This window comes from Gymnodraco acuticeps, unplaced genomic scaffold, assembly GCF_902827175.1.
Source record: "Gymnodraco acuticeps unplaced genomic scaffold, fGymAcu1.1, whole genome shotgun sequence".
NCBI classification, from domain to species: domain Eukaryota; kingdom Metazoa; phylum Chordata; class Actinopteri; order Perciformes; family Bathydraconidae; genus Gymnodraco; species Gymnodraco acuticeps.
The window spans coordinates 893,123-965,211 of NW_022992053.1; the positions used below are offsets into that span (position 1 = coordinate 893,123).

The 72,089-nt window shown below is 42.3% G+C and overlaps 1 protein-coding gene and 1 long non-coding RNA gene across 2 annotated transcripts; both read right to left on the minus strand.

Annotated features, from left to right (window-relative positions):
- Positions 1-7,147: 7,147 nt before the first annotated feature.
- On the minus strand, positions 7,148-52,547 carry slc37a1 (solute carrier family 37 member 1). Its single transcript, XM_034202037.1, is given in 21 exon segments — positions 7,148-8,720; positions 10,083-10,147; positions 10,527-10,624; positions 10,961-11,039; positions 11,143-11,216; positions 12,237-12,285; positions 12,702-12,787; positions 12,932-12,994; positions 22,509-22,599; positions 23,458-23,583; positions 25,396-25,467; positions 28,195-28,247; positions 28,513-28,546; positions 28,548-28,680; positions 32,977-33,053; positions 33,740-33,875; positions 34,484-34,562; positions 34,701-34,812; positions 48,997-49,078; positions 50,777-51,057; positions 52,290-52,547. Coding segments are annotated over 20 exon segments (1,581 nt in total). The 5' UTR covers positions 50,833-51,057; positions 52,290-52,547; the 3' UTR covers positions 7,148-8,704.
- A 1,836-nt stretch (positions 52,548-54,383) lies between these two features.
- On the minus strand, positions 54,384-55,577 carry LOC117536978. The gene is made up of 3 exons (XR_004567647.1): positions 55,517-55,577; positions 54,608-54,675; positions 54,384-54,444 (listed from the first exon to the last, which is right to left on the minus strand). It is a non-coding gene; the product is annotated as an uncharacterized LOC117536978 (long non-coding RNA).
- Between the last annotated feature and the right edge of the window lie 16,512 nt (positions 55,578-72,089).

The following is a 72,089-nucleotide window of genomic DNA, read 5'->3' on the forward strand; positions in this document are numbered from 1 at the left end:
TGTTTCTCCGAATCGAAGGGGAAAAATACGAAAGCATTGCACACAATTTAAACAAATCAATGTTTTGTAATTAACAAGGATAATCGGGTGTTTTTGAGTTGCAGATATCACTGTAAAATCAATCGACAGTAAAGAGAATACTTCCTTCCGGGTGTAAAATCCTCCGTTATCCAATGGGAATGGACGCTCACATTGCCTTTAACTGCCGCCGACATGGACCGATGCCGTGCTTCCCTGAGCGTCAAATACAGCCGCCGATGGGAATACATTGCAATCAGTTCAAAGCTCTTTGCGTCTGTTTATGAAGCTGAAGGAGCCTCGGTGCGTCACAACTGCACGCCATAGGACCCTGAACAAGCGTCACTCCTGGACGTTCAGGGAGTGAGACTGTGGCCCAATCCCAAACCACCCCCTACACCTTACACACTCCCCCTCCGTGACGGAGTGAACTCCGTGGAGTGACACATGAGGCTCCCTCCTGTCAGATGGAGGGAGTAAATACAGCTGCAAGCTTTGGGACGGCCTCCCCTCTCTCCGGCAGAAACAGGAAATGCCGTAACTGTATGTAACAACGGTTTCAAATCAGCATCTCTTAGACAAAAAATGTAAATTAATAACTCAAATAAAACTCCAAATATCTTTCATTGTGTTACTTTTTTGTAAAGCTCTTTTAGTTTTAAACCTGATGTTTATAAGCTTCTTAGTTTTTGCAACAGTCTGTAAATATACACAACTTTATAATAAAATGCACACATTTACCTTTTTCTAGACTAAACACAGGTTTGATCCTAAGTTAAAAACATATGAGGTTATCATGAGGTTGTTAACATTGCAATTTATCAGTGGATGTTTGCTGGAACTACTTGTAAACAGCGTGTTTCCTGACGGACACACACAGCGTTGAGACCGGTCAGGTAGAGACCATGGCCGTTTCTCAATCACAAGTAAAACTACTGCAGAGCAACTATTTCAAGTATACTACGTCATCGAGTGGCGCCGAAGGACTGTTTAAATGCATGTTAAATGCCCAGCATTCTGCGCCACTCTATGACGTAGTATACTTGAAATAGTTGCTCTGCAGCATGTGTACTCGCGATTGAGAAACGGCCAGTGGGTGTTTCTCAATCGCGAGTAAAGCTGAATACTAAAGAAGACCATTGTCTCTGTGTTAGCTGATTATTTTGTAGAAATCTGTTGAGTATTAAACAATTGCGTGAGTGTGAGGGTATTCAAATAAATTGGTCAGTAAGTTAGAGATGTGCAACTATATTTCATTTTTTGTTTTACATTTTTTTTAATAAATGATTATGGGAAGTGCCCTTTTTCTCACTTGAGCACCTGACCCCCAAAATGTCTGTGCACGTCCCTGCCCCCCCCCCCCCCCATCGCCCCAAACATAAGCGCACGCTGATGCACTCACACACGCACGGACATACACTCTCTCTTGTCCTTTCTCTTTTGAGCGCCGCTCTTGTGCTTTGGTTTGCTGTACATTCAGGGCCGCCCCTCCCTACAGGCCAATCACGCAGGCTGCATGGGGCCCCGCCCAGAGGGCCTCAGCTGCTGTGCGCAGTTCTCCGCGCACCCCTGCTGACACACAAGAGTGAGAGTGAGAGGTGACAAGGGGAGCACGTCTGTAACCCGACACCGTTGCAATGAATCGACATCTGACCAATCACGGCTTTGATACGGCCACTAGTGCAGGTGAAGAGATGTCGGTGAAAAGACAGTTTCAGTCCGGCGCAAGCAAGAGGGAAAAAAACAAAACATGAAGAAACTAGAGCATCACTCGAAGGTGGATTATTGTATGAGTCAAATGTACAACTTGCGAATGTTGTATAAGTCAAATTGCCAAATTAAAACATCAGCTGCAATTCACGACATGAAGAAGGCAGTCTCTGCAGAGCATATAGGCTAATGGAGATGCAGTTATTTCCAGCATTCTTTATTTAACATTCATTCAAGTATGTTATGCCTTTTATCTGCTAATGTACAGGAGGAAGAGTGATAAACTGTCTGTCTAGTTGGCTTACATAACAGTTAAAGCTTACAGCCTAAAAAACATGGAGCATTGTTTCCCCTTATATTCATTTTTATGTCAATTTGCACATTTCATGGTGATGCTCAGCCTCTCCCCTTAACTCCTAACAGTCATCATCATGTCAACAACAACAACAACACAGAGAAATACTGATAGAAATGTGTGTGTAGTTGTTGATACATTGCTGACAGAGGGAACTTCATTTGAATACAGATTTAAGAAATATCAGTTTTTGAGCATGTCATAGCATGTTTTGTCTTGACTATATTACAACTATATTATAATAAAATAATATAGTATTTATATTATTGAATTGATTATGATTATTATTATTAGTAGAAGTAGTTTATTTGCATTAATTATATTTTAATCTTTGTGAGGCTAGTATTTGGCAGGAAATGCAGACATATTCACCTGTAAACACATACTGAACGACAGACATGCACATTTACCTCACTGTATACAAAAGTAACTGTGTTGATAATAATAATAAACAGGAATTATATTTGCAAAGTAGCCTACTTTGTTTCCAAAAAAATGTTGTTCACTCCTGTCGGTTGGGGGGGGGGGGCCTCATCTCACAATGTTGCTTGGGGCCCCAAGTTGGCCAGTGTACATTATAAATGCAAGCTATTACATTTTTTATAATGCTGCCGAACTTGCTGCTGCTAGCTACAGTACAGTACAGGTTGATTAAACGGTTCGCTCACCACGCAAGGTATCACATGACATGAAAGCAGGGCTGGCTCTAGCCAATTTGATGCCCTAGGCGAGATTTTTGCTGGTGCCCCCCTCCCCCCTATAGAATATATAAAGAATAAATGAAAAATCTCTACAGAAGACAGATACACTACAAAAACAGAAACGTATTGACATAGAGTAATATACATCAAAAAGGCTTCAAATGTATTCAGTATTGTATGAACATGTTTGAATTGGGGGGTGGACATCACATCCTCTGAGGGGGTTCGGGGGTTAGCCCCCCTGGGAAAAAATGTTTGAACATTTTAAAGTAAAACGCTTCAATCTGGTGCACTTTGAGCACACAATTACTAGAGACTAGATCTAGGGGGTACAACTCTAAAACACCCATATGAAAAAGATCGGTTTACATTTTAATAATCAAATAAGTATGTGAACATAACCAATAACCTCCCATAGCCAATAACAAATAAATGTAACTTTTTTTTTTTTTGTTCATTCATATCTTATTTTACCTAGTTAACATGTATTTAGTAATACACATTTTTATTTCTCCAGTTTTAAACGATATTTTTGGTTTACTGTCCTATAGTAGGCCTATACATTGAAATTATTTCAAACCTGTTTAACCCAATAATTATAAAGGAGTGCCTTGGAAATATGTGTTTACATAAATTGTGATCAAAACGTTAGAGACCCACTGAGATAACTTAGACTAAAGTGAACTATCTAAATACTAAGCGAGTCCTTTACCTCACTGAGCTGTAGTCATTAGCCTCCCAGTCTGTCAGGAGAGAGCTCCCCTCCACCTTTGTTGTAGAAACATCTTCTTCTTATATCTGTTAGCGCAGCTAGCACCAGGTGCTAATAATTATGCACCCCCGTCGTGAAATGCACCCACTGGCCTGCCGTAAAAAGCACCCCCCAAAAAAAGACGCTTGTATTAATTCCACCCTCAAGCACTTTGGAGGGTATAGTTGTAGGACTAGTACCAATAAATGGAGCAAGTTTCATGTATGTGACACGTTTATTGTCAGAGATAGCAAGGGGTGCATATCGTGGCAACCAGGCTATTCTTAAAAAGCACCCCACAAAATAAAATAAATTCTATTAATCCCACCCTCAAGCACTTGATGTAAAAATAAACAATACATTGTAAAGCACAAGTATACAGACAGGACGTCACAATTAAATAAAAACATATATTAAATTAAAAATTAACTGAAAAATAAGTGACGAATTAATGCAAAATCCAGGATTCGACAACCCAACCATCAAAAAGACAACATAGAATAGCGGACTATACGTTCAAACGCGCGTTCCCGTGTCAAGGGGTGCATTTCACGACGGGGGTGCATAATTTGACACAACCTCGCTCTCACGCTCACTTGCACTTTGGCTGTGAGCTGATGGCGCCAGATAAGCCAACATCCCCCACTATCATCACTTACAGCGCCCATCGTACAGGGCAAATGAAAAGTGTAACCGGGGTGAAAAGAGTGTTACATTTACTTAATTATGAAAATTGTTACATCAAGGCCAAAAATTAGGATGTTCACCAACGGCCAAAAATGTTTTGCCCCCTCCCAGAGCTGCCAGCGCAGCGCCCCCGCCAGATCTGGCGCCCTAGGCGAACATCTATAACGCCAGTGCTAAGGACCAGCCCTGCATGAAAGGGAGCAAGGTCATTGGACAAATTAAGGGTTAGGGTTACTAAGTAATTTAGGTTGCTTGGTTACTTTGAAGACTGCGTGAACCGGTCAATGCCATTGGTGCCCCAACATTTTATTTTTTTGCATGTGCCCCTGGCTGGCTCTGGGCCCCAGTAATGGAGAGACAGCTGTGGTACAGGTCCCTCTCTGGCTGCTTGATACAGGCCTCACAGAAAATAAACGCCAGCATCCCAAATGTGTTCCGACTGGTGTATAAATCATCAGTTAAATATATTGGAATAATTCATTAGTGCATCATTTTAAACTAGAGAATGCAATTCCTGAAGAAATTGAGAATGCTTTATGCTGAAAAGCTGACGCTGAATTGCTATGCTGAAATGTAATGTGTAAGAAGAAAGTGAAGAATTTAGATTGAAATGATACATGAACACTGGGGGCTTGAATGTGTGATGAGAGAAGAAAAGAAAGTAAAAAGGCTTGGAAAAGCAGCAGAATATTTGAACTGCACACTATTGAACTCACTTGATGGCGAATGATCTGTCACCATGGCAATGGTATTTGACGACACCCCATAATACGCTTAGATATGTTGATGGCTGCATCGTTACCAAACCTGTGAAGTTTTGGGCCGTTTGGATTATTTTCACTGAAGTTATGAGAAAACCGTGTTTCATGGCGAGCATTGTGTTGCCATGGCAACGGCATTTGAAGAAATCTCAAAAATGTCCCGTAGATGTCTTCACGGCTGGACTGTTAGCACGCATGTGAAGTTTAAGCACTTTTTGACCATTTTCATAGGAGTTATAGCAATATCGTGTTTTATTGCAAGGGACAGCTTTTGAGGAAAACTCACTAATGTTGGCACATAGATATGTTGAGGGCTGGACCTTTCACTGTCATCTGAAGTCTGGTGGTGTTTTGACCATTTTCATATCAGTTACGACAACATCGTGTCTTTTGGCGAGGGATGTGTTTCCATGGCAACAGCCTATGGTGAGATCTCATATTTAGCGTAGAGCTGTTGAGGCATGGACCGGTGATATACAAGCGAAGTTTGGGGGACGATCGGACCGTGTCGATTGGAGTTACAGCGACATCGTGTTTTATGGCGAGGGATGCGTTTCCATGGAAACGGCATATGATGACACCCCATAATTGACGTAGAGCTGTTGAGGGCAGGACCATTAACCATTATCTGAAGTCTGCTGCTCTGAGCATGTCAGTTGGAGTTATGACATCATCGTGTTCCATGACACAGGTGTTTATAGTTTAGCTAACGATGTGTGTAGAGATCAGAGGTTTCCATGGCATTTTGTTTAATTAGTTTTGCTTAATTTCTTTCAAGCTACGAGATGTTTTCCTACGTTTGTCATGAAAAATGATGTCTCAGGAGTGTAGGGTTTGGGAATTATGGCAGGTTTAAAAGAAAATATGAAGGCAAAATTAAATCTGTCCTCCACTCTAGCTGTGACATCACACACTCTAAAAGCTGAAGAAGGCCTCTTTACCAAGGTCTGAACAATGTTTAATATTTCTAAAAGTAAGAATCAGATTTAAAAGTTGTGTTACACGAATAATGTCAGAAAGATGTGTGACATTTTAAAGTTGGAAAGAGGTTTCTGAGTGAAAGTATGAATGAACAGTTAGCAGTTGTCGCATGAAGATTGTTGAAATCTGAAGAGTTCCTCCATTGACTTCAATGTTAAAAATGTGATGAATTATGGGATGTATCTCTGGAATTATGAAAGTTATGAATGAGAAAAGTAATAGCCATCGATTCCCGACCGAGCTGAACGTTTTGATGTTTGAACGGAGTTTCTGCGATGTGGAAGAAGAGGCGCAAAATAACCCGGCGAAATAATAAAGAATTTCGTGCGTAGCATAACAGATAGCATTCCCACTAAATTAACAAAATATGTATAAGAAAGTGGGTACAGACATTTCAGCTTTAGCTACATCCTCTTTTCCTTTTTGTATATTTTGATAATTTAAAGTGGACCTATCATGCTATATTTGAATAGTATACTGTAGGGCCATACGTATATAAAACATGTCTGTGAAGTTTATTTTTCAAAATACCAAACAGATCATGCATTTTAGCCATGCCTCATTTCGCTCTATTCCAGCCCTGTCTTCACAAGGGCTGATTCTGTGGCAAATGAGCTGCAGCTGACCACGCCCCCCTGCAAAGGAGGGGGGCGAGGCACGAGCGTCATGTTACCATGCTGTTACCATGCCACGCAACCTCTCATTCCCCTGATAGGTGGAGAGTTGCCCATATAGGCTTCGGACGTCAGAACATTTTCAAATCTGTATCAGATCCGTTGCAGCCCCGTTTTTAGAGAATTGGGTATGGAGGAAAAGAGAGAGGGTTGTGTTTTCTGACACTTGGTGAGTTCCCTGACACACCGGGGACACATATTCATGTATAAAAGGTGTACAAAAGTGCATTTTGCATGATAGGTCCCCTAACTATTTCATTCTCTTTCTTGAATGCAGAGGTCTGGAACATACCCCTTTCCAACCTGTGTGTGTGTGTGTGTGTGTGTGTGTGTGTGTCACTGAGTGGGTTTCTGTCCTTCAGGATCGTTTCCGATGACACCTGCCACCTCCAGCTGAGACTCGAGGCCCCTCCATGCCATGAGTCAGACCGATTTAGCTGACCTGTAAAAGTACGCAACAAACACAAGCCTTCACAAACGCCCCCTCAGAACAGTTAGGCAAAGAAAACCATTTTTTAAAAGTTTATTTATTTTACTCGATGCTTGGGAGTGAACCATTCCCAAAGCAGGTCCATCCTTAATCAAACATTTTAATTTGTTTTGTCTTTACAAATTCAACTGCCCAGCAAAAAGACCAACAACAAACAAGGCACACAATGTATCAAGTACTGTCCCTACCACTGGCACAAATACACAACATGTGTTCTGAGGAAGGCATGATGATGTCTCAAGGCTACCATCACAACGTTTTAAATACAAATGGGTTTCTGTTTTGTGCATTTACTTAGATACCATTTTTACATCCAATCCATTAACAGAATATAGTTAGTTAAATGCTTAATACAATCTTGGAAAGAATGATCAGATATTGGAAGATATATTACCAGTATATTTCTCATTAACCTTATGTATCAACATTGCACAGCAAAATATATCTATAAGAACTTTGACATCAAGTCAGTCATCTAAATTTGACAAAACCATTACATTCATAATATCTCCCTATAGATCCCCAACCACATACCCACCAAAAACATACATCCTTATCTGCAGGTTTACATACAAATACAACTTTGGTGCCTTCATTTCATAGCAAACTCAGAAACCATCGCACAAAATATAGGAATAAATTAAAGGACTTAAATAAGTAGCGTTATTTAAATAACAGCATGACACCCACAGTCTCTTTGGTTCAGTAAGGCAAAGGTGACCTTGAAACAGCAGCTTCCACAGTGGGAGGGGGGCGGGGTGTTTGGGACATGTAGTGGTGTTGGTTTGTGCTCCTTCCTCACATAAAGTCAGAGTCTTTCTGTTTTCATCACCAGCTCAACAGTGTGTGCGTAGATCGCTGCAAGTGATGACACACATACTCCTTCAATGGAGACAGTTGTGGACATTATTAATACAACCTGTTGATACAGAGACAGTGTTCGTGCTATTCTTAATAACCCACAGAACATGCAGTCAACTCTTCTAAGTAGGAGGGGGGGGGGGGGAGTTTAATTTGAAACAGAGCATTCTTCTATAAGCTGATTTTTAACAACATACACATTTAGGTATAATAGTTTGGGTAATATAGATGTAAAAGATTGTTATGGTAACTTCAGGTATGGTGTGCTTATAAGGAGAATGATGGTACAGAAGGATCTTTTTGGACACATGGAAGTTGCTGTTTCAAAGATTGCTCCCAAAATAAACATTTCAAGTCACTTCTAGTTCTGATAGACTTTAAAGTAAGGCTAGTTTTATTTATCTACAAATCCTAAGTAGAATGAACAGTCAGTGTGTTCACACTCAACTTGACTGCCATCAGGTCAACTTAGGTCCAGACAATGACCAGGAAGCATGTGTGTGTTCCTGTATGCACATACAGTGTGTGTGGATGACTGCTGCAGAGGAAACCCTGCTGCACTTCAGCTCTGCACAGCAACACACCTGTGTGTGAGTGTGTGTGAGAGAGAGAGAGAGAGAGAGAGAGAGAGAGAGAGAGAGAGAGAGAGAGAGAGAGAGAGAGAGAGAGAGTGTGTGTGTGTGTGTTCATCGTGGAGGCAGTACAATCAAAGTGCTCAGTGCTCCTTCAACCTGTGGAGTAGAGACAAACATTAACAGCATATTGATAAGTTGGGTGTCATTAAGTTTTACAGTGTGGAGCAACACACTCTGCAAACTGAACGTGTTGTCCATGAAGAACACAATGACTGAGGAAGGCTCTATATACTTTAATACAAAGTAATCAAGGCAGGGTTTCACTGATATATCAAACATGTCCTAAAGTGGAGATCCTAAAAGACCCCTACAGCTGAAATAAACCTTTCAGTGCCATCCAATCCTGAAGTCGTTGCCTTCTTTTCTATGAGTGATTCTCATAGTGGCACCTTGTTCTCTGAAGTATAGGACTCTACTGCTGGTGAATTCTTCATCTTACATTCTGTGGCCTGATGGCTATCATATCTCAATACATGTATGCAATGTTAAATGAAATGATGATAAAGATGGATTGAGTTGCCATCTTGTGGCACTTGAAGATATTCCTGTAAAATGCGATGGCTCCACCTTTACTGTGTAGCCATCGCTGTCAGGGAAGGAGAAGCAGAATGGCCTTCAGGTCCCTTTAATAACTAGTGAAGAAACAAACTCTTTCTCTAGAAGAATCTCTACCCACCTGCCCTTATCTTTTTCCAGAATACAAATGTTTTATGAACATTATTTCTCCTTAGGTTGTTTTCGCTAAAGAGGAGAAAGCTATCAAATGATAAATATTGTTTTTAAATCGATAGACACCACTCTCCAGTGAATGTGTTGCTTGTTTTGCAGAATGTTCAGTTTGCAGTGGTCTCTTGATTTCTAAACTATTCCAAATCAAAATGATCTGTTTCTCTGGTTTTACGGGTATGTGTTTGAGTAAAACACGTTTTGTTCTATAAACAACTTTTCTCCTAAATAAAAAAAACTGTTATTACTTTCATTTAGAGCATATATTTGATTCAAGGTCTGATAACACTGCTTCTTTTTAGTTTTCCTTTTATGAAGATTAAAGTTCCCTAAATGGTAAACCGATGTAAACAAATGTTGTCAGTGGTTTATAGAATCAAAGACATTTTTGTATTTGACTAAACACAAACACTGTTCCCTCTCCGCCCTGATCTTTTTCCAGAATCCCTTCTTTCAGGTTTCAATGCCCCTCACCAGTAAATGTGTTTTCTTTTCAAGCATGAACAATTTGTTCCTAGCTTTCAAATATATAACATAATTCGTTTTTTTTTTAATTGAGACTTTTCACAATTACATTTTATATACTTCTACTTAATATAAGTGGAGAACAATTTGACATGCACATTTAGATATTAAATCAAATGAATTCATAACGAGCATCTGTGAGAAATGGGCGAGATCATCCAATAGAAACAGAAGCTTGAGTGAAATGATGACAGAAGCATGACTTACTCTACAGCCGAGATGGGAGGGGATTTAGATGATGTCAGCTCCTTTGTCACAAGCCGTAACAAGCACTGCACACAGACACAAAGTTAAATATGAACCATTAGCCAGTCATTATTTGAAACATATTCCTATTTTCTAGTTCTGAATTAAAAAACTTCATGTATTGATTACTTTTATTTGGCGGCAGCAGAACACGCTGAAAACAAAGTATCTGATCACCTAATAAAGTGATTATGGCCAATTCAACATCATTTTGAGTCATCTTTGTGTCCACATGATGAATGTTATGTCCAACACTCACTCTGTTTATGGTCTCCACCAAGCAGAGCTTTTTGGCTCTGTAAAGGCTAAATGCTCAAATATGTTAACTAGCTACACCTGCTGTAGAGCAGCTGGAGGACAGCAGTCACAGCAGTGACAGCTGTAACAGACTTTTTAAACACTCACCAACAGAGCCAGGAAGTCAGCAGTCATCAGCATGTAGAATACCTGATCCCACCCCCCTGCAGACAGCAGCCCCGCCAGCAGGGGGCCCAGTGCTGCACCTGACAGCACAAACAAAAGGGTGTGAGTGTGTATTATCTTAACATTAGACTGAGGGGTAAGAGGAGATATGTGAAGTTGAACACCACTGAGCAGAACATTCACATCTAATGTTGGTGATAGTGATGGTAGGACGGACACATTGTTGGTTAGCTTTATCTTAACATTTTGATATTGAGAAACATTTGCTATTTTTGAATTAGATCTGTGTGTTTTCGCACCACCCTCTTCTCGTGTTGTCCTTTAGAACTTGTGTGAGCAGGAAGTCTCACAATGTGCTGCTTGGTTCTTCACTCTGTGTTTCAGTACAGACACACGTGTTGATTAGTGAGACTGACCTATAGATCCTGTGCCATCGATGATGGCAGTCACAGTGGACAACGCTCTGGCGTTGCCTTTCAGACTCTTGTGGGTGCCCTAGGGTCAAAGGTCAAAGAAGGAAATAAGAGGGCGCCTGAGCTGATTTAGTTTATAACTGTGTACAATTCATCAGACTGGAGTTAGAGTTAAACACACTTACCAAATCAGCAGAAACTGCCGTTGTGATGAGGGAGTATGGTCCATTGACTAACCCTCCACACACCAGCAGCATGCCTGGAACACACACAGTCATGGAGTTATGGAGTACAGCCGCCCACGTCCACTGTGCTCCTTTCTAACTCAATATTCCCCCTCATGCTGAAAATATATCTGGCATTTTGATCAAGTGTATGGTGCTTCAGTTTGGAGCTGAGAGCAGTACAGCAGCAGCTATGCTTCCCTGATGTCAGAGTGTGTTGTTATATTGATACTGCAGCTCACCCTCTGCTCTATCACACCGTGTCATCACAAACCCCCTGCAGGTATTGTGAGGTAATGAGCTGCAGCTCGGTGTGAATGATTAAAGAGTCGTCAGGGAGCCAGTGTCTGAATGAGACGCTGATGCTCATTAAGGCGTATCAACCAATGAGCATGGGATCAATTTAGCCAGGTCATCATGGGACCTCATTCATCTGGATCCATAAATAGCAGCTGGACACACAGAGGGATGATTTGCTGGTATGTGTGTTGATATAGTAATATACATCCTAAACTGTGTTCAGGACTGTTAAGAGAAGACAGAATTATTAAAACACAAACCTATCTGAAAAAGCTTTGCTTTTACAAACCAAACAACTGGGAAGGAGTGTGTAAACATTTTGTTTTTGATTTGACCATATCATTGAGAAAAGGTTAGGTCAGAGGTTACTCCTTTCTGCACATCCTCTCCCCACCAGAGCTTCTGGTAAAGGTCACTGCTTTCCCTCACTGTAGGAAGTGACTCACTATATTCTGAAGTGTATTTCTAAAACGAAATAAAAGTGCATGCAAAACATTTCTCGTTTGAACAAGGTCCTTTTTGCATCATAAAAAACCTTTTTAAATCATCACTTAATACTAAATAAATCTGTATGAATTCAACTCCCCCACCAAAACAAAGCCATCCATTAAATGAGCACATAACAACAGCATTGGTGTAGCTTTTTTCTGAAACCAGAAAAGCTTCATTTTGATAACCCACAACCCATTGCTTCTCTAAAGAATCAGTGAATAAACACTAATGGACATCCTGTCCTCAGCAGAGAGAGATCTTACCGATGGTTGGCCCAAACCCAAACTCGCTGATCATGGAGAAGCCATACAGCTGCAGGACAGAGAGAAAACACGAGGGTCAAACACTCACACGCTCAATCACTGTTCACATGTACACCAGCCTGATGTTACCTTCATTTCAAGTGAAAGGAGAAATGTAAAGAGCATATCTGGTTTTAATTGGTCCACACTGTGCTGGAGCCTCTTTTGTTATCAGAAAGAGCTTCAAGTAGCACTAAATACGCCTTTCCTCTTCATGGACACAAACAAAAAACACTGTGTAATCTGTCTAACGCTCTGCTGCTAACAAACAAACACATTTGGCCTCACTAAGAAAGTTTGCAGAAAGTGCAGCACAGCAGGAGGAGCATGTTTAAACCGTGAGTCTGAACAATAAGGAAGAGAAATCTAACAATGTTGAATTACTAACATAGTTAGAAGCCACTATGTTTGATGTACAACACTCACTGTAGGAGCAGCCAGCAGCAGCATGACTGCACAGGTGGTGGCTCTCTTCCCCAGCTTATCAGAGATCACTCCTGCCAGGATCCCCCCTGCAACACACACACACAATAAATGCAGACAGTTAGCATATAGAAGAATAGTTACTGTAGATGCACGCACCCACACTAATCTCTGTCTCTTTGTCTAGATAAGAGCAAGATAAAAAATATTAAAGTTTGAACAAAAGCACCTACCCACTATTCCTCCCACGTCAAACAGGGTGGAGAGATCTCCAGCCTTCTTTGCATCGAGGTGAGCTGACACACACACACACACACACACACACACACACACACACACACACACACACACACACACACACACACACACACACACACACACACACACACACACACACTACACACACACACACACCACACACACACACACACACACACACACACACACACACACACACACACAGCACACACACACACACACACAACACACACACACACACACACACACACACACACACCACACACACACACACACACACCACACACACACACACACACACACACACACACACACACACACACACACACACACACACACACACACACACACACACACACACACACACACACACACACACACACACACACACACACACACACACACACACACACACACACACATTATTTAGAGTCATTGCGTGCCTATTGCACCATGACACAATTCCATCAGATTAATGATAAAAACCTAGAGGACATTATTCAACTTCTGAAATCCTCCTCTTGCTGCCTTGATATTATTCCAACAGGATTTTTCAAAGATGTTTTGCCTTGCATGGCCTCAGATCTACTTCATATAGTAAACACATCTCTTCACTCAGGTATTTTTCCACAGGCCCTGAAAAACTGCAGTCATTAAACCGCTCTTAAAAAAGAATAATCTAGATGCTTCAGTAATGAACAATTACAGGCCCATATCAAACCTCCCATTTCTAGGTAAAATCATTGAAAAAGTTTGTTTTTCAAACAGTTTGAGTAATTTCTTGCATTTAAATAACTGTTTCGATGTGTTTCCAGTCAGGCTTTCGTCCAAACCACAGCACTGAGACTGCTCTTGTAAAGGTCTTCAATTGACATCCACTTAAACACAGACAGTGGCAGAACTTCAGTGTTAGTATTATTAGATCTCAGTGCTGCGTTTGACACTGTTGACCACAACATATTACTAGACCGACTGGAAAACTGGGTGGGACTTTCGGAAACAGTTCTGAATTGGTTTGAATCCTACTTAAAGGACAGAAACAACTTTGTTTCTATAGGTAAATACACATCTGAGTTGACAAATATGACATGTGGGGTACCTCAAGGCTCCATCTTGGGGCCTCTTCTCTTTAACGTCTACATGCTACCACTGGCTCAGATAATGAAAAACAACTAAATAAGTTACCATAGCTATGCAGATGACACACAAATGTACGTAACAATTTCACCAGGAGACTATGCTCCAATTCAAACACTGAGTAAGTGCATTGAACAAATCAATGACTGGATGTGTCAGAACTTTCTCCAATTAAACAAAGATAAAACTGAGGTAATGGTTTTTGGAGCCAAGTCAGAACGTATAAAAGTTAGCGCTGAGCTTCAGTGTGCAATGTTCAAAACAACAGATAAAGCCAGAAATCTAGGTGTAGTCATGGACTCTGACCTGAGTTTCAACAGTCACATTAAAACAGTTACTAAATCAGCCTACTGTCACCTAAAGAATATATCTAGGATTAAAAGACTAATGTCACAGCAGGATTTGGAAAAACTTGTCCAGGCTTTTATCTTCAGTAGACTCGACTACTGCAATGGTGTCTTTGCAGGTCTCACTAAAAAATCTATTAGGAAGCTGCAGCTGATTCAGAACGCCGCTGCTCGAGTCCTCACTAACACTAAGAAAGTGGATCACATCACTCCTGTTCTGAAGTCTTTACACTGGCTTCATGTGTGTCAAAGAATAGATTTCAAAATACTGCTGCTGGTTTATAAAGCACTGAATGGTTTAGGCCCAAAATACATTTCTGACCTCCTGCTAAATTATGAACCATCCAGATCTCTCAGGTCTTCAGGGACTGGTCAGCTTTCTGTCCCCAGAGTCAGAACTAAACATGGTAAAGCAGCGTTCAATTATTATGCTCCAAATATCTGGAACAAACTCCCAGAAACCTGCAGGTCCGCTGCAACTCTGACTACTTTTAAATCCAGGCTGAAGACTTTTCTTTTTGTCGCTGCTTTTAATTGAACTATCTATCTTAGACTGCACTGTAACTTTTATCCATGTATTTTTTCTTTTAATGTTTATTTTATTAGCTTTTCTTTTTAATGACTGATTTTAGATGCCATTTTCTTAATCTCTTTCATTTTTTGTAAAGCACTTTGAATTGCCTTGTGTTGAAAAGTGCTATATAAATAAACTTGCCTTGCCTTGCCTTGCCTATTGATTTGAACACGATCCGTGTATCCATAATTTCTTGGTCTTCTCTAAAGAAGAGGGACCAATGGAAACGTTGTCATGTTGCCGTTGTTCAGCATCAAAACATTCATTAGCTAACAATGACATTATTGTTCTATTCATATAGAGAGGCGAAGTCCCTCCCCTTCCGGTGGACCTCCATGGGACCTTATTTCGGAAAATATATGTATTGAAGTCAATGGAGAGAGAAAGATTATCTTTCGATCCCGTTTGAATTGTGCCACAAATTACACATATGATGTTTGTCAATTTAAAAGATAACTTTGCAAGTCAATTTTTTTTAAATGTGTCGTAAAACTGTGAAGTAACACATTTGTTTGTGTGAAACGCTGAATGAACTACATCTCTGGTCTCGCAGAGTAGCACAACAACACACGTCAACAAGATGGCCGTCACTACTGTCTTGTCAAAAAAGGGATTGACTACCCTCACTATCAACACAAGGAAACAAGTTGTGACGGCTGTTTCCTTGCCTTCTGCATTAACCGGCCAGTGAGCATTCTCTGTGTGTATATATGTGTGTGTGTATATGACTGCCTTTAGGTACTATGGTTACCGCGTTGGTGTGACGTTGTTTAGTTCCTCCCACCGGAAGAGATGTGGACGACGCTTCATGACGCGGGATGACGCTACTTAAGCTGAGACGCTGCTGTCATTCGGGGCGCTGGATTTGTGCCAGTACGCCACGCTGCTCTACTCTCCAAATGTGCTGTATGTTCTGTGACGGCGTTGCATTTGTGCTAGACGCCTCACTATTTTCGCCTTAAGTGCCCATGTTGTTCTGTGATTGTGATAATCTGTGGCCTCCTTTTGTTTACTTATATTATACCTAGACAGCTCCTTGTTTAAAGAGCCGATATTTGAGTTTATTATTAAAATCAACCTCTTACCAAGAACATCTGGTTTCGTGTTGCTTCCCTTTTACCCTAAACGAGCTGGGGACGTAACATATATGGGGGCTCATCATTTCTAATCAGGTTGGTAATTTAATAAATTCTAATCAGATGGTCAATTTGTAAGTATAGCTTAGGTTAAATGGCGTTATTTGACTGTGAGTCATTTGAATTATGTCCTTCGCTTGAAGGAATAGACAGGTGTCTAAAAGACCATTTATTTCAGATTGCAGATCATTTCGGTCTCACGGTAAAAGAAATGTAGTAAAAGAAGAGCTTAAGGCTCAGGTCATAGATCAGTTGGTAGAACGGGGTGTCCTTAAGTTGTCCGGCGAATCAAAGTTGGCTGTGTCTGACGGTACCATGGCCCATATGGAGTTCACACAGGAGCTTGACGGGGAAACCCAGGCTGCTGGCGCGTTGGGAGGGCAGGAGGAGGAAGGTACACAGCGGGAGACGCCGGGTACACTTCCTCGATTCGATGCACTATCCACGGCAAGTGATGGCTCTCAAGATGTGGCGAGGATTAAAGTCCGCACAGCACGTCTCGAGATAGAGGCTAAGGAGCGGGCCGGGCAGGCACAGCTACAGTTTCAGCTGGAAATAAGGAAGCTGGAGATGGATGAGAAAATAAGACTGCGTCAGCTGGAGCTGGATGCGCAGGCACGCGCACCAGACCCGCCCGCAGGTATGACACCCAGTTCCACTAACTTGAATTCTGTTGGCTTTGATATTAGCAGAAATATTTCTTTGGTTCCGGTATTCCGTGAGACTGAGGTAGATGCATATTTTAGCGCATTTGAGCGCATTGCAGGGGCGCTGAAGTGGCCAATAGAGGACTGGCCCCTTTTACTGCAATGCAAAATAGTCGGAAAAACTCAGGAAGCTGTTGCTGCTCTCGAAGTGGGAGACAGTCTTGTTTATGACTCAGTCAAAACTGCCATCCTTTGTGCTTACGAATTAGTTCCAGAAGCTTACAGACAAAAATTCCGTAATCACAAAAAAGATTTGCATCAAACATATATGGAGTTCGGCAGGGAAAAGGGAAGCATGTTTGATAAATGGGTCACAACATGTAAAGCGAATGATTTTGTTTCTCTGCGAGAATTGCTTCTGTTAGAAGAATTTAAGAAATGTTTGCCGAATCGTATTGTGGTGTATATCAATGAACAAAAAGTAATGTCTCTGTCCGCTGCAGCCGTGTTAGCAGATGAGTATGTTCTGACTCACAAAGCTGTATTTTGTCCTGTGTCTGCTGAGGAGCCCCGTGGTGTGTCAGTTTTGCCATTTACGTTTCCCATCCAAGCAGCTAAGGTTAACAGAGAGGAGAGAGAGTGTTTTTACTGTCGCAAACCTGTGCATGTCATCACCAACTGTTTAATGCTGAAACGCAAAGAGCCGCCGCAGTTAGGCACATTAGATTAGTCCTTCACCTCCTCTTACTACTCCTCTTACTACTCTTTTTAACCTCTCCCTCAGCTCAAACACAATTCCAAAATTGTGGAAGTCAGCGTATGTCCTGCCTTTGCTAAACGGAGGGGAGGCCACCTTATTAAATAACTATAGGCCAATCTCTAAATTATCAGTTCTGGCTAAGGTTCTTGAACGCTTAGTGAGTGAACAGGTAAAGGTGTTTTTATGTACAAATGACATCCTGTCTAAACATCAGTCAGGCTTCAGAAAGCAACACAGCACCATCACTGCCACAATGAAAGTGGTGAATGATGTGGCGAGTATTTTAGATAATAAGCAGAGTTGTGCAGCTCTATTTATTGACCTGTCCAAAGCGTTTGACACCGTCGATCATCACATTTGAAAGCAGAGGCTAGCCAGTATAGGCATGTCCAGCCATGCAGTGGGGCGGTTTGTAAACTACCTCTCTGAAAGGTCCCAATGTGTTCATTTTGATGGGCTGTCTTCTGAGTGGTTGAACATTGCAAATGGTGTTCCCCAAGGTTCTGTTTTAGGTCCACTTTTATTCTCCATCTACATCAATAGTTTAGGTGAAAATGTGGATGAAGCTACTTTACATTTTTATGCGAATGATACCGTGATGTACTGTGCAGGTCCCTCCGTTAAGGAGGCTGGTGTTAAATTACAGGCTGTTTTTAACATTACTCAGACTCAGCTCTCTGAACTAAAGCTTCTTTTAAATGTTGAGAAAACCAAGGTAATGCTCTTTTCTAAAGCTAAAAAGACACCAGAGCCTGTTGTAGATATTGTAACTACGCAAGGAATAAAACTTGAAGTGGTTACCTGTTACAAACACCTAGGTATCTGGCTTGATGATTGTCTCACTTTTAAACTTCATGTCAATAACCTGCTTAAAAAGCTGAGGGTTAGGCTAGGTTTCTTCTACAGGAACAAGTCCTGTTTCTCGCTTGAGGCCAGGAAAAGGCTAGTCACTGTGACCTTTTTACCTGTGCTGGACTATGGTGATTTGATGTATATGAATGCACCTGCCAATTGCCTGGTCAAGTTAGATGCTGCGTATCACAGCGCACTGAGATTTGTGACAAACTGTAAAGCATTAACCCATCACTGTACCCTGTATGCAAGGGCTGGTTTGCTTTCACTAACTGTACGGAGGCTCAGTCACTGGTAGATTTTTATATACAAAGCCATGTTAGGGAAACTTCCATCTTATATCTGCTCCCTGATCTCACGGGAAATTGTAAGTGGCTACTGCCTGAGATCGAATGCTGTGGTTTTATTAAATGTGCCAACTGCTAGGACTGTCTAGGGAAGACAGCTTTTAGATGCGCAGCTCCTCTGTCTTGGAATAGTCTGCAAATTAAATGGAAACTGAACAATCTGGTGCCACTAAATGTTTTTAAAGCTCGGTTGGATGCTACTCAATCGGAAGCTATTGGTAGCTGTTTATGTGGATAATTATGTAAATGATGCTGTATGATGTCCTTTTGTTGTTCTATTTATGTTTTTATGTTTCATGTGGAACTACTTGAGCAGGTCTCCCTTGAAAAAGAGATCAATGATCTCAATGGGATTTATCTGTATAAATAAAGGTTTGAAATTAAATTACATTTTGCATGATAGTTCCCCTTTAAGTACATTTCGAAGCCCATACTTCTTTACTTTTACTTGAGTAAAGAAGTTTAGTCAGTACTTCTACTTTTACCAGAGTATTTTTAAACACGAGGATGTGTACTTCTACTTGAGTAAAGGATGTGTGTACTTTTGCCATCTCTGCACACGGTACATGTTGGTATTACACTGAGTGCGCTGCTCTGCCTTCACTCACAGCACAATAACACAGTGGCGTCACTCAGCTGTGTATCAGTGTGCTGATCACATCACAGCTATATTACAGTGTGGAGAGGTCAGTGAAAGGCCCCTCTCAGACAATACCTCTTTACACTGGTCTGATGGGCTTAACATGTGGCCCTCTCGGAATAAAACCTGACTTCAACGTGAGGTCACAACAACAATGCTACAGGGTCAGCGCCAATTAAGGTATTATTACTCAGCTGTTTTAAGGAATCCAACAACACTGTAACAGAGTCAGTTGTATCATATATATATATACACCTGGCTGCTAAATCCTAAGAACTGTTACAGGATGTGTATTTTGTAAATTGTGTAACTTTTTATTTTATTCAAAAAAAATGTATACTTTTTTTATGCATGCTTCTATGTAACATTAAGCTGTCTTTGGCTCTTTTTCTGCTGTAACAACGTACATTTCCCCTCTGAGGGACTAATAAAGGTATTCTGATTCTGATCTGATCCGATATAAAAAACATGTCTATGAAGTGTTTTGCTCAAAATACCAAACAGATCACCCATTCTAGCCATGCCTCATACCCCTCTATTTCAACCCTGTTACAAAAGTGCTGATACATGAGAGTAACACACTTCCGGGCAAAAATAACAGCTCCGCCCACTTTTGGGGGACAACAAAGCTGTCATTTGAATGGCGGTCAATACAAATTCTGAAGTTTTAGCCAATCCGATCAGAAATTTAAGAAAACCATGGATTTTTGGATCTTCCGTAATTTTCACCCGAAAGTGTAGGTGTTACTCTCATCTATGATGGTATAAAGCTTAAAAAAAAAGAGGGGAAGGAGCTTATGCCTGCTCATGCGGGAGATTCTACTGGCAGATTGTCAGCTAAACACGGCTGTGATTAAACGCCATATCATGTTAAAAACCACATCAAGGATTATTTCTGAAACAGTATGGAGCTCAAATGCTTTTTCTCTTGCGGGTTTACCACAAGGTGAGTTCCTTTTTTATCCTGATTTTGTACACATACTCTCTCCAGTACAGGTTAGCTCTGAGTGTTAGCGATGCTAATGTAAACAAAGACCATATTACGTCCAAAACAGTCGTGCATTGTTTCTGATAGCAACGTTTCTGATAGGACCGTGGGTGTAAAGCATGCCCACATTTCTGATATTACGTCATATCGGCAGCAAATCTGGATCAGCTCCGTTGTTGTAAAAAAAAACGTTTTTAGAGATTTGCGCACGGAGGAAAAGAGAGAGGGTTGTATTTTCTGACACTTTGTGAGTTCCCTGGCACACCGGGGACACATATTTATGTATAAAAGACATCAAAAGGTGATTTTTGCATAATAGGTCCCCTTTAACTTAAATCAACAACTTTAATCTCTCTTAGCTTATCACACCAGCCTTGTTTAGTCCGGTTGAATCGAACCCTGGTGCGTTTAGCCGCTTGGTGCGGTTCGTTTGGGTTGGTGTTAACACATTCCGAGACCTCTGAAGTTAACTAAACAACCGGACTCTGGTCCGCTTAAAAGAGGTGGTCTCGGACCGCTTGCAAGTGAACTCTGGAGAGGTTCATCGCTGGTGTGAACGCAGTCCGCACCAAAACATAGGAAGCGTAGTATTTACGAGTCACAAGAACGCAGATGTCTTCAAAATCTTTAGCGAAAGAGTGAAGCAGATTGAAGTGTTGTGTAAAAGTAAAAATGCTCCGTCAACTATACATACAATTCAGAGCCACCTGTCGTCGGTGAAACCTCCTCCTTACTGTAGAACGTCTCTCATTATATGTGTTATAATGTTTTTAACGCATGTTGTCTGATTATATAATCATATTACCGGTTCGAGTCTCGGAACGACCAAGTGACTATCGAGGTGCCCCTGAGCAAGGTGCTGTCCCTATACTGCTCCCCGAGCGCCGACCTAATGGCTGCTCACTGCTCCTAACAATAGGATGGGTCAAATGCAGAGGTTAGTCCGTCAGTGGCTCAGTCAGTAGGGGCTTGGACTGGGAGCTGTAGGGTCGCCGGTTCAAGTCCCCGACCAGATCTAAAATATGGAGTGTGGACTGGTACTTGGAGAGGTCCCAGTTCACCTCCTGGGCCCTGCCGTGGTGCCCTTAAGCAAGGCACCGGACATCCCTCTTCCCCCCTCACTCCCATTGCTCCCCGGGCGCTGTACAATAGCTGCCCACTGCTCCTAGTACCAGACTCCTGGTACTATGATGGGATAAATGCAGAGAACAAATGTCACTGTGTGTGCTCTGCATGTGTGACCATTAAAGAGGGTTTCATCCTTCCCAATTTGTGTTTAATGTAATGTCATAGAGAGGCGAAGTCCCTCCCTTTCCGCGGGAGCTCCATGGGACCTTATTTCGGAAAAATTATGTATTGAAGTCAATGGGGAGAGAAAGATTATCTTTCGATCCCGTTTGAATTGTGCCACGAATTACACATATGATGTTTGTCAATTTAAAAGATAATTTAAGTCAAGAAAATAAAAATGTGTTGTAAAATGTGAAGTAACACATTTTTTTGTGTGAAACACTCAATGAACTACATCTCCCGTCTCACACCACACACCAAGACGGCCGTCACGTTGGCACATTTCACTTCTTTCTTTCAGAATGAGGCGGAAAGTATTAAAAGAGGTGAAAATAACTCCAAGTCTGGGCATGTTGAGAGCTGTACATACACACAAGGGGAGTTAGTCGGTTCCGTGAGAGCCAGCATGCGGGACTGGGACTCTGGGATTTGTAGTCTTTCTAGTTGCGTATTTTTCATAGTCTTATATTTCAACAGTTTTACGACAAACTGTGACTTTTTTGACATGGAAATTATTTTTTAAGATTGACAAACATCATATGTGTAATTCGTGGCACAATTCAAACGGGATCGAAAGATAAGTTTTCTCTCTCCATTGACTTCGATACACAATTTTTCCAAAATAAGGTCCCATAGATGGGCGGGACTTCGCCTCTCTATAGCTCTAAGAATATGTCCACCTCCTTGGGTAAATACTGTATGCCCTAATGTTTAATATTGTATCAGTTAAACATTGAGAACAGGCACATACAGAAAAAAAAAGAAAAAGGATTCAATGGATTTATATTGTCTTGACATTACTTTGATTCGTTGATATCAGTAAGAGATCCTCACCAGTCTTGGTGATGTAGAGCGGCAGCCAGAAGAGGAAGGTGTAGCTGACCAGCTTTGCAAACAGCAGACACAGAGAGAACTCGATCACTCCCTGCAGAGACAAAGAGCACACACACTAATAAAGGTTGTTTGGAAGAGTTGATTTATTGTGACTGAATGACAACTGTCATTATCAGTAAAAACATCCCACGGTAGCGACCTTGACCTGATGGACCAGTCTCATACAGACACATCTGGCAGCATATGTTTCCACGAGACATAAAGAGTTACTTTAACAATGCATTATATTATTATTATTATTGTGGGGGAAACTTCTGTGTAGCAATGCAGTGGGAGTCACCGACTCAGGAAGGAGACACGGGGTGAGCTGGAGCTTTGATGTCAAACACTGATGGTTTATTTAGGAGGTTCGGCCGGAGGATTCACAAGTCACAACAGCCACGGTCTGACTGCACGGGAGAGTTGCCACATCGATTCTGGAGCGCCTCTCTCTCGTTAGCCCATTTAACTGGTTTCACTGGTAATCAACATATTTGAGAAGATAGCCTAAACAGTTGGGAACACTGAGTTACTTGCGTCTGACACTTATGGCCTCGAAGATTTCACACCTTGGAGTCCACAAACACTGAGAAGGAAGTGTCCCAGTGCACCCACAACAATAAACCATCTGTGACCTAGGGTTGCCCGGTCATAGAATGGGAACAACAACATTATGGCTGAAGCAGCCTATCTCCTTAAAGGAGATAACAGACGTCAGGGTTGGTCATGCACGTCATATCTAGGAGTCTAGGACAATTATTTCCCTAACAATTATTATACTATTACTAGTAACCTGTAAACATTTATATAGTAAAGTGTGTGTGTGTGTGTGTGTGTGTGTGTGTGTGTGTGTGTGTGTGTGTGTGTGTGTGTGTGTGTGTGTGTGTGTGTGTGTGTGTGTGTCACTGACTGGTATACGTAGAGCTCCCATGAAGCTGATGGCGGACGGTTCGGATTCCCTCTTCACCACCACGACGGTCTGCGCGGGGACACACACACTGTCGCTGGGCAACAACAGCTCTGTGTCGTAACTCTGCAGGAGAGGAGCAGAAGCATCAGGGCCACAGGAGAAACACCCCTCACATGGACAATGAAGTCAACACCCAATCGTCAGTACCCTGGTTTTATATTTTTCAGTGAATTTTTAGGCAGAAAGACCATGCAGGAACAGGATCATTTGAACGGTGACCTCTGACACATTGTGTGGTAGTAAATCAAAGAGGGGAACAGAGGCATAATGGGTTTGAGGAGTTATAGAGAGGATTGTATCCAAATAAGTCACCAGTTACACACCTTTGTCAAAAAAATTGAAATGCAAGCATTAATCAGCCTGCTGACTCTTTAGGTGTAATGGATGAACGGGGTCTGCCATATAGACCAATACATCAGGTGACAGCAAGACAAAACTGAAGTGGACAGAGCAATTGCATAAACCCGACCCAACTATATTTCCAAAGAGGTTCCAGAAACCCTGAGGCTGAACCCAAATGTTCCCACGTCCCCACAGCTGCACACTGGTGGACTTTGCCGGCTTTGCCGTTTTTAATAAAAATATATCATATTTATCAAGGTAACATGGATTCTATGATACTGTATGTGTTAACGATGTGCCACAAAGGTTCAGTATATGTCTGTGAAAATAGTTAAAAGTTAATATAGGAACATGACCTCGATCATTTTTACATTGCGGATTTATCGTACAATATATGAACGAAAGCTCAATCATTTTTGCTGCCCTCCATATTGCCTGTTGTATGTATACATTAATCATCAGGGTTTTCACCAACAATTTAAGACATTGAATTGAAAATAGCTAGAGAGTCTATTTCATTTACTTTGTTAGTTGTGTGGTTTTATTGGATACATGTTTTATTAATTATTGTAGTGACCATGACCGGCCTAGCTCAGTCCACAAGTCCAGAGGAGCGCATTTGGATTCAGCCTGAGTATCATTTATTTGAGTTCCTTCAGCCCCCCACAAAGTCTGAAGGTGGCATCTGCTGAAGCAGCCAGGAAACAAACAGCTGGAAGCATTGACACAACTGACCTTCCTGTTTTGAACACTATCCTCATAATAGCAGTATGCCTAAATGAGAAGAATTGGAGGATGAAACCCTCTTTAATGGTCACACATACATGCACACAGCACAAACAGTGAAATGCAGTCTCAGCATTTAACCCATCTTAGTGCTAGGAGCAGTGGGCAGCTATTGTACAGCACTGGGGAGTGGAGGGGTGGGGTCCATATTTTAAGTCTGATCGGGGACTTGAACCTGCGACCCTCGGTTCCCAGTCTGACTGAGCCAATGCCGGACATGTATATCACACACACACACACACACACACACACACACACACACACACACACACACACACACACACACACACACACACACACACACACACACACACACACACACACACACACACACACACACACACACACACACACACACACACACACACACACACACACACACACACACACACACACACACACACACACACACACACACACACACACACACACACACACACACACACACACACACACACACACACACACACACACACACACACACACACACACACACACACACACACACACACACACACACACACACACACACACACACACACACACACACACACACACACACACACACACACACACACACACACACACACACACACACACACACACACACACACACACACACACACACACACACACAACACACACACACACACACACACACACACACACACACACCACACACCACACACACACCACACACACACACACACACACACACACACCACACCACACACCACCACACACACACCTGGTTTGGTTGTCATTGTATTGATGATACACTTCAGTGTGTCCATTTACTCCGTTCCAACTCTTGGTTGGAACCTGCTTGAAGACCAAATAAACACATTATTACTCACACAAGCTCAAGGTCATGTTTTCAGCGATCAAAATGATAGATACCGCGTTGTAGACATGGTACTTTGTGTGTGTGTGCGTGCGTGCGTGTGTGTGTGTCAGAGTTGCCACTTAAGATATCTTCTGTTGGAGGCAAACGTGTGGAGACTGTAGCTATGGTGACTGTTGCCATGCTTCATGTTGAGTGCCCTCCATGTAAGTGGGTTAAATATGCTTATTCATCAGAACCTCTGCATGTGAGCCAAGCTGCCTAGGTGACTTTGATAAACCAGTGAATGTATCTATCTCAATCCATCCAGAACTCGAGGCCTGCAGGCATCAGTTGGGCATCAATCTCTAAACTGTACCCCACATCATTCCTTAGAATCACAATCAGGTGTATTGCCTTAGTAAGTTTACACTTACAAGGAAATTGCTTTGGTGTATAATAGTGCGTACATAAACACAATAAGAGGAATTGAGCAATAAATTAGGAGCAAATACAGAAATGTTGAAAAAACTGTTTGAACAACAATTATAAAATTAAAAAGACAATTTTAACAACACATATAAATATATATATATATTTAATATAGAAAACAAGGATATACAATAAGAATATTACAAATTACTTTAAAAACTAAAATATGTGCAGTATATGAGAAAGTGGAAGACTGTGCGGTTTTATACAGAGAATTGAGCAAGGCTTATATAATGGAGAATGAGGAATGGCTCATGTGATGTGCATTAATGCAGGGAGTCTATGGAAGGGTTGAGATTATCTTCCAAAAGATATGTCCTTATTTGGTGTTGTTAGATAGTGGTGGAGAGTGTTGTCTGGGCACTTCACAAGTCACATCACATCACATGGCAACAGCTAAAAGACGCATAGAGTAATCTAATACAAATGGAGGATCACCTTCTCACAGCAGCTCACCTAGTGAGAGCCATACACACCACATTCAGATCAGAATCAGAAACAGGTTTATTGCCAAGTACGTTTACGCATACGAGGAATTTGCCTTTGTGTACATTGTGCATACATAAACACAGTTACATAAAATAAAAACTAAGAAAAACAACACAGGGGGGCTGCGTATGTTGTGATGGTATGTAGTCGAAGCCAATTTCCATGATAAAAAGGAGTCAGCCTCAGACTGTGAACTACATTCCTCTGAGCAGACTACAGGACCATGTGACAGGCTGTGAGAGGTCCAGCCACTCATCTGAGAGCACAGGGCTGCTCCTCTCTAGAGCCGCTCACACATCAGGTGGATGGGCTCACCTGTCCCTTAACTACGGAGCCCCTAAAAGGTTCATGACAAAAAAAAATAACTTTCTCGTGAGCACGATATACTTTCTTATGGTTAGACACAACGAACTGCCCGATTACCGCCATATTATTAGTTTTATGAAGATGTCCGGTCACCAGGGCGTGTGTGTGTGTGTGTGTGTGTGTGTGTGTGTGTGTGTGTGTGTGTGTGTGTGTGTGTGTGTGTGTGTGTGTGTGTGGGCATTTGTTTTCAGAAGATATTAGGATAGTGTTGTTAATTCCGGTGCACTCCGACAGGACTAAGCACTACATCGAGATTAAGATTAAACAAACTTCTTTCACTTGGGAATACACTATGGAGTTAGCCAGATGTGTGTAAATTACTGTTCATGGTCATTTGAAAACAAATGCCGGTGTCGGACACACACAGTGTTGGGCAAGTTACTTCCAAAATGTAATATATTACATATTACATATTACTCTCTTTTGAAAGTAATAAGTTACATTACAATATTACTGTCTCTGAAATGTAATGAGTTACACTACTTTTATATTACTTTTTAGTTACTTCACCAAAATAACCTCAAAAGAATGGCTAGGTATTTTAAATGCTGAAATGTAGTTTAGTGCAGCTCATTCTACATCCAGTGAAGGGCGATGTGGTGTAGCATAACAACTGTGTAGGCCCTTAAGGCTACTAACAACTTGCATTACACGGCTTGGTCAGGGTTCGAGTTATAAACTGAGCTCTATGGGGGTCTTTAAAACGCACGCACGCACGCACGCACACACACACCCTAAAATGAAGTCCGAGTTTGAAATATATCTCAAATAATGTATGCACTGCCATTTCCCCACGTAAACATAACAGTCTACAATGAAACGGTTGTCTCCTGTGCGCTCCACTTCCTACTTGGCGCACTGGTGTATCTCGTGCTCACGAAAAAGTATATCGTGGGCATGGAAAAAAAAAAAAAAGTATCGATATACTTTGTTTTCCCCCCATGAACCTTTAGGGGCTCCGTACTTAACAGTGTGGAACTAGTGAACATATTCTCCTTTCATGTCTACCCTCGTATACCTCATTATTTTATTCCACAGTAATGGAACACACTGAGGCACTGCAGGATGCTGGTACAGATTACAGTTACACATACTGTGTTGTCAAAGTAAAGTGTCAGTTTCTTAATATACTTTCTTTTTTGATGTTATAAAAGTTGTTCAATTATAAAAAAATCCGTTTTGCTCTTATTGTGTTTATGTATGCTCCATTTATTCAGCAAAGCAAATTATATATGAATAATATATAAATAATATATAATAATAAACTGGATTCTGATCCTGATTCTATCATTTGAGTTGTTACAAGAATTCCCAGCCTGAATACAACGAAAGAAGGCAATCTAAAGTTTCCAATTACCAAAGAAAGAAACTCTACTCACACGCTTGCCTGGAGACGTATTTTGAGCATACATGCTTTTCAGGTCATTTGGATCTGAAGAGGGGAAAACATGGCATAAAGATGCTTTTCCATATACAGGTGAAGTCATGTCATGCTCACAGCCGATTCTGTTCTTCAGTGAGCCAGCAAGCTAAAGAAACAGCTGCAGAAAGCAACTAGGTAACTACTCCCACAGCGAGTTACACCAATTTCTTTATGTGGTTACAACATGTGCAAACTGCATACACGAGGAACAACTCATTACGGCCACACACAAACGATTCATATATTGTAGCCCTGGAGGGGAGGCTGCACTTACGCTCAATGAGGAAGAAGAAGCAGACAACGCCCATGACTGCGGATGATGATCCCCGGGACGATGAAGGACATGGCCCCAGTTGAGGAGACCAAGTAGCCGGCAATCAGAGAGCCCAGGATGTTTCCGACGGAGGTGTGAGAGTTCCACAGCCCCATGACGAGTCCCCGCCTGACCACACACACACACACACACACACACACACACACACACACACACCCAACACACACACACATCACACACACCACACACACACACACACACACACACACACACACACACACACACACACCACACACACACAAGCACCACCACACACACACATAACACACACACACACACACACACACAACACACACACACACACACACCACACACACACACACACAACACACACACACACACCACACACACACACACACACACACCACACACAACACATTATGGTGTTGCATGCAGTAGCCACTATCTGAATCATTATAGTTGAATAGAGAAATGCTTTACACCAGGGGTGTCCCAAACCACGGCCTGGGGGCCAAATGCGGCCCACGGACCATTTTGAATCAGCCCTCAGCAAATTAAGTATAATGGAACATGGACAAGTGGTCTTATTAACACAGTAGTATTCATGTGTTAATAAGACCACTTTTCAAATAAATTCAGTCAATTAAAGTTGGACACATTTTTCTAACAAGATAAGATAAGAAAAAAGCTTAATGACTTATTTACATAACAAGCTTGAAATACACCCTTCCTATTTCTCCTTATTATGAGGCTTCTGTTTTAAGGGATGAGCTGCCAACACTCACAAGCATAATTGACATACATTTGATTGATTTTGCTAACTTAAACTGAACTTATGAGGCAATAAACCTCTAGTTAGTGGCCCAGTCCTTCGTATATTTTTCTGTATGTGGCCCTCGGTTACAAGAGTTTGGACACCCCTGATTTACACTTTCCTGTGATGACACTGCATGCACTGTTACTGTGCCTCTGCAATCGTTTAATTAGATTCATAATGTCCTCTATACCAGTGGTTCCCAAACTTGTTGTGCCCAAGGCACACCAAAGGACAAGTAAAAATCTCAAGGAACACCTATTGTGCAAAATAGCCCTTATAACACGTGTTATCACTCATATCTTGTAAACTATCTGTAAATGTGCATAATTATTTACTAATGCCAAATAAAATGTGACAAAGACAACTATATTACTCATGAAATATTTAAGAAATTAATTTGAAACTTTATCAAATTAGGCTTCATCAAAGCAGCAACACACTCATTTAAACCAGACAGGTCACAACATAAAAAATGAGGCAAAGGAAACTCAGCAGAAATTCAGCACAGAGAACTGTCAATGCAAGGAAGCTGCATTGTCCATGGTCCTGAACTACAAATTATAAATGTAACATTTCAGCAATCAGCATTGAAACATGTGCTATTGTAAATATTTTGCCGACTTACAAATGAGTGAGATACATGTGCCTGTCGGGGCGCGCAGATTTTTTTAATCCTTGGTGGCACTGAGGAGAGGGCCACTCGCAAGTCCTGTTCAACAGAGAGCCGTGACCTCCTGTTGTTCTTCATGTAAACCAGAGTAGAGAACGCCAACTCCAGAGATGGGGTCGTTACTAAAAAAATGTAATATATTACATATTACTTAAATAAAATAATATATTACACTACTTCGTTACTTTACTCGCCGAGCACGTACGAACTGCGCATGCGTGAGTGGCAATAACTTTCCTTACCAGCAGGCGGCGGTAGTGTGTATTTGTCATTCAAAACAGGCAACAACTGGAAGACAGAGAAGAAGAACAGACGACGTGATATAAACCAGAGCCATATACGGCTCTGATATAAACAAACAACAAATAGCTGTGCGGTAGCTTCACCTTAGCATGTGTTCTTTGCAGGTGCTTGTTGAGGTTTGACCACGTGGTGTTTCCAGCAGTGGATAACAGCTTCTGGCCTGGACACAGTTTGCACCTCACCGTCACATTCCTGTCTATTCTTCGGACGAACTCAAAATAATGGGCATACCTCCACCCCTCGAAAGTTATCGCTGACTCAGCCATGTTTATGCAGCACTGCACGTGGAGATGTGGACGCGCAAGTCGCGCAGATTACGTACATATAAACCTACAAAGTACTGGTATAGTCAATTAAAAAATAATTATTTTTGTGTAGTTGTATATTGCAATAATAACGTATGGTTGTCACAAAATCCCACGGCACACCAGTGTGCCGCGGCACACCGTTTGGGAACCACTGCTCTATACCACATAAGTTGTTTCATTATTGAAAACAAAGGCAAATGTCTTGGGGTAAAACAGGAGTACTCCTTTATCTCCCTGAGTGGACCAGAGTAGAGGCACAATTGCCCCTTTCCCACCAAAGCAGTTCCAGGGTCAGTTCGGAGCTAGTGCCCGATTAAGCACCGGTTCTTCCTGTTTCCAACAAACTCCAATTCTTATCTGGCCCCACTCGACTGCCCGTCAAGAACCACAAACCAAATACGTCACGCTTATGTCTGAGGCGGGCCAGGAGTGCTGAGCAAAGTGACTAGACCACACACTTACAAAAAACACACTTCTATAAAGCCAGTCAACACTAACCAGGCATAGTGTGATGCTGTTTGTTTTTACCCTACTTTAACGACCATCCGTTCTCTGTTATTTCCCGTTTTGAAGACCAGCACACTGCCTCATACGATTTCCCGTTGTTTTTTATTAGAGCAGCTGTCGGGTGGAATCAGTCCATGGGCTACACAAGTTAAATCATAAAGACAAATACACAGTTTAGGTGTTAGACTGCAGCCTGCCACTCGTCCTCCAGCAGACTGACCGGAGATCATTTCCTTATTGATTTAAATTAAACTATAAATTGACGCAGATCATCGATCTCCAGTGAAATGTTTTAATAGTTTGCCTGTCTGAACACCATAATTGGGCATCTTGTAGATAAAACAATACAGTGAATACTTTCCAGCTGATCCTGCCGTGAGTTAACGGTAGACTAAACGGTAGACTAAACGGTAGACTACTAAACGGTAGACTACTAAACTCCAGTGGACGAGCAACGGTCGGTAAATGCCGCTGAACCACATTAATAAATAATGAACCAGGGCACTCTTGGAGAAAAGTGTAAGGGTTGAGAATTAGTTCTTTAATTTAATCTGGCTTCGTATGATTAAAAGCAACACGATCATCAACGCAGTCCCCCATTGTTGTTGTTGTGAGCGGCGTTGGGGAGAAAATCAGCGACGTAAACGGTGACGTCATGACGACGCAGCAGCAGTCGGGCTCTGAGTGATGGAAACACACCTGGGGCTAAAAAGAAGAACCGGTTCGCACTAGCACGGAGCCTAAACGGGAACTGGTATTTGCCCACTCATCCTCAGCCGGTCTTCTAACCATCCCACCTCACACCTCCTCACCATGGATGCTGTGCTTTTAGCTGCACTGCCCCTGGCTCTGGAACTCTCTTCTCCCACATATCAGACAGTCTGACACATCCCACAATCTAATCCACCTCTAACTCACCAGACTAGGATACTCGTAACATGCTATCTAACCTACTACCCTCATACCTTCACACTCATTGCCCTGCTTGTGCTTTTGTCATCACATGTCTTGCTGTTTTTCTCTGCTTGATTATTTATTTTTGGCAAGGCAAGGCAGAGCAAGCAGCCTGGATTTAAAAGTAGTCAGAGTTGCAGCGGACCTGCAGGATTCTGGGAGTTTGTTCCAGATATTTGGAGCATAATAACTGAACTTCTCCATGTTTAGTTCTGACTGACAGAAAGCTGACCAGTCCCTGAAGACCTGAGAGTTCTGGATGGTTCATGATTTAGCAGGAGGTCAGAAATGTATTTCTTCCCTGAACCATTCAGGGCTTTAGGTGTACTGTATTATTATTACTGTATTATTATTGGTGACTGACTCATTACCTATCAGGTCTTCTAACAAAGCAGCAGCAGGGCAGGTTCACTGGTAAATGTGTCTTTGATCACTCAACAACAGATTCAACACAAGATATGTCCACGTATGTAGTCTGTGGCTCAGTGTCCCCGTCAGCTAATGAGAGCAGTGTTGGTCATTGTTTGATCTAATATTTTACATACAATGTTGTAACTGGCTACATGAAAAGTAACTACAACTACATCACTGGTTAATGTATACAGTGGATGCAATCATAAACCAACAAATTGATAATTTCTCCTTTCTAGGTGGAGCATATCTGTATAACACCACGTAATAATGTGTATCAGCTCCTGATGTTACTGTACAGTGAGTGATATAACACTGTCAAATATAAAATTAAAGCCATTATATAATTAGAATAAACCAACCTTACATACTGTCATGGAAATCACACAAAACCACTAACTGTTCATGAAACACTGTACATCCAACCAGAAGCCAAATTCAAATCCATAATGAACGTGAGGGTTTGACCTTACCTTCCTTTTCCAAACCAGTTGCTGATGCAAGTTACTACACTGGGCCAGCCGGTGGTCTGGACTAAGCCATTGGCCACCTGAAATCACAAGAGGATGAATAGACATATTCGTTTAACAGTGAGATACACACCCTGTATTATTGCTCTGTTGATGCATGGGTAAATGAACCTGGGATTATGCACGTGTACTGTATATGTATGCGTTCCCTTCTTTGTGTGAATATTCATCTGTGATTCTCTAGGAATTTGGAGTTGCAGGAAAGTTTATTAATTCTCTCCTGTGGGGGCGGCTGTGGTTGTCCTCCAATCAGAAGATTGGTGGTTCGATCATCTGCAGTCTAAATGTTGATGTTTCCTTGTCCATTATACTCAACCTCAAATTGCTCTCGATGGCCAACAGTGTGTCTACGAATGTCATATTCCTTCGGCAGGAGCACCTTGTATGGCCTCTGCCTGTGTATGAATGTGCGTGAATGCTGACTTTTATATGTAAAAGCACTTTGAGGGGTTACAAAGACTGGAAAAGATATTCAAACAGGCAGGCCAGTAACCATTTGGTAAGACACCCTAGAATCTAGATGGTCCTTGTGAAAGAGACTTTATCCTAACAGCTTCTATCATAAACCAACAGATATCTCTCCTGCAGAGAGCTGAAGAGGATTTCCCCTGTAGCAGATGCAGCTGTTGGTGTCGTACAGTGTGTTCACTGTGTGTGCCTCTGTGGGCTCTTTAGTGCAGTTTCACGACTCACTGATGCAACTCACCTGCACAAACACATAGAAGCCCATGTTGTGGATGTTGTAGACATAACCCAGTCCAAACAGGCAGGTGAACAGGCCACTACTCAGCATGCCCACGGTCAGGTACAGGCGGATAGGCAGGCGCTCACCGATGATGCCGCTGCATGGGTGCACAGTGGTGACATCATGTGAGGCCCAACTTCTAACTCGTCAATAATGTTGGTAAGTGTCTCCCTACATGCAAGCTTTGTTTTACAACCTTCAACCTTTTGTATGTTCAATCAGAGCACTGCACAGCCTCATAGCACTCAGATCCAAAACAAATGATGCAAAAATGGATAAATTCAAACTGTTGATTGGGTTTTATTTTTGTATGCAGTTGATATCATCTTACCCCTGGAAAAACATGTCATCCGTATCTGGATGTGCTGTAAATATGTGCTAGCAGCTACTACTAACAGGAAGAGGAGCAGTCTATGTCTTCAGAATGTGGTCATGCTGGATGGACTGCATGTACACATAACTGAAAACATATGCATGCATTAACATTATTTTTATTATGTGGCCAGAAACAGATTGTATGTTAAGTGTTTGAGGTGTAAATGTGAGTTTTTTGTATTTATTTAGATATATAAAAGGGTTGAATGCCCTTCCCTAATAACACATGTATCTGATTAACGGATTTCACTGATTGTCAACAGCTTTATGTTTTGATTATTTATGTCCAGTTATTGTATTAATTGAATTTGGTTCTTCTTGCTTTCCTACCTGAGGTACATTCCCACAGCGTAGGCACAGAGGAAGGAGTAGTCCATAGCTCCCAGCAGCTGTCTGTAGTTCTTTTTGTCTGAGAACACAACAAATATAAGATTTATTTCTGTTTACACAAACATGTATGCTTAAGGGTAAGTATACTCTTTTTAACCCCCCCCCCCACACACACACACATACACAAAAAGAAGTGAGGAGTGAAGCATATACAGACCGAAAGGCTTCCAGCTACAGTCCATGTCTGTGTGGATCGACTGCGGGCTGCCGCTGCTGGAGGCTAAGGTGGCGATCTCACTGACAGAGGAGCAGTTCTTATGGAGCTCGCTCTGTCAAAAACAATGAGTGCAGCTTCAGTGAACAGACCTGTGTTTACTATCCATACCAGTTAGACTTCAAACATGAGTCCTTATTATAGAGGCTCTTCTTCCCAGTGGTGGAAAGTAACTAATTAATTTCACACTAAAGTACTATTTAGACATATTTGTACTTAAGTATTTACATTTAGTGCTACTTGTTAGAGCCACAATGAAGTCAACGTTATTATTTTGCTTCATAGTTTGATAAATGAATTAATGATGGAAAAGGATTTATATTGCCATGGTGAATATCTTTTGATGAAATGATTGTTTATTTTAAATTGTAAATATGATCTGTTTCCTTGTACCTTCCGGTGTGTATTTAAGTGAGGTAATTGAGGACAGCCGCGGTGCTCTGAGACCTGATGAGACGGGGAGCGGAACAGTTTTTCGACCGCAAATTGTAAACAGAGATTAGTGTTGCAAATTGGACTGCAAAGTATAGTTTATATAGGAAAGCATACCGCCGAAATATTGATTTAGATTTGTTATTTTGAGACTATTTAAGTCAATACTTTTTTGTTAATAAATTACATTTTTTGACTGAAAACCTTCGGCTGCTTATTGCTTTGAATTGCGTGTCGTCAACCCCGCTCTATAGTGGCAAAAGGAAACCTTGGATGCCATTACATCAAGTCGAAAAACTCCGTAAGGAAGAGACACACACCATTTGGATCCCCGGAAAAGAGGGACACACCGGAGCGGACAGACTGGGCCGGTCGTGAGTAAATAAAGGGAATAAATCCGTGTAGCATTGATTGGAATGTCGGACGTGTTAAAGTCTAAGAGGAAATCATAACGGCGATGCTCACATTGGAGGAGGATTGTAAATACCTGTGGATCGTCTGTGAAAATAATGTGATTGAATTTGTTTGTGCAACAAAGGAAGCCAGGCGTGCTCTGTGAGACTCATTAAAGGAGCGCAACGTATTTTACGCACGGCCTAAAAAACAAACAAATAAATAATGTCGGACGATCCCAAGACTTCTGCTGACGCAGAAACATTGTTAAAATCACTCAAAGCCTCCCGCAGTGGAAAATTAGGAGCATGCACAAGGAAAATGAACTAAATGAAGGCCTTGCTTGTGGAGGATGGGAATGTGGAACATGTGAATGACGCTTTGGAAATGTTCAAACTAAATATAAATGACTTGTGCAGTGTTCATGGATCCGTACAGCAGCTTTTATCAGAGGAAGAGAGAGAGGAGGATCATGTGGACTGGTTTGAGCCAAAAATGACACATTTTGAATATTGTATGAAAGATGTGGATGTGTGGAAAAGAGAAAGAATTGCACAATCAAAGATTCATCCCATGACAGCATCTCTAATGTTTCACACAAGTCAAGGAGCTCAAAAACCTCTTCAGTCTCCTCAGCATGTAGAAGAGCGTCTGCTGAAAAGGCTGCCCTGCTAGCCAGAGCAGCTGGGTTAAAGGACAAACATGCACTGCTATTACAACTGGAACAAATGGAACTGGACACAGAAATTGCAGCATCTGCTGCTAAAATAAAGGTTCTGCAAAGCATTGACGTGGAGGAAAAAAATGGAGGATCAAATTCAAGATGGAATAAATGCTTATCTGGAGGAAAGCAAAGAAAGAAGCACAGACACTTTGGATCCTGAAATCTCAGCCATGGAGTTCATGCGATTGGGTGCAGTGCCTAAAACACCACTTCAGAGGACTGTCATTAATCTTCGCAGCCCTCGGCAACCCACAACACAGTTTAGACCTTTTAAAATGCCCACAATGCATAGCTCCACCCAACACAATAAAACCCATGATAATAATAATAATAATAATGGGTTCCATTTATAAAGCACTTCATATTTGATTTCAAATCCCGAAGTGCTACAAGTAGTGAGCATGAACAGTATAAATAAACATTACACAACACGGTAGAATTAATAAAAAGCAATACAAAAATAAAAAATAAATAAAAGGGTGATAAAAAGGTCTAGGCAAAGGCTCTATTGAAGAGATGGGTTTTGAGGCCTTTTTTAAAAGCCTCCACGGTCTGTGGTGCTCTCATTTGGTCGGGGAGAGCATTCCACAGACTAGGAGCAGCCAAGCAGAAGGCCTGGTCTCCCATAGTACGGAGCTTAGTCCTGGGGGGTTTGAGGAAGTTGGAGTTGCTGGAGCGGGTGGTCCGCAAGGAGGTATGGGGGGTGAGGAGTTCCTTGAGGTAGAGAGGGGCAGTTCCATGGACACACTGGTGGGTGAGGACGGAGACCTTAAATTCGATCCTCTGTTCCACGGGTAGCCAGTGTAGTGCTTTAAGGATGGGGGTGATGTGTTCATATTTGCGCACCCTCATCAGGATCCTAGCAGCGCTGTTCTGAATGTATTGGAGCTTCTGGATGCTTTTGTTAGGGATCCCGATGAGGAGTGCATTGCAGTAGTCCAGCCTGGAGGAGACAAAGGCATGGACCAGCTTTTCGGCATCAGACAGAGTGAGTGTGGGGCGGAGTTGATGATAACCTTGACACTGTTATACAGAGACAGAGAGATATTGCTGACCTCATCATTATGCAGCAGAAACTTACTTTGTTACCAACAATGGAGATAAAAGTGTTCGATGGTGATCCACTTGAATATCAGTCCTTAATGCGAGCTTTCGAACACCTTATTGAGGATAAAATAGCTAGCAGTCATGACAGGCTCTACTTTCTCGACCAGTACACTACCGGCCAGCCCAAAGATCTCGTTCGAAGCTGCCTGCATATTAGGGCTTCACGATATTGAAAAAAACTGACATTGCGGTTTTTTGTTCCCCTGCGATATATATTGCGTTTTTTTTAACCTGTTAAGCCCCAAGGTCCCGGCGGGTACTTTACTTTTTTTTTCACGACACTGTGTCTCAGGGGATCTTAATATTTAAGAACCTATTCATGTGTTATACCAGATTAAGATTAACGGAAATAATCTCAGCTAACTGACGATACAAACCATTTTTCCCAAAACAAAACACAAGTCTCATAAGAAGCATCTAAATGACCCCTGAGCGAAAAATGCTAACGGACTTTGGCACAGAACTCAAGATAAAAGTACCCTTATTACTTATCGTAGCTGCACATACAAGATATCCGATTAAAGCTGAGGTTCCACAGATTATTTAGGTATATAGTATCATCCAGTGGCGTCGCCTGGCCTCATCATGACACAAGAGAGGACGGCAGGACTGTAATTTCCCGTGTTCAGTGAATGCAACACACCAGACCAATCAGAGAGTTGCATGGAAATAAACGTGTGCTTGTGTAATTCAAGCTCGGCTCTGTGTGTGTGTGGCGATGGCGCATTTAAGTGTGATAGAGAGAGAGAGGGAGAGAGAGACCGGTGCCAGCAGGGACCGTGTTGTTAGCATCTGGTTAGCTAGCTGCACTAACGGACATAAGGAGCTGTTTGTTCCACGACAAGCTGGATGAGAGTCCTCTCCTCTCAGACTGAGGGACTCAGGTGAGCTAAAGGACTCTGAGGGTTTAGATAGTTAGCTTTAGTCTAAGTTATCTCAGTGGGTCTCAAACGGTTTGGTCACAAATTATTCAAAAGATTATTTCCGCGGCACACGTTCATATGATCATTATAGTTATAAAAAAAATAAGAGAATAAATGAAAAACAGGTATGAGATACTATATGGAAGTAAAACAAGAATAGAGTTTAAAAGGAGAGTGATTTGTAAAATATCCATAAAGAAATAGTAAATCTGTTTCCAGTTATATTTCATATGGGTGTTGAGAGATGTATCCATAGATCTCTTAATGTTGCTCTCAAAGTGCACCAGATTGATGCTTTAACTTCAATATTTAAAAACAAATCTTCCCGGGGGAGCATGCCCCCGGACCCCCCTAGAGGAGGTGAGGTCTGCCCCCCCACTCATAAAAAATAGCACTTTTCCCCTGCCCTGCCTATATGCTGATTATAGAGCCTTCATTGTGACAGTCGCGGGTGTACTGTGTATGTGCGTGTGGGGAGTGTTGCAGTTGAAAATTCCACTGTAGCGCCGCGGCCGCCGCCGCCGCCACTGTGGGCTAAGCCCCGAATGTTTTCAGGTCCAGGCAACGCCCCTGGTATCATCACTGAATCATCCGAACTCGCGATAGTGGAAGCAAACACAGACATCACAACACGTACCTTTACGGAGCTTCTAAGGGAGATCGTCTCACCGTAGCTGTCAATCTGATCAAAAGACGTGTTCAATGGCATTAAAACGAGAAAAAACGCGGCTGAATCGGTTAATCCATAGGTTTTTAACGTCTCTGTATAAAAAAATTATTCATTTATAATTCCATAATTCCATTTTTATGTAAAAATCGGAGAGCAAAAGTTAGCTGCTAATGGTAGCCACCAGAGTGGCTGTTGCTTCCGGTCTTGGCTATGCGGACACACACATTACCAAATAAGGAGTGAGAGTGACGCGTAGCCAAAACCGGAAACTGCATACACTCTGGTGGCTACCATTAGCAGCTAACTTTTGTGCTCCGATTTTTACATAAAAATGGAATTATGGATTATAAACAATTGCTTCAAAGCCACAGATACATTATTAACCTATGGATCAACCGATTCAGCCGCGTTTTTTTCTAATTTTAATGCCATTGAACACGTCTTTTGATCAGATTGACAGCTACGGTGAGACAATCTCCCGTAAAAGCTCCGTAAAAGGTACGTGTTGTGATGTCTGTGTTTGCTTCCCCTGTCGCGAGATCGGATCGCTTAGATACTATACTTAAATAATCTGTGGAGTCTCAGCTTTAATCGGATATATTGTATGTGCAGTTTCGATAAGTAATAAGGGTATCTTTATTTTGAATTCTGTGCTAAAGTGCGTTAGCATCAGAGTTGGGTGTAACGCGTTACAAGGTAACGGAGTAGTGTAACGCGTTACTTTTATAATTTAGTAATCACACTACAGTTACTAACATTGCCCCGACACGCGTTACTTCGTTACTTTTATAAAATAGTCACACTCACTGACAGACAAGAGGGGTTTCCGCCGCAGGTTTATATACATGTAGGCCTATGTAATCTGCGCGACTTGCGAGACCACATCTCCACGTGCAGTGCTGCATAAACTTGGCTGAGTCTTTTCATCTGTAAACTCCCTCAACGGGGCCGCTCGCTCTCTTTTGTTGATCGCCCTCTCACGGGTGAACAGTTCAATGTCCCGCTTCATTGTAGGAATTCTGTCTCTACCACTTTAGTTTGACCATCTCTGTTACTAAATTATGGAATACTAAATACATAAGTAATTAGATACCTTACCGTTACTGCGCTCATAAAGAATGATAAGAATAATGCGTCTTGAACTGGTTTCATTAATTAGTGTCTTCACGTTTCACAGACTGTTAGCTTGTTGTGGTAGGCTGGTAGCCTATTTTAGAGCATATAAAAAGAAAGACTTGTGTTATGTCTTCCTTAATGCAATAGTAATTGGGGGTGCAAGTGGAGTCTCGCAGAGACAAAACTGTGGCGCGCACACTGTAGGTGCGCCGCAGTCTGCGTGATCTGCCTGTAGGGAGGGGCGGGCCGGCCCTGCGAGTAAAGTAACGAGTAAAGTAACGAGTAAAGTAACAAGTTACTTTATGTAGAGAGTAACGAAGTAGTGTAATATATTACTTTTTTTTAAAAAGTAATATGTAATATTACTTTTTTTTAGTAACGACCCCATCTCTGGTTAGCATTTTTTTTTTAAATGAATAAAACCGCACGTCCCTGCGGTGTGAATAACGCGCATGCGCATATCACGGTTATTGCCATGACACGGTATATCGTTCAGCCCTCCTGCATATGGATACCCAAAGAGGTTACACAGAAACCAAACAGCTGTTGAAGGAGCAATTTGGGGACGAGATCAAAGTAACCAGCACTTATTTGGAAAAGGCAATGAACTGGACATCAATTAGACCGGATGATGGCAAAGCGCTTCAGGCATATGCAATGTATTTAAGAGGATGCTGCAATGCTATGCAAGATTTACAGTACATGGATGAACTAGATATTCCTTCCAATCTAAGATCAATAATATCTAAACTCCCTTACAAACTGCGAGAAAAATGGCGGACAGTGGCTTATGATATATTACAGAGAACAAAGGAGAGAGCTAGATTTCGTGACCTTGTGGAGCTTATGGAAAAACAAGCTAAAATACTCCTGGACCCATTATTTGGGGATATACAGGATCGCCACATCTCTAGCCCAAGGATGGCCACTAGGAGCCAACCCATGAGCCACAGAACACCTAAAAGTAGAGGCAGCAGCTTCGCCACCATCATCGCAGCAGCATGTGATCAGGAGAGCAGCGCTGCACTGTCAAACACAGAGCAGCGTGGCACCTTCAAACAGCCACAAGGGGGCAGTCCTGCCTCTTTTTGCTACTTTTGTAAAGGCAAGCACGCTGACTGATTGCCATCAGTTCAAAAATCATCCACACAAGGAAAAGGTTGACTTTTTGAAGATAAATGGTTATTGTTTTGGATGTTTGATGAGGGACCATATGAGCAGGAACTGTAGGAAAAGGCTGACATGTCAAACGTGTCAAAAGAGTCACCCAACAATACTTCATATTGACAGTCCACTTTTACAAAAGACTCCCCCTACTGAAACAAAAGGAGCTTGGGTCAACAGTGCACTTGTCTCGGCTGGTGAAGCCACTGGGGCCGGTAGGGATTGTGCCCTAGCCATAGTGCCTGTTCGAGTCAAGGTTCACAAAGGAGATAAGTTTATCTCAACCTATGCTTTTCTTGATCCCGGCAGTTCAGCGTCATTCTGCAGACAGCTGAATCCCAAAGCACGAAAAACGACAGTCGTTCTACGAACAATGGGTCAGGAACGACTTGTAAAGAGTTACGAACTCAAAGGATTGGAGATAGGACATTTAGATGGCAGTACTTACCTTGACCTACCTCAGGTGTACACACAGAGTAAGATTCCTGTCTCAAAAGAAAATGTACCTACCCAAAAGGATCTGGAAAGATGGCCTTATCTAAGTGACATACAGCTGAAAGAAATTGATGCTGACATAGAGCTTCTAAAAGGAGTTGATGTTCCTAAGGCAATGGAACCTTGGGACATAATAAGAAGTCAAGGAAATGGACCATATGCAGTCAGGACAGTGTTTGGATGGGTGGTAAATGGACCACTCAACGCTTGTACTGCTGTGGAATCCGGACCTGTGGTCACAATGGTCAACAGAATATCAGTAGCCAACCTGAATGATCTCCTCATCACACAATACAATCAGGACTTCTCGGAAAAATATTATGAAGAGAAGAAGGAAATGTCAGGTGAAGACAAAAGGTTCATGGAGATAGCATCAAGCTCAGTAGAACTCAAGGATGGACACTATCACCTACCCTTGCCTTTTCGAAAAAAGGACATAGTTATGCCTGACAACTACGAAATGGTAAAACAACGTACTCTAAATCTCCTAAAGAGGTTTAAGAGGGATGCAGAATATGCCTTGGAATACAAAACATTCATGGAGGATGTGTTAAAAAAGGGTTATGCAGAGAGAGTGCCACAAGAACAGCTTAACAGGAATGATGGACAGATATGGTACATACCTCACCACAGTGTTTACCATCAACAAAAGCGCAAACTTAGAGTTGTGTTTGACTGCACTGCATCATGCAAAGGCACATCTCTTAACAAGGAACTTCTCCAAGGTCCAGACCTGGCGAACACTCTCATTGGAGTTCTGCTTAGATTCCGCCAAGAACAAATTGCTTTCATGGGGGACATCGAGGCAATGTTCTATCAAGTGCAAGTCCAGAGAGAGCACAAAGACTTCCTTAGGTTTCTGTGGTGGCCAGATGGAGACACTGAAAATTCATTGGAGGCATATAGAATGAAGGTCCACCTCTTTGGTGCTGTGTCCTCACCTAGCATTGCTAACTATGCTCGCAGACAAGTGGCAGAAGACAACAGCTTCAAGTACGACGAAGAGGTAACTGAAACAATCAATTCCAACTTTAACGTTGATGATTGCCTCAAATCAGTGGCCACAGTTGAACAAGCTATTAAGCTTATCAGAGACCTCAGACGCATGCGCCAAAGGAGGTTTCTCATTGACCAAATGGGTCTGTAACAACCGTGAAGTGCTTGCAAGTATACCTGAGCATCACAGAGCAAAGCTATTCAAGGATCTGGACTTTGACAGGGAAAACCTGCCAATTGAAAGAGCACTTGGAATCAAATGGGATACAGAGAAAGACTCCTTCATATTCAAAATCAATATCAAAAACCGAGCTCTTACCAGGAGAGGGATCCTCTCTGCAGTCAGTTCCATCTACGACCCATTAGGATTCCTCTCCCCATTTATCCTTAAAGCCAGGCAGATCCTCCAAGAGCTATGCAGGATAAAGTGTGGATGGGATGGAACCATCCCAGAAGAATACTCAAAACAATGGCAGAAATGGATCACTGAGTTGGAACAGCTTAGCAGATTTCAAGTGCACAGGTGTATGAAACCTGAGAATGTTGGACCAAACAGGACTGCAGAGCTTCATCACTTCTGTGACGCAAGCGAAAAAGGTTACGGCACCACCAGCTATCTTCGCTTTACAAACAGTATGGGAAGGGTCCATGTTTCATTTATTTTGGGAAAATCCAGAGTGACTCCACTCAAACAGATCACTATTCCCAGATTGGAGCTTACTGCAACACCACTTGCAGTAAAGGTGGACAGGATGTTGAAAAGGGAGCTTAAAGTGGACCTCAACTACTCAACCTTCTGGACAGATAGCACCTCTGTCCTCGGATACATCAGCAACCAGACTAAACGATATCACACATTTGTGGCAAACAGAGTTTCAGTGATCAAGGACCTGTCTCAGGAGAAGCAGTGGAGGCATGTGAGCTCCATAGACAACCCTGCCGACGACGCGTCCCATGGGCTGCATGTAGAAGACTTTCTAAAGACATCAAGGTGGATAACAGGACCTAAGTATCTGGAAAAGGAAAAGGAATATTGGCCAAAAACACCTAAGAACCTGGGCCTTATTCCATCAGAGGACCCAGAGGTTAGAAAGGACGTAGCAGTTAACAGTTTGAGTGTCCACGAAACCAACCCAACCAGCAAACTGTTTGAGTATTACTCATCATGGAGCAGACTGCAGAGAGGGGTTGCTTGGATACTTAAATTAAGGGGAATTCTTCTTCTGCTAAATCAAAGAAGGAAATCTGCAAAGACGGACCTTGCCCCAAATGGGACTCTTTTGAAATCCTTAAATGACAAAATGAACAAGCTAAAGTTGACATTTGGATCACAACATCTGTCTGCGGAGGACATTAGAGAAGCTGAAAGGTCAATAATTCACTCTGAGCAAAGACGTTACTTCTCTCAGGAACTTGCACTTTTGGAGAAGGGAAGGCAAGTAGGAGCAAGCAGCTCTATCAGGAAGCTGGACCTAATCTTAGTTGAAGGCATGCTAAGAGTGGGAGGACGAATAAGCAAATCAGCAATGCCAATGGATCTGAAGAACCCCATTATCCTGCCCAGAGACTCTACTGTATCCAAACTGATCCTGGGCCACATCCATCAGCAGATTGGACACTCGGGGAGAAGCCACATGCTCTCAAGACTAAATCAAAGATTCTGGTTGCCTCGTGCTAACTCGCCAGCCAGAAAGATAATCAGAGCCTGTGTTTTCTGCCGAAGAATGCTAGCCACAGTTGGAGAGCAGAAAATGGCTGACCTCCCCGAGGATCGGGTGTCTCCAGATCTACCACCCTTTACTCATGTTGGTATCGACTTCTTTGGACCCCTGGAGGTTAAACGAGGCAGAGCAAATGTAAAACGTTGGGGAGTGATCTTCACCTGCCTTGTGAGTCGTGCCATACATCTGGAAGTTTCGAGCTCATTGGACACTGACTCCTGCATCAATGCTTTGCGCAGATTCATATGTCGCAGAGGGCAGGTGACAAGCATCAGGACAGACAACGGCACAAACTTTGTGGGAGCACAGAAAGAGCTGAGAGCTGCTCTTAAAGACCTGAATCAACACAAGATTCAAAATGCATTACTCGGGGACGGAGTAAAATGGACTTTTAATCCGCCATATGGAGCCCACCATGGTGGAGTTTGGGAGAGGCTCATCAGACCTGTAACAAAGATTCTGTATTCCGTTGTAAAAGAACAGAGATTGGATGATGAGACTCTACATATAGCTTTGTGCGAGCTTGAGGGCATCATGAATGACAGACCATTGACTACAGTTTCAAGTGACCCAAACGATCTCGAACCCCTCACGCCAAATCACCTCCTTCTGCTAAAGACAAAACCGATTATGCCACCTGGACTCTTTCACAAGGAGGACTTGTACTCACGGAGGAGATGGAGACAGGCACAATACCTCGCAGATCTTTTCTGGAGGAGATGGATAAGAGAATAACTCCCAATCATGCAACAGCGAGTCAAATGGCACAACCCCAAACGGAACCTTCGCCCCAATGATCTTGTCGTCATCGTGGATAACACAGCACCAAGAAATTCCTGGCAACTGGGCCGGGTGATAAAGACACTGTCAGGGTCCAAAGGGCTTGTCCGAAGTGTCTTGGTGAAAACCAAGAGTAGCACCTTACAGCGACCAATTGACAAGCTCTGTCTGCTCCTGGAAGCAGTTGATTGAACACAAGGTGTCATGTGCTAGTAACCTCTGACACCCAGTATCACATACACACATGCCCCCCCCCCCTTTTCCTCTTGAACTCATGCAAACACACCTAACACAAACATTGGACTATGAACTATGACAATGATTGTATATTGGTGACAGTTAAATTTTGCGTAACTGCTTGTTTTTTGGCTCTATTATAATGTATTAATTGTTTCGCTACTGCGTCAACAATTAGGGGCCGGTGTGTTAGAGCCACAATGAAGTCAACGTTATTATTTAGATTAATAGTTTGATAAATGAATTAATGATGGAAAAGGATTTATATTGCCATGGTGAATATCTTTGGATGAAATGATTGTTTATTTTAAATTGTAAATATGATCTTCCTTGTACCTTCCGGTGTTTATTTAAGTGAGGCAATTGAGGACAGCCACGGTGCTCTGAGACCTGATGAGACCATGGATGTATAATAAGAACTGGATACAGCGTGGGAGGCGGGGCCTCATTCATTCCTATGAGAGTTGCTCATTAGCGCATGATGACAAAATGGCCCAACTTTTGAGAGAGTGAAACGTCACAGATTACCCAGCATGCCTGAGAAGTACCCGTATGTGCACTCATAGAGCATGCGCAGCTTTAACCAAAATGCTCGTTCACATCAAGCACGTCAATTTGCGTACACGTAACAGCACCGCGCGTTCATGACAGCATGGTAATGATGTTATTATGATGGATTTGATATTAACGAGGCGGCAGTTAACAGCTAGCGGCTAGCTAGTAATTATGCTAATGTGCACATCAATCGTTATGTACTTATATTACGCTGTAACAGGATCTAGTGATATCCAAGCAACAGAGCTTCATTTAGCATGAAATAATTATTGCACTGTATATATATATATATATTAGGGCCGGGACTCGATTAAAAAAATTAATCTAATTAATTAGAGGCTTTGTAATTAATTAATCGAAATTAATCGCATTTTTAATCGCATATACATATTTGACCTAAGAACAGTGAGAAGCAATTTTTTTTTCACATGGATTTTAGTATACCATTAGGCGCATTCACACCGCAGTACTTTTCCCACAAAGGTTCATGAGAATTTAGTTCATGAGAACTCTTTGAACCTGGGGGTGGATTAGGCAAATGAAGCCGCTGACGTCACTTCTTCTTCTTCTGCTTTGGGTTTACTGGCAGGCCGCAAACCACTTCACGGCGTATACTGCCGCCCAAAGTCCCCGGCCGGAAGTCCCCGGAGTTGGGGACTGGCTTCAGTAGAAGCTGCTGGGAGTCCCAGCAGCCTTCCGAGTAAATCGCCAGAACGCCGACACCTCCTCATCTCCACCGCTCCCATGTTTTATTTTGTGTTGCCATAAGTTAGTCTCTCTGCGTTTCTGCGCTGGGCTAATGCTAATAATGCTAATGCGAGGATAATAAAATGGCGGCTTCACAAAACTTTTTGGGAGTTTTACGGGGCGTGGTTTGCAATCCGCCCAGCCAATCAGACATATAGCTCTTTTCTCACAAGAGAGCCGTACGAAAGTCCCTGCTCTCTAGCAGGGACTTTCGTGGGGGTAAAAAGGTTCTCATGAACTAATTTTAGTACCGGCTCTTTTTGGTGTGAACGCGATAAAAGAGGCTAACGTCCACGCTAGCTTCCACGCTAGCTGCTATATGTGTTGCATTGAGGTGATACTTGAGGCTTGATGTGCTGCGGTGATATGCGAATTCCTTTTTGCATAATTTGCACACAACCGTGCTCTTATCGACGCTTCCATCCATCCGTTTTTTAAAACAACATTTCCCACTGTTGTTCACTGTGGTTTGTTGTTGTCTGAAGTCATGAACGTTAGTTGGTGCTCCAGTATAATCGGTACGCCTGAAACTCATCCAGTGAGAAACGTTCCGCGGTGCAAAAATAAGTGCGATTAAAATGCGTTAATTTTTTTAACGCGTTAATTTTTGTGTAATTAATTAATCTTAATTAACGCGTTAAAGTCCCGGCCCTAATATATATATATATATATATATATTAGGGCTGTCAAGTTGACGCATTAATAACGCGTTAACGCAAAAAAAAATTAACGCCACTAATTATTTTAACGCGATTAACGCATATGTATTTTTTTTCCTCGGCCGCCCCGTAGTTTCAGAGCACATCGAGTTTAAAATACCATCTACAAGCTGATGCTGACAGCCCCGCTCCTGCCGTCCGCTTGCGGCAGACCACACTTCCACGCTCACCGGCAGGCACCGGCTGGCTATTGGGAGGACCGGGAGGGTGTCATACAGCCCATGTAGTATAATATTTTACAAATGATGAATTACAGCAAACATGTGCAATATATCCATTATTACAGCTCCGTGGGCTGGCAGTAAGGCGATATGGGTCCGTTCTTAGTGTGCATCCATGGGTAAAGATAAACGTAGTGTAGTGCTGAACACGTAACATGAACGTGCCGGGCAGCACGGTCCCGTGGGTTAGATGCGCGTTCATAATGCAGAGGGAAATAACTCTCAGAATAACGTTATTAGCACATTTTTACAACTTGAGGAACGAATATTTTTAATAAGGGCTATACAAACGTTCATACTGGGTAGTTTATTTAGTTTTTAAAAAATTATCCAACGATTTACAGACCACTCTTTCCCCATGTAAGTCAATGGGAAAAAGTGTTTCCGGGCCTGGCAACCAAACGGAAGTGTAGTACCGCCGTTTGGCCAGCACGAATATTTTCATCCGAGTTCGGCGCACTTTCTGGGGGCTTGGATGAGACGGGCAGCGGAACAGTTTTTCGACCGCAAATTTTAAACAGAGATTAGTGTTGCAAATTGGACTGCAAAGTATAGTTTATATAAGAAAGTATATCGCCGAAATATTGATTTAGATTTGTTATTTTGAGACTATTTAAGTCAATACGTTTTTGTTAATAAATTACATTTTTTGACTGAAAACCTTCGGCTGCTTATTGCTTTGGATTGCGTGTCGTCAACCCCGCTCTATAGTGGCAAAAGGAAACCTTGGATGCCATTACACTACTATATACTTTTACTCCACAACATTTTTGAGACAAATATTGTACTTTACTCACTATTTACTTAACATCTCATAATTACTAGTTAAATATTAAAATATGTGATCTATTTACAAGATAACATAAAATGGAGTTCTGTACTATATAAATACAACCCCATATCCTAAAAAGTACATACAATTGGCTCCACATTGACAAACTACAATATAAAATGCCCATCTGTGTATTTGTTGTGATAAAAACACAATAAAATTAAATATTCTATGCTAACATAAAACTGTAAAAAGAGCTGTTCTGCATACTAAATACTTTTAGTTTTGATGTTTGTAGTACATTTAGCTGTTAATACTTCTATACTTCTACATAAGTAACATTGAGAATGTTATATTTGTACTTGATAGAGTATTTTTTACTTGTACTTAAGTAAAGGATGAGGCATTTGAGATCATCAATGATATATAGTTTTCAGTGGTATTCAAAAGTCATGAGGCTATGTTACCTTGACGATGCTAATGGGTTTCCTGGAGAGGTGGAAGCTGGTGTAGAGCAGGAAGGTGAGGATGAATGTGAGCGCTCTGTACCTGCACAGAGGAAACACAAGAGGGCGTCACTGCATGGTCCTGACAGAGCCCTGTCAGGACCATGCAGGCTGTCAGCTGGGGGGGGGGGGGCAGGCTCAGCAGTTTGATTGGGTTGTCAATAATAGTCAGGGATTTAACTCCCAACTCCTCCAGATACTGAAGCCACCATTGTGGCATAGCCATCAGTGTGTGTGTGTGTGTGTGTGTGTGTGTGTGTGTGTGTGTGTGTGTGTGTGTGTGTGTGTGTGTGGTGTGTGTGTGTGTGTGTTGTGTGGTGTGTGTGTTGAGAGCATTCAATTGAAGGATGAGTAGTTTGCAGTCTTCCATCAATGTGTGACTGTGTGTGTAAATGTAGTGATGTCAAAGGAATGGACACGCACACACACACACAGACGCACACCTTGGGTTATATGTGCTGTAGAACATAGGTGCTGTGAAACAATCTCAGATGAACATTTTATTCCTCTGAATCACTGTTTTGTTCTTGATGAGGTGGCTCCCTCTTTTATTCACACTGAAGCTCGCTCTACCACCTCTCACTCCTCTCTCGTGCTTGCTGGCGAAGCCGGGAGGGAGGGGCCAACTTTAAATGATGTGTGTGCTGTGCTGCTGACAGCTATCTCGACATCTCTATATGAGTCTGTTATCCTGCCTCCCTGTAAAAGACAGATGCTGACCACATATACACAATGTATGAGGCAGCTGGATTACAAACTGGTCAGGCAGTTCACACGCATTACCACTATCATGTTTTCAAGGTTACACCCTCCTACGTTTTTATACATACAGGATGTCCTGTAACTTAGATGTGTGCTTTTGCAAATCACTCTGTTAGCTTTGTCCCTTACCCATGTTTACGCTGTAAACTTACTAAGGCTATACACCTGATTGTGATTCTAAGGAATGCAGAGGTTTCTGATGAATAAGCATATTTAACCCACTTACATGGAGGGCACTCAACATGAAGCATGGCAACAGTCACCATAGCTACAGGCTCCACACATTTGGCCTCCAACAGAAGATGATCTGAAGTGGCCAAACTGCTGGACACACCACACACACCCACACACACACCACACACACACACACACACACACACACACACACAACACACACACACACACACACACACACACCACACACACACACACACACACACACACACACACACACACACACACACACACACACACACCACACACACACACACACACACACACACACACACACACACACACACACACACACACACACACACACACACACACACACACACACACACACACACACACACACCATGTCTACAACGCGGTATCTATCATTTTGATCGCTGAAAACATGACCTTGAGCTTGTGTGAGTAATAATGTGTTTATTTGGTCTTCAAGCAGGTTCCAACCAAGAGTTGGAACGGAGTAAATGGACACACTGAAGTGTATCATCAATACAATGACAACCAAACCCAGGTAGGTGTGTGTGTGTGTGTGTGTGTGTGTGTGTGTGTGTGTGTGTGTGTGTGTGTGTGTGTGTGTGGTGTGTGTGTGTGTGTGTGTCATCAAGTTAGACACATTTGCATTGAAGGAATGTAAATCAAATACATGTACTCAAGTATGGTATTTAAGTACTTTTTTTTTTACTTTACCTGAGTATTTTAATGTTATGTTACTTTGTACTTCTAAGACACCTATTACTGCACTCACCACTGGTCCCTGTCGAAGGACACCAGCATGCGAATCCCAGGAGGAACAGCGGCCATGTTTGTACACAGATATTGACAATCTCAGGACGGCAGCTGATGTGGGCTCAGGATGAAGAGGCTGATGGGGTACATGCAGACATGGTGCTTCTGCTCAACTACATCTCAGAGGACACTCCTGGGAGATCATCAGCAAGAGGACACATGTCTGACACGGAATGCGCTGGAGCTGGAAGGAGAGTCTGAGAAGATGACAAGACAGGGAGAGGGGCGAGTAAAAGGGATCTGAGGAGGAAGGAAGAAAACAAATGATGAGAGGAGAAAGGGTGGAGTTGATAGAGAAGTGAGAGGTAGACAGGGGAATGAAGAAATTGAGGATGTACCACACAATAAGCAAGTGCACGTTTTCCCAGCTGGTGTCATTTGACATTTGGGTTTGTATAGCTCAGCCTAATCCACATGCTGCCTGTGTCCATCAGAGCACGAAGATCAGACTCACATTAAAGGACAGTGAAACTCTGAGAAGGAACACTACCGTCTGTAATAAAGCCGAAAGCTCTGAGATGTCGAGTTGCTATCAGAAAATATTAATAATTGGTTACTTTTTTTAAGTCTTGTATTGGAAATGTGCAATGTAAACTGGTTATTAACAATGAATTATAACCCTGAATTATCGTCGAGACCCTAGGGAATCCTTATCCCCTTACCTGAACACAGTCTGGGCTACAGTCTGCTGGGGAGGAGCAGCTGATCTCCGAGCAGCTCTGAAATGCTCTGCAGAGAGACTTGATGTTCCAGGAGCTGCTTTAGCTGCATAAACGCTCCTCTGTGCTGCAGCAGAGAGCAGGCAGCAGGCCACGTTACAGCCAGGGAATCTATCCCAGTCCGGGAGCTCAATCACTGCTGCCGTATACACTTGTAGATCATCTCAGTGACATACACTGCTTCCTGCCATACCTTCCCTGCTTTACCAGTGAAGCTTGATTTGATGGCAATTAACTCCAAAGCACAGCTCTTTAGCTTGGGGGGGGGGGTATCCCAACAAACTGGTGTGTTGTGCTGCAACGTGTCTATCTCCCGGCAATAATGTCCAAACGACATACAACCCATCCAGAGAAACAGCGCTGGCAGTGAATGAGACCTTAGATCATTATGTTGACTTGGTCCCCCAGTGTTTACTGAGGCTGAGAGCATCTGGCTGTATCCGGAGCTACAGCAGGAACTATATGGTTATTCCCTCTGTGTATTCTATGTCGAATAGTACACTAAATATGTATACAAAAAGAAGCTCCGGTTATCAATAATGTATCGACAAAGCGAATGCATATCAAAGGAGAGACGTAGAAAGACCGTAGCCTACATTAGGCTACGTGTGTCCCTATGCTGGAAACAATACGCTTCCTGCTCGTTCACAGCTAGCTGCTACACCACCGCGGCGGATGACACGCTCCGCGGCGGTCCGGCGGTTGGTTTCTGCTCAGAACCGACCCGAAACCCGCCACCTCTGAGGAGCTTACCTCGGACGGGACAGTCGAAGATTTTGTGATGGTTGTGCCTTCAGTTGAGCGATATATCTTCTACTTCCTTGTTGTGTGAAAGCTAGCAGCGACTGTCACCTCATACATAGACACTTTTTCACACACACACACACACACGCACACACACACAGCTGAGCAGGGAGCGGGCGGCGCACGCGCTGCTCTGACGTCACATTCAGAGTGTTCTCTGATCTTTGACCAGAGCCTTTCTCTGAGTCATTCATAGTTTCCATCATTATGACGGCTTACTCCCTTTACAATATAACCGCATCACAGCAATCGTTCCTGAAGCCCAGGCCGACACCACAGAATCTGACATGACCCTGACATGTGCAGAATACATCAACAGGACCCAGAATTAGATCAAGGCCATTCTGGGGCAAAATAAATGGCGATTAAAATGGTTCCTATTCATGGTGTTTAAATGGTATGTAACGCACTGGATAAACCAAGGTTACAAGGTTCTTGTATTTTGTTTGTTAATAATAATTTATAATTTATTTAGTTATTTTATAATATATTTTAGTTTAATGGTCAACTTTTAAGAACAAAGCTCATTGGTTCATACCAGAGCCCTAGAGAGATAAGAGTTACGACACTCTTTGATGTCGCCGCCAGCCGGTCACGTGGTTTATGTATGCCGGGATAGTTCCAAACGCACTTCCGTGGTAATGCTTCTCTATGGCAAAAACAGCACAAACATGGTCAAAATAGTCATAGATTAAACCAACGCTGTTATTTTTTAAAGATTGCTTTCATATTTACATGATGTGGTTACACTTTGTATGGGTTGGCACTATTTATAAGTTTCGTTATTTAACGATATTTTGAGGGGAAAGTGTGGTAGCACAAGCAGGCTATGTTGCTGTCACTGCCAGGGCAGTCACGTCCGTAGTATAGTTGCGCTGCGCTGTCATGTTCTTCTATGGGACAGACAGACAGCAGCGATTGCGTTATTGAATGGTAAATATATATATATATATATAAAAAACACACACACCCAAGTACTTTTTCAGCTGTAATTGCATTATTGCATACTTTTTATTGACAGTTTTGCATTTGGAGAGGCAGGGTGACAACGGAAAGCTTTGTAGCCTATTACTTAGATACGTTTTATATTTTTGGAGGGAAACGTTTGTGTTTATGTTAGCATGGGTAGCATGATCATGTTAAGACTATGAATATCATTTTACCACAACAGTGGATGAACAATTGATATATGTGTTTGAACAAGAACAACAGGAAGAACAAAGTAAAAGGGACGAACACATGTGTGAACAAGTATTAAGAACAGTGTATGGAAAAAGGGATGTGTGTTAGAACAAAACAAAGTCAAATGAATGAGAAGGAGAACAAAGAGGGTTAGGGTTCAACAGAAAAAGATTAATTCAGCCAAAAAAACACAATTTTGATTAATCTAAAGTGTAAAACAATCTTCAACACAGACCAAATTAGTGCCCTTGGACAACAAAACATCTGGTGGGGCAAAGAAACGATAAATTAAATTGAGAGAGTGGGAGACTAAAAATGATTACTATGATAAATATTCAAACTATTTACAAAACTATTTACAGAAGCTCCTGTTGAACCAGCAACAAAAACAGGTTTGTCAACAATAACGAGGCCACGTTGCCAGGGGGAGGTGATCCAGCGACGAGACAATAAAGCAATTCATATCAGGTTCTGTTGAGACACTACAGAATATAAAACCTTCCAAGCATGAATATGCCTCTGCCTGAAATCAGGACCACTCAGAGGAGAGTGCAGCACATCAAACTGGAGTCAGGAGTGTGAATAACACATTTTGGCCAAAACAAATTGTTGCTTACCAATACAGTGGCTGAACATTGGACACCAAAAAGTGAAAAACAGAAGCATAATTGTGCGAACAACTATTTACAAAAAAGCAACTATTTATAAAAAAGCAATACTATTTACAAAAAAGGGTTAGGGTAAGCAACTATTTACAAAAAAGGGTTAGGGTAAGCAACTGTTTACAAAAAAGGGTTAGGGTAAGTAACTATTTACAAAAAAGCAATACAGAACTCTAGGGCATCCAGGAGCCTGACCATTTTGAAAAAAACAAAAAGGTTCCTTTGTGAAAGGGACATCCTCTTCATCTGTTTCCTGGGCCCTAAAAAGCAGAGCAAGAATAGGAACAGTGGTGAATAAGGGGAGAGAATACAGTTGGGAGCAGACTGAACAGAGGACATAGCAATATTCATGTTAAAATGTTTGCACAATAAATATTATGGCACTTTCGTTTATATTGCATTTTAATAGATCAGTTGTCATACCATGGTTGGATGTGCAGCATTTGGATGCTCTAATCGATCCGAGAAGGGGTTCCGGATGTATGGCTCCCCTAAGGATGTAGAGTGAAGGAAGAGATGGATGGCAATGGTCAACAGACAAAACCTGTGTCTGACAGAGGACAACAACAACAGCAGAAAACTCTGTCATGTAAGTAATGTTCACAGAGGTGACATGACTTGTTACCATTTTAAAGGGCATCATATTTCCAAGTGTAGAGAATTATGACTCTTCAATGACATTTGAAGTGTGGAGTGGAAACTGATCAAACCTACCTACCTACAGGTACACTTTGAAGACGACCAATATATTGGCAACAAATCAGGAGGAAATTTGAGGTTGAGGCCAGATGCTGTTCCAACAATATTTATACATCGGCCTAAGCCGAAAAGGAGGACATCCACGTCAAGGAGTATGCCTCCAGCTGTCAGGAATGATGACCACACCTATTATGGCACATCAAACATTGGTATGATATATGAAGCTAACAATGTTTCCCATGTTATATAATTCAAGGATAGACTACACTCCTAATGCAACCTTCAGATTATACAGCTTCAAAACTACCAGGGTTCAGGGATTCTCTGAAGACTCATATACCACATGTAGATCATCTACAGATGTCTTCATACTTTAACATTGCCAATAGACGAACTTAGATGAATGTCACTATAGGAGTGTAGTGTACCCTTAAATGACAATAGGTGCACATGTAAAGGCAGCATACACATATAACAGCAATTGCCTTGTTATTGTTACAGAGATTCAGGGAGATATTCAGGTGGAGTTCCAAGGGAATGAAAGGGACATAACAGACAGAGAGAGTGAGACAGATGTCAGCAGACTGCCAGGGGCCAGTATGTCAGGGGCCGACAATCAAGAGGCCACCTTACCAGAGATCAGTGTGCCAGGAGCCAGTCAGTCAGGGGTCAGCTATGAAGAGGCCAGTTTGCCAGCGTCAGGTGCTCCAGGGAACAGACTGCCAAGGGCCAGTTGTGACCGGGCTCACTTGGAGGATCTAATGAGGCAACTGAGAAGGGAGAGATTACTAAGAAAGAGAGCAGAGAGGGCTCTGGTAAACCAGAAAAGGATTCATTCGGCATTAAAAAAAAAACACAATTTGATTAATCTAAAGTTTAAAAAAATCTTCAACACAGACCAAATTAGAGCACTTGGGCAATCAAAAAAAGGTGGGATACGGTAGGGGAAAGAAACCGTGAAATACAACTAAGGTTCTGTTGTGGCACTACAGGATATAAAACCCTCCAAGCCATGAATATGCCTCTGCCTGACATCAGGACCATTCAGAGGAGGATGCAGCACGTCAAACTGGAGCCAGGAGTGTTGGGGGAGGTGTTTGATATGCTGAGGCTGAAGGCAGATGGCATGAGTGAGATGGAGAAGAAATGTGTGCTCACCTTGGATGAGATGTCCATCACCCCTAGTGTGGAGCTGCATCTGGGAACAGGGAGGCTGTTTGGGAACACAACACTACCTGGCCACAAAGGCCAGGCCACTCATGCCTTAGTGTTCATGCTGGCTGGTGCTACTACGCGGTGGAAACAGGTTGTGGCTTACCACTACAGTGGTAATTCTACTGACGGTGCAGTGTACCGGCCCATAATACTCACCATCGTTGAAGCAGCGGCATCTATAGGGCTTCATGTGGTTAACATCACTACTGATATGGGGAGCCCCAATAGGGCTATGTGGAAGTCCTTTGGGGTGACCTATGACAAGCCGTGGACAGCACATCCTGTGAAGCCACACCAGCACCTGTACTTCATGCCTGATGTTCCACACGTGGTGAACAATTTAAAGAGTGCCTTGGTGAATGGTCACGTCATCACCATACCACAGGATGTGGTGGACAAAGAGAAGCTGCCGTCCAGTGTGGTGTCTGTTGGCCCCCTGAAGGATCTGGTGTCATACCAAGAGGGAATGGCCCTAAAACTGGCACCTAAGCCGTCTAGAGGCGTCCTGGAGCCTAGTCATTTTGAGAAAATGAAGGTCAGTTCAGCAATGCACGTCTTCTCCAAGTCATCGAGTGCGGCGATGAAAGCAGTTACTAAAATAATATCCAGGGGATGCATGCAGAGCTGTCATTGGCTGAGATAAGTCCGGCCGTGCGTAACGCCTCCACCGTTCCCGGAAATGCATCCGCGGAGGAGCCGTGGAGGAACCATCAGTGTATCCTCGGTTAGAGCTCCTCCAGAGAGCCTCCTCGATGCTCGATGCTCGGTCCTCGGTGTGCATTTAGAGAAATTAGATGTCCTTCAACATGGCGCGCTGACCACATGGCGCGCTGACCACATGGCGCGCTGACCACTCCGACTCCTTGGTCCTCCGGAGTCGAGGAGGGGAAACTAGAGTATTGAGAAACCTCTTGTGTGCCCGTGATAAATAAAGACACACACACACACACACATATTATTGTATATAGTTTTGACAGCATCCATCAAACTACATTTGTTGCCTTAATGGTCTGTTTTATAATATTTCTGTGTTTCTGAACCACGTCTGTGTCTGCATATAATGGTCGTATTTAGTCTCCTGATTTTAAATGGGAATTAAATAATTTGAGTGTTCCCAAAGAACCGGTGTTCTGCAGTTTGTGTGAGCCTACTGTACTGTTGCACAGTTTACTGTAGAAACTATGTCCAGGACAAGGTGTTTGGAAGTTTTGGAAGATTCATAGCTAACCACACTGAAGATTATGGAGGTATTGATCAGTCTTCTCATATCTCTAACATCACCAGAAGTCATCATTTAAGGCAGGGGTGGGGAACCTTTTTCCTCTCAAGGGCCATTTCAATTTTTTCAACATCCTCCGAGGGCCGTACAAATTATTGACCTCTGCTTAAAAATCACAGCACATTCATTTGGCCTTTCTTTCATGCTGTGCAAAGAAAAAGCAACCTCTTAATCCAGATATCTTGCCATGACTCGCGCATGCATTCACGTGCACGGTTGTGGCATGACCACCAAACAGAAAGATATGGACACAAGATGTGTGCATATGTATTTAGTTTCCTATCCATGGACATGATTTAAGTGGGGGGGACCTAACCTCCTCTAGGGGGGTCCGGGGGCTTGTTTCCCCGGGAAGATTTTTTTTTAAATATTGAAGTTGAAAGCATCAATCTGGTGCACTTTGGGAGCAAAATGAAGAGATCTATGGAAACATCTCTCAACACCCATATGAAACAGAACTGTAAGCAGATTTACTTTTTCTTTATGGATATTTTACAAATCACTCTCCTTTTAAACTGTATTCTTGTTTATTCTTGTTTAACAACTTTTTTTTACTGTCATATAGTATTTTATACCTGTTTACTTTATTATCTTGTTTTATGATAACTATAATGATCATATAAAGATGTGCCTTTACCTCACTGGTTGGAGAAAAAGCTTCTTATATTCGTTAGCATAGCTGGCTAACCAGATGCTAATAACAAAGTTATTGACTGTATGATCAGAATGACAGATGAACAGATCGCCACTGGGCTTTCAACTAAAGACACAGCCACGCAAAAACTGCAGCATGTGTAGCCTACGGATTTATGGGTACTGCAATTTTTTTGAAGTCCCGGAGCGGCGTTCTGGTGCTCTCCGTCAGCACTGCACCCCTGTCAGACGAGACATATACCACGGGATGACACCACGTTAGGTTCGTGTTGTGTTCAAGGACCATGACCGTTGCCAGGAAAAACAGGCACTCGCTTGTTTAATTATTTTGCGGTCTAGATTTCTTTAATTTGTTTGCGTGTGTTTATAAATTACCTCGAGGGCCAAACCAAATGGTCTCGCGGGCCGTATACGGCCCGGGGGCCGGAGGTTCCCCACCCCTGATTTAAGGGGTCATTTCTCAAAATGTTCCCTGTGTGGTTTATTCACCATTTCAAAAACTACAGTGGACATTTCTACTGCAACACTCCCCACACGCACATACACAGTGCACCCGCGACTGTAACAATGAAGGCTCGAAAATCAGCTCACGGCATATAGGTGTAAGCAGGGGTAACCTCACCCCCTCTAGGGGGGTCCTCACCTCCTCTAGGGGCATCCTCACCTCAGGGGGGTCCAGGGGCATGCTCCCGCGTGAAGATTTTTTTTTTTAAATATTGAAGTTAAAAGCTTCAATCTGGTGCACTTTGAGAGCAAAATTAAGAGATATGGATACATCTTTCAACACCCATATAAAACAGAACTGTAAACAGATTTTCTATTTCTTTATGGATATTTTACAAATCACTTCCCTGTGACTTAGCTAGCTTCTAGCTTCATGTCGAACACTAAACATAAGTCAACATTTTCCAGAGAGCTTTCTTTGAAATCCCCTGAGGCCTGTACTACGAATCCAGTTCAACATATCCTGGATATGTTTGAGTTAGCCGTTTTACCTAATCCAAAACAAACGTGCTCTCGCTAAACTGTCCTACGACGCCGGTCATCAACTTGTTAACTCAAGCCAGTTTTGCCCTATAGTTAGGTGCACATTCACATGAAAGGGGTGGTATTTGGAGCATTCGACCAATCACAAACATGGAGAAGCGTACTGACAGCACAGCGTCATACTTCCTGAATGAAAAGTCAACTATAATATTAGACATATATGAAGACGTTAAACTTTAAACATCCATGACTTAAACAATTTATCCAGGATAAAAGCCACATCGCTGCACCTGCAAGGTGAATACAGCTGGTAAAAAATGTTTGAATGCATACATTAACAGGTTTATGATATCACTGCCCCGTCTAAGACACGAGTGGATCTGACTTTAATTACATTTGACTCTAGTGTTTCGTCAACTTAATGTGTTGCTTAAAATAATACTTCTGCATACAGTATGTGACACTGTGAGTGTTGCACGGCCAGATACAGCTCAGTTGACTCAGATAAGGAAATATATGATACATTATGCTGTGATATGATGTGATATGAATGATAATGGGACACATCGACGTCTGCACTTACAGTGCCGTGGAATGTAACCTACGCATGGGCGTAATTTCAACTGGGGACACTTTTCAAAATGTGTTTATTATTATTTTTTACGCCAGCGGTCATCGTCACGGAGCGTGTGTGTGGCATGAGCGCATTTTGTGAGATAGAGAGAGAGAGAGAGAGAGAGAGAGAGAGAGAGAGAGAGAGAGAGAGAGAGAGAGAGAGAGAGAGAGAGAGAGAGAGAGAGAGAGAGAGAGACAGAGAGAGAGAGAGACAGAGAGACATAGAGACAGAGAGACTCACGCAGCGTCCACACGGCAGCGTGCGTTGAAGCTTGCCAGCGGGCGTGTCTGAAGCTCGACCAACAATCAATCACATGAATCTCCCGCCCCGGACACACAAGCACAAGGTTTGATTGATTGGCTAGAGCTTGTACTGGCATATGATTGGATTGGCTGACGCTTCCGCCGATGCTTGAAAAGTTGAACTTTTCTCTACTTTTGAAGCGAGCAACGGAGGCAAAGCGAAGCGACGGAACCACAATGCAGTTCGGCAAAGTGTGACCTCAAACCACTCCCCGGAAAAGTCGGAAAAGTTTTGTGCATTTGCTGGCATTAGCATTATTAGCATTAGAATTAGCTCTGCGCACCAATGGAGAGAGACTAACTTTTGGCAACACAAAAAAAAACATGGGAGCGGTGGAGTGATGAGGAGGTGTCGTCGTTCTGGCGATTTACTGAAGCCTTCCGAGTAAATCCCCCAACTCGAGGGACTTCCGGCCGGGGACTTCAGGTGGCAGTATACGCCGTGAAGTTGTTTGCGGCCAGCCAGAAAACCCAAAGCAAAAGACGAAGGTCCTCCGGTAGTGACCCGGAAATGAATTTCAGCGCGCCATGTTGAAGGACATCTAATTTCTCTAAATGCACTTCGAGGACTATAATCGAGGATACACTGATGGGCAGACCCGGCGCCAGAACAAATCTAAAGGGAGGGCATATGATTTTCATGGGAGGGCACACAAAACCGTCATGGGCTGCGGGCCTGCGACACAATATATATCAGACAGCAAGGCCAACAGCATTGCGTAACGACGCACTTATCGCAAATACATACACAAATAAAGGGCAACATAGAAACCACTTTGAAATATTGATAAATCACGAGCAAGGCACACTGGTTAAGGATGGCAGCTTCCTCATTGTTGCACTTGGAGAGAAATAGTAGAGACGGAGACGATGAACTGTTTAGCCCGCCTTGGGCATGGTTTATTTTCCTATGCACTACACTCGGACATGCTGTGGAGTGAATCGTGGTCACCTCTGAGAGGGAGTTGGTTGACAGCTAAAAAAGCTATAATATCAACGACAGCTGACACGTAATAACGGTTCCGTGCCAGCTGATCTGCACCAAAGTACTCATGTCCTTATTTGTTTCCTCGCGTATCTGTCTCTCTCTCCACAAACTCTCACATGAAATGTGTTCTTTTGATGCGGCATGCCTTAGCAGTCCTTTATCAGTCTGTAATGCGTGTTTCCAGTCGCAAAAACCTTTGACAGTAAAAGCTGCATCAGATGAAGACGTATTTACTTTAAACTGTCTACAGGGGAAACAAAAGGCTACGTTTGCTTTTAACGAATCTTCAAGCCATGGTCTGTTGTTGTACCATGCAGCGGCAAAAGTGCGCTACTTTCCTGAAAACAATCTCCCTGGATAACGATCCAGTTTCAACTGGTTGGGTTTATTAACCCCAAGATCATCTGGGGCTGTTGGTCTTTGAGCGGTTGCTGGCCCAATAGTACCTGTTGATGTGCTGCTAGGTAGCGTCTCTAGTGGAGGCACCGGAGGAGGAGGAGGATGCTGGCGGGTGTGGTACAGGGTGTGGCAACGCAGGTGGTGATGGTAGGGGCACAAGGAGCTGTGCCTCGGAGGACAGCGTTGGTGGCGGCCGCCTTGATGAGTCAAGGCTTGGGCTCGCTAACTCAGCCCCGGGGTTTGCCGAGGTCAAGCTTGTGACATTAAGGTGTGCTGCTGCAACGGCAGGTGCAGGGTCGCCAGCAACTGCATCGGCTGCAGTTATTTCATCGCTATTTCGTTTTAATAAATCCTTAGACCTTTTAAGCCAATTATTTTTATAAATAATAAAAAACGTGTTCATTGGGGGAGGGCTGGAATGTCAAATGGGAGGGCCCTCCCTGGCCCTCCCACGGCGCTGGGCATGATGATGGGTCCTCCACGGTCCTCCACGGCTCCTCCGCGGATGCATTTCCGGCAACAGTGATGTTTAAAAGAGGCGTGACGCACGGCCAAACTTATCTCAGCCAATGACAGCTCTGCATGCATCCCCTGGATATTATGTTATTAACTGCTTTCATCGCTGTGATGTTTACAGTGAGAACAGCTATGAGGTCAGTGCAGAAAGCAGAGCAGTGTGTATAATATATATCACTCAGTCTAACAGCCCTACATTACTCTCTGTATTTGTATGCTGTAGTTTAGTAGATATCTACAAACAAAGAGTCGATATACTTCTAAAACCATTTAGTGCTTCACATAATAAAACACAACGGCTGTATCCTGATATATATATATGATATGCTTTAGGAGCTCACTGATTATTGAGAGTCGGGACAAAACATGTCCCACATAGACAAGTCTTATTTATATAAAAAAAAAAAAAATGAATAATGATTGACATACTCACAAAGTTAGATCTAAAGGAATTGGGAATACTGATGTTCTGTTTTAGCATAGATAATTACTTTTTTGAGGGATATTTGTTTAAATGTATGACCAGTGGTCACAATATTCACCATCCCCCAAAATCTTTAAAAACCTCTACAATTGTGAAAACATTTATATCAAATCAAACATAAGGGTTATGAATGTATAAAACAATGCATTCCATGAATATCTAAAAATATTTTCCATAGAAATCTGCCTATCAAAGTTGTGTCCTCTGTTTCCGTCAACTCCGTCAGATTTTGTCATAAACCTCATTAAATCAGGCAATAGCATATAATAGGGTCCCTTTTCATTCCCCTGGCTGTGGTGAATACATCAATACCACACATTGTCTGGTATGTTTGACATGTTTTGATATTTTAGATGAACAATGTAAATGTTCCTATGGTCACAGCTGGAGCATGTCAACACCATCTCTCTGTTATGATACCTTTTAATAAACCATATTGGATTCAATGAAAGTATTTTATTGAGATTATGGAGACAGCTAGCAATAGCCAAAAAACTAGCGAGCTAGCTGCAGTGTTTTTTTCTGCAGAGGGAAAAAACATGCCATTTCGTCAACTCCGTCAGTCAACTCCGTCAGGTTTTATGTCTGACGGAGTTGACATGTAAGCTGACGGAGTTGACAAATCTACCAATAACCGCTTAATGTGCCAATATTATACTATTTTCGAACATAGTAAAGGAATCGAATGTTGTAATGGCTGTGTCTTATCTCCCACTACTTCCACTGGACATTGGTTTTGTCTGCACAAGCCAGTGTATGTTTTCAACATCTGGTTGTAGGAACACACACTGCACCTTTAAGATTTTACGTCAATCAATCAATAAATCAATCAATCAATCAGTCATGTTAAGTAAAGGGACACCTGATTCCATAATAATAGAAAAAAAACAGGAAAGGGAAAGAAAGGAAAGAAGTAAAACACGAAAAAGGCATTCAAGAGAAATAAAAATGTTGAAAGAGAAGCTTAAGAATGTAACCAAGCAACGAAACAAATTAAGAAAAACAATATTGCGCACAAAAAAGGCTACAGTTAAAACACCACTGGACTCTCCAGGGACAGAAACAAAGAAGATGCTATCAGGAAGCAACATAAGGAATCCAAAGATCAAAAAAGCTCTTCTATTCCACAACATCATCAGAAGAGAGCTGAAGAAAAACAAACAACCTCCTGGGCCACGGCGCCAGAAACCAGCACTAAGTGTGTCATCAGGCAAGATCCTAAAAAAGTACCGTCTTCTTTACCAAATCCAGCAGTTTGGGCTAACTTACAAGCTAATGAGAGGAAAGGAACAGCCAACAAAAAAACCAACATTCCTACAAGGTATCACACAGACTGTTCAGGATTTCTTCCTGAACTCTGCACGTGTGACAACTGATAAGACTGACACAATCACCAGGAACAAGATCAAGCAGCAGAGAATGATCCTGACAGACTCCATGATCAACCTCCATACTGATTTTCTTATCAGGAACCCCACTGTAAAGCTGAGCTATTCTTCATTCTGTGCTCTGAAGCCCTTCTATGTCACAGCACCAAAAGCATCTGATCGGAAGACCTGTCTGTGTCAAATACATGAGAATGCATGCGTAATGCTTGAGGTCCTTAGAATGTCTGGTGTTGTGAAGTCAAACAAACTAGATGACAGTTTTCAATTAGTTTGTTGCTCTCCAGCAAGTGAGGCCTGCCTTTTTCGCACCTGCTCACTATGTCTAAACAAAGGGACAGTTACAACCCAAGAGCAAGACCAAATCCATGTTCAGTGGAGGCAGTGGGAGAGAGTTCAAGAAGACACAGGCAATGGAATCCACATCAACACTAAGCTTGTCCAACACAGTGGCAGCCTTTCAGAGCTCATAAAACTCTATGGGCAAAAACTCAGAAATCAAACCACAACACTGTGTGTTCAGTGCGAAACCAGTCAAAAGCATACATCAACACAATTGAGTCCTGTGATGAGAGTACAGCAATCGTCCATGTTGACTTCTCAGAATCCTGGAGATGCAAATATAAATCTGAAGTTCAGGCCTGCCATTTTGGACAACATCTGCCACAGATAACACTCCATACTGGAATGTATTACACAAAGGGGGAAAAGGCAGCATTTTGCACACTGTCCGAGTCGAAGAGACAAGATGCTGCGGCAATCTGGATACACATGGAACCTGTCTTAAAAGATATCGAGACTAAATATCCACAGGTCACCACCGTGCACTTCTGGTCTGATGGACCAAGTAAACAGTATAAGAACAAGAAGAACTTTTTTCTTTTGTCTGCTATTCCACCTACACTAGGGTTTGAAAAAGCAACGTGGAACTTCTTCCCCACATCCCACGGTAAAGGCGCACCAGACGGCATTGGCGGAACAGTAAAAAGAACAGCTGACAACCTCGTACTGAGAGGAAATTACGTGACAGATGGACACACATTTTTGAGAAGGTCTCAAACAGTCTGAAGGCTGTTCAGCTGCACTACATTGTAGAAGAAGACATGGAAAGATATGATACACTTCTCATAGATCCTCTCAGACCGGTTCCCTCAACAAGACAATTACACCAGGTAATCGCCCATGAGAACAGGATCCACTACAGACAACTATCTTGCTTTTGCAGCCAGATGTTGGAATGCCAGTGCTTCTGCCCAGCTACCTTCTATTTTCAGGGCCCAGGTGAACAGCAGAGTGATACCCATAGGGCAAGAAAGAAAAGACCTTTAAACATGTTGTGAGAGGAGATGGAAAATGAGATGGGAGATGGAAGAGGATGTGGAAATGGAAGATGTGATGGGAGAGTTGGATGAGGAGCCATTGAAAGGTCCTGAGGGTACTGTGACAGTAACGACTGTTAGCAGTCTTAATAATGGAGACTGGTTAGCAGTAGTATATGATATCGTGGCTAGCCAAGACCATTGCTGTGGATACTGAGCATCAAGATGTGAAAGTGGAATTTCTGCATCCCCATGGTCCAACAGCAAAGGTTAAGCCCAAGTGTGGCAAGAAGGATGTCTGTTTCTGCCCAGTTCAAGACATCATAGTGAAACTAATGGGAAATGCATCAGCAGTCCAATCAAGAACAAGATAGATCTACAGTATTGCCCCTGATGTGATGGACTTCATAGAGCGTGAGCATGTTCGACGCCTGCTACTCAAGGCATAAGTCCCTTGTGTGACTGCATTCATGCTTTAAAGCATAGTGTGTTTTTTCAATGTAAGCACCTCCTCAACATGTGTGTTCCTGCTCTCTTCTTTTTCTTAGTTTTGAAGTATGCCATGTTTTGCAGCATCACCTATGGCTGATTGTTAGCTTAATTACATTTCTTCACTTATTTTTGTAATAGTTGGAAACGGTGCAATTTGTTATAGTTTGAAACGTTGTATTTACAGTTTGTTTATTTCAGTTGAATGAAAAATATGTTCAGTATAAGACAAGGAGTTGTTATTTATGAATCTATTGTCACTTCCATCTGTTTAAAAAAGCATTTGTTCATTAATCAGAAATGCAAATACAATTGTCAACTCCGTCAGTTTCCTGTCAACACCGTCAGATCTTGTTTTTGTAATTTTTCTGGGAAAAAACTCATTCTTTCTTCAGTTTTTGTTGTTTAAGTAATAAAGGATCATCAGATCTACACCCTCTTGTGTCTTATTCCCTTAAGGATTTTTCTTTAGTGGCAAAATAAAAGATAAAGTTTTGAAAATGCAATTTTTTTTAAATCTGTGTATTCATAACAGTGTGAAATTAAGCCGTTAGTTTATATATTATATTTTATTGCATATAAGAGTAACTAAACACTATTACAACATACATCAGAACTTAAGATTCTTGTTGGGCTATTATAATTATATAATTATTTACTTTTAGTGTGTCTGACGTAGTTGACACAAATCAAGTTTTTAAGGTAAACATGTGAATTTATTAAAAATGTGTTTTAAACTCCAGCCTGCACCTTTACATGGTTAAATAGCACAGATCTTAATCTACATGAATATATAACTCTAATCAATATAGTGTACATTTAAAAAAAAAAAATTCAGAAAGTGTTTTGTCCCGACTCTCAAGAATCATTGAGCTACGTGTGTGTGTGTGTGTGTGTGTGTGTGTGTGTGTGTGTGTGTGTGTGTGTGTGTGTGTGTGTGTGTGTGTGTGTGTGTGTGTGTGTGTGTGTGTGTGTGTGTGTGTGTGTGTGTGTGTGTGTGTGTGTGTGTGTGTGTGTGCGCGTAGATGCGGCGGACAGACAGGTCTCAGTTGGTTTGGTGTCCTCTGCTTACTTTTAATACTTGTAAATAAAACTTTTGGCCCGTAATTTCATTTCCTCATTGTTGCGACCAGAGAGAGGGGGGGGATATATCCAGTCTCTGAAAGTGTTACGTTATTATGAGAGTGCTCTCATACTTTGATTCTGAAATTGTATATATTTATATAAATATACCTATATATGTGTGTGTGTGTGTGTGTGTGTGTGTGTGTGTGTGTGTGTGTGTGTGTGTGTGTGTGTGTGTGTGTGTATATGTCCGCATCTGTAGCCTGTTATTGTCTCATTATACCACACTGTGAATGAATCAAAGTAAATATATAAGTGGTCATGAACACATCTGTCCATCAGACAGAGGGCTGCTGTGCCTCCTGTCATCATTAATGGACGTCTCTTTAAAATGACCGCTCAGAGGAGAGGAGTTCTCATTTCTCTAACCGCCTGCTGCTTCCCCTCCTCTCTCCTCGGTTCCCCTCCTCGGCTCCTCCGCTCGCATCTCCTGTGGGCGGCACTAAGTCTCGAGGATAGGAGTCGAGGAGGGGGATTAGTGAAATGAGAAAGGGCCCCCGCCTCTGTTAGTACACATTTACTGACACAAACATTTGTATAATCTGTTGTAGACCCAAATACATAAAATAAAATAAGAACTCATTCTCAAAAAAGATAAACGCCATTCTTAAAATATATAAACGAACAATAGTTTGATTAATATTGATTAGAGTGCACAAAAGAAATAAAATAATTGAGAGAAGAAAAAGAGATATGTTATCTATCAAAACCCAGTTAGATTAACATTCATTGGACTGCACACTTTGTTTGTTTGTGTGGATATGTAGCACATTAACATTTTAATAGCACTTAATGACTGACTGAATGGAAATGACAATAAATGAAAATGTAAAACGAAAAAAGCGATCATGAAAATGTTTCCAATAAATGAATAAAAAAATATTTTTGACCACTGCTCTCATGTCAAGAAGCAACAGATCAGTGCATGCATCGTCCAATCAGTGAGCGATACACAGTAAGGGGGCGGAGCGAGTGGCTGAGGATTTCACCGGAGGATGGTCTGGTAGTTCCTCGATTATCGGACCCCGAGGGCTGCGGAGGGGCGAAGTGGAGAGCTACGCTAGACGGAGGGTCGCCCTGACCCGAGGGACAACGGGAGGGTTAAGGACACTTTTCAGATAGTCACAATCTTCGTATTGGAACAAACTTCCGGTTTTGAGTGCAGACCCACTCTGTTATATTCCTCCTTCCTACAGAACAGACAATGACAGGTTAATATGTGATTTGTCAGTATAGTCCTATTTCTTAAAACCTTCTCTGTTGTTTAAGTGTCTGATAACCACGAATAGTAAGCAATTATATAACAGTAATGATATCACATATATGATCATGTCAGACACTGTGTTATTTTCAAGCAAGCCTAAAAGATAATGTGTTCAAACTGGCTTCACTCGCTTTAATTGCTCCTTTGAATGTAATTTTCCTCTGTGGTTTCCTACTCAACACATGTTTGTATTGTAATGCCACTCATATTTTATTTGTATTGTATTTTAAGGTGACATTGAATGCTTTGAAAGGTGCCCTAAAATAAAATGTATTATTAATCTTATATCTGTGCCTATATCACACTATTAATGTTCCTTATTTTAGATCTGCACTGTTCTCTATAACATGTTCAGCAGAGCAGGTATTTCTCCTGCCAGATATGGAACCCCCCCCTACAACTTTGTCCAGGACAGTCACAACTTCACCACAATCACACTGGTGTTGCATGTTCCCCTCTAGTCTATGCTCACCAAAGCATTTCACTCTGGGCCCAGCAGGTGAAAAACTAAAGAGGAGGTTCCATATCCGGCAGTGCAGTTGTTAGAGCTGCCGGATTTTGAAGCGCCCCCTGTAATTTTGGCCAGGATAGTCACAATGTCACCAAAATCACACTGGTGTTGCCTGTTCCCCTCTAGTTTATGCTCACAAAAGCAGTTCACTCTGGGCCCTGCAGGTGAAAAACTAAAGAGGGGCTTCAAAATCCGGCAGATCAGGTGTTGGTGCTGCCGGATTTGGAAGCCCCTCTTTAGTTTTGTACCTGCTAGGCCCAGAGTAAAATGCTTTGGTGAGCACAAACTAGAGGGGGACAGCAAGCACCAGTGTGATTTTGGTGAGTCTGTGACTATCCTGGAGAAAGATATAGGGGGGGTTCCAAATCCGGCAGCACCAATACCTGATCTGGCGTGGTGTGATCTTTATGTCAAATCAATTTCAAGGACCGCCTACTTCCATCTACGTAACATTGCAAAAATCAGGCATATCTTGCCTCAAAACGATGCAGAGAAACTAGTCCATGCATTTGTTACTTCAAGGCTGGATTATTGTAACTCTTTATTATCAGGGTGTACCAAGAAGTCAGTCAAGTCGCTTCAGCTGATTCAAAATGCTGCGGCTCGTGTACTAACCAGAGTTAGGAAAAGGGACCACATTACTCCTGTTCTGGCTGCCTTACACTGGCTCCCTATAGAACACAGGATAGAATTTAAAATTCTTCTTCTCGCCTACAAAGCCCTTAATGGGCAGGCGCCATCTTACCTTAAAGAACTCATTATACCCTACTGTCCTACTAGGGCATTGCGTTCCAAGAATGCAGGGTTGTTGGTTGTTCCTAGAGTCTCTAAAAGTACAATGGGAGCCAGAGCCTTTTCTTATCAAGCTCCACATTTGTGGAATCAGCTTCCAGTTTGTGTTCGGGCGGCAGACACCCTATCCGTTTTTAAGAGTGCGCTTAAGAACCTTCCTTTTTGATAAAGCTTATAGTTAGGGCTGATTAGATTCAGCCCCTAGTTTTGCTGATATAGGCTTAGTTTGTCGGGGGACATCTTACTTCTTCCTTCTCTCTGTCTATACCTGTGTACTCTCATGTTCCGATTAACCCAGCTTCCCCAAATGTCTTTCTTTTTGGTGTCTATATACGCCGGGATCCGGAGTCATGGATGATCCTGCGGTCCTCTGTCCTGGATCGCGAGCCCTGGATCTTGAGTCGTGGCTCTGGTCCTGGATCATAAGTCCTGGATGGATATCCTTGTGGATTCATCTTCCTATTATACACACATGCATTTCCAAACATTTGGACTACCTATGTTGCAAATGTATTATCTTTTCAATTTACACACGGCATCTATTGCACGTCTGTCCGTCCTGGGAGAGGGATCCCTCCTCTGTTGCTCTCCCTGAGGTTTCTCCCATTTTTCCCTTTAAACTGTGGGTTTTCTTCGGAAGTTTTTCCTTGTATGATGTGAGGGTCTAAGGACAGAGGGTCTAAGGACAGAGGGTCTAAGGACAGAGGGTGTCGTATTGTCATACTGATATTTTGTACAAACTGTAAAGTCCACTGAGACAAATGTAACATTTGTGATATTGGGCTATATAAATAAATATTGATTGATTGATTGATTGATTGATTGATCTGCCGGATTTTGAAGCCCCTCTTTAGTTTTTCACCTGCAAGGCCCAGAGTAAAATGCTTTTGTGAGCACAAACTAGAGGGGAACAGCAAGCACCAGTGTGATTTTAGTGAAGTTGTGACTATCCTGGACAAAGATATAGGAGGGGTTCCAAATCCGGCAGGAGAAATACCTGCTCTGAACATGTTATGTAGAGAACAGTGCAGATCTTCCCTATTGACACCAGGATGAACCTAGTCTAGAATAAGGAACATTAATAGTGTGATAGAAAATGAAATGTAATGTAATAGAGGCACAGATATAAGATCAATAATACACTTTATTTTAGGGCACCTTTCAAAGCATTCAATGTCACTTTAAAATACAATTTAAAAAAAAATAGTGGCATTACAATGCAAACATGTGTTGAGTAGGAATATATAAAAATGATATTCAAAGGAGCAATTCAAGTGAGTGAAGCCAGTTTGAACACATGATCTTTTAGGCTTGATTGAAAATAACACAGTGTCTGACATATGTGATATCATTACTGTTATATCATTGCTTACTATTCGTGGTTATCAGACACTTAAACAACAGAGAAGGTTTTAAGAAATAGGACTATACTGACAAATCACATATTAACCCGTCATTGTCTGTTCTGTAGGAAGGAGGAATATAACAGTACGTTTATTCCGATACGAAGATTGTGACAGATCTGAAAAACGTGTCCTTAAAACGAGCCTCCTCGCAATTGTATGCACATTATTTATTCAGCCGTTTGTTGTTTAATCTGATATATCATTCAAAAGAGAGAAAAAAGCTTAGAAAAGGGTGAAAAAAGCTTAGAAAACGGCGAACGCTCAATACAGGCGATGACGTCACCTTTGCGCGTCCCCGTGAACAGGGCTTCAATCCACAGCAAGGCTTCAATTTACAGCATAACACCGGAACACCGGTCACTCACCAAGACAGCTGCCCTGTTCTCCACTGGTTCTCCTCACACCACAGCTCCATTTCTCGCTGATGGCCGTTATTTCTTCTAATCCTTGGCTGCTCCTGGTCTCTTGGACGCCTAGCAGGCTCATAATTATATTCATATGCATTCGAATATATATTTTCAACCTCTTCTGTGTCAAAACTAGCATTGTGATCCATGTTTATTCATACGTTAGACCGGCCGCTCTCCCCCATGTTACGTCACACGCGGGAGGTCACGTGGGGAGGCTTTTTTTATGGGGAAGTAAAAATGTCTTACAAAAACGACGTCAGATGTCACTGTAGTGTATATTTCTGTATATTTTTTTGAAAATCTAGTGTATTCATCATTTTCCTACACATTTATTCACTGGTGTGTCTAACCTGCAAGTTGCTCTTTAAGCTGAACATCGCCACAATTGTTCTTCTATGTATCGGTACTTCTAATTCTCTTGCAGATTGTCTTGTTTGATTATGAATGTAACATTTATATAGTGGAACTACACTGTTTTATCAAAACCAAAGTGCCACGCAGTAACTTGGTATGCATGTATTTCATGTTAGCTTAGCTTCTTAGCCCGAGCTAGCTCTGTTACTTCCAGCTCGGAGGCAGCAGGTCCCGCCTCGGCTCCGCCTCTTTGCCCTTGTTTGGATCAGGCTGGAGCAGGCGGGAGTTAGACTCTGACGTCACTGTCGAGCCGTTAGTGGCCGACTCCGCCTACTAAGGGCTTCACGGCAACTCTGCAGAATCCTATGGGTGACGTCACCGACACTACGTCCATTTATATATACAGTCAATAGACGCATTCACACCGCAGTACTTTTCCCACAAAGGTTCATGAGAACTTAGTTCATGAGAACTCTTTAGTTCTCATGGCCAGAAGTCCCCAGAGTTGGGGACTGGCTTCAGTAGAAGCTGCTGGGACTCCCAGCAGCTTCTACTGAAGCCTTCCGAGTAAATCGCCAGAACGCCGTCACCTCCTCATCTCCACCGCTCCCATGTTTTATTTTGTGTTGCCATAAGTTAGTCTCTCTGCGTTTCTGCGCTGGGCTAATGCTAATGCTAATAATGCTAATGCGAGGATAATGAAATGGCGGC